At 32.6% G+C, this 72,089-nt stretch overlaps 3 protein-coding genes across 3 annotated transcripts in view; 1 reads left to right on the top strand and 2 right to left on the bottom strand.

Annotated features, from left to right (window-relative positions):
- Positions 1 to 18,627: 18,627 nt before the first annotated feature.
- On the bottom strand, positions 18,628 to 20,114 carry LOC131610210 (reticulon-like protein B9). The gene is made up of 5 exons (XM_058882104.1): positions 19,935 to 20,114; positions 19,669 to 19,849; positions 19,442 to 19,571; positions 19,089 to 19,158; positions 18,628 to 18,994 (listed from the first exon to the last, which is right to left on the bottom strand). Exons 1-5 carry the CDS (start codon positions 20,002 to 20,004, stop codon positions 18,825 to 18,827), a joined length of 621 nt encoding a protein of 206 aa, XP_058738087.1. The 5' UTR covers positions 20,005 to 20,114; the 3' UTR covers positions 18,628 to 18,824.
- Positions 20,115 to 40,839: 20,725 nt separating this feature from the next.
- LOC131610201 (uncharacterized) lies at positions 40,840 to 42,785 on the bottom strand. Its single transcript, XM_058882093.1, has 3 exons — positions 42,559 to 42,785; positions 42,265 to 42,470; positions 40,840 to 41,310 (listed from the first exon to the last, which is right to left on the bottom strand). The coding sequence occupies exons 1-3, from the start codon at positions 42,649 to 42,651 to the stop codon at positions 41,028 to 41,030; spliced, it is 582 nt and encodes a 193-aa protein (XP_058738076.1). The 5' UTR covers positions 42,652 to 42,785; the 3' UTR covers positions 40,840 to 41,027.
- Positions 42,786 to 70,372: 27,587 nt separating this feature from the next.
- Positions 70,373 to 72,089, top strand: part of LOC131646776 (putative glutamine amidotransferase GAT1_2.1) — a 1,883-nt gene continuing 166 nt past the window's right edge. The window contains exons 1-4 of the mRNA XM_058916744.1: positions 70,373 to 70,463; positions 70,766 to 71,499; positions 71,595 to 71,801; positions 71,980 to 72,089. The exon at positions 71,980 to 72,089 is cut by the window's right edge and continues 166 nt beyond it. Coding sequence (XP_058772727.1) covers positions 70,373 to 70,463; positions 70,766 to 71,499; positions 71,595 to 71,801; positions 71,980 to 72,089 — 1,142 coding nt within the window. The remainder of the gene's footprint in view (positions 70,464 to 70,765; positions 71,500 to 71,594; positions 71,802 to 71,979) is intronic.

The raw sequence follows: 72,089 nt of genomic DNA, 5'->3' as shown, positions 1-72,089 counted from the left end.
TTATTTGTTCTAATATCATTCTACTTCTTTTGCACCCACTCAAAGTGATAGTGATAGTGATGACAAGTAGTATTATTAGTAGTAAAAAAATTAGTGGGGTGATTTAGGAGCCAACCTTTTAGCTGGAAGTTGGGCCATTGGAGATTAGTGAAAGTGAGATCAAAGTATCAAGTTAGTGACTACTGATGAGAAAGTGAATGGAATAAAAGGGAAAGTATCTTATATTTGTTATAAAAATAATTAAGAAGGTTAAAGTCAAGACTGTTTAAACCCACTCAGCCAAATATTATTTTAGAAAAAGAAACTTTCATGTTTTTCTTACTTTAATTTGTTTCTAAGAAAAATAATTATAGATCTCTTTCAAGTTAATTAGAGGTTCGAATTCAAATTCGTCCCGAGCATGCAACAAATTTAAATTTTTTGAAAGAGAATTTTATTATTAATTACGATCCTCTTCAATTTGTAAAATTAATCTATATATTTACGCATAACTCATGTCATACTTGTATGAAACTTGTCACTAGTTTGATTTAGATGGTTAATTAGGGTGTCATGATCATATGTAAAGTACATTGATTATTTTTTACTATGTGCTTTTTAGCAAGACATGGACAAGTTGTTGTTAGACAAGAAATTTCAATTTTTGGTTGGATAAATACATACACAATAAGTGTGTAAATTTTATGATATCAATTGACAAAAAAAATTATATGACAAAGACGTATCAACTATCAGGTGGTTTGGTGAAGATATTACTAAATCATTATCCGTGGAGGTAAGAAATTAAAAAAAAAAATTGATTCCTTCGTTAATTTATCAGTAAAATGTGATCCTTCAGTTCACTCTTGATATAAAAAGAAGAGAAGTTTGTCTTACAAATTAAATAGGCCTCAATATAAATTAAATTATTGATCAATAATAACTCAATATTGACAAAGAGATACAAGTGGACAAGAATAATTAGATATCAAATTTGTCAGAGGCTTTGTGTGAGATTGTTAAAATATTAGGAAAAAAAGTAATATATTTCAAAGTCCCACGAAGCTATCGTGACAAGCTTTAGTTAAATAAAAAGGCTAAAAAAAACAAAGACAACACTTTTATGATAGTGTTGCACTGTTGCTTGTTTTTCATCAAATGTTGAATTGTAAACAAGATGTAATTGTCAAGCTACATGTCATGTAGGTAAATGTAGCGGGTCAAGATTCTCTCCATTTTTCTCTCTCTCCATTTACTTCATTATTATAGTTTTATGTATAAACAACATGCATATCGAAGACATGTGACATATATTTAATAATTATTTAATTTTATACATCTAAAATTATAATAATGAAATTTTCCATTTCTTTTAAGAAATGGAAAGGATCCATTTCCAAATGTAGCTCCCATACATATCCATGTCACATTTCTGAATAAGCGGTTATTGGGTAGTTTGCTCTATAAATATAAGTTTTTTTTTTAATTGGAATTCAAATGTGGGTGCAACTAATTCCAAGTCGATTAAAAAACAATAGATATATAAAAATGATTTATATAATACTTTAAAATATTTGAATTGATTTGTTTGCCAATGTCTATTATAGATTTTGAACTGTTGTTTTTGACGCTCTTTGACGTCTCTAAGAAATGATATTAGAATCATGAGAGAACGTTAACTATATAGGTTAAAGATTTATAAAGAGTTCGATTTTTAAAGTGTCAACACAAAATTATTTTTGATGAAGTTTTATAAACAAAAAGTCCACGTAAGCTTAAGAAGAGGTCTCATATGTTAAAAATTGCATAAGACCCTATTAATTTTTGAATGTTATTGGATTCATTTTAAATGTATATGTATGTGAATGGGAGTGAATATTGTGAGCAAAACAACGAAAACATGTAACAAAAAAAGTCTAAGTTTTAAAAATAAATAAAAAACGATAGAATGTTTTAGTTGCAAACAAATTAGATATTAGAGGAGGGATCAAAGTATCAAAAATCACACATAAAAAATCTTTAAGAAAATCATCACACAAAGTTTTGCAAATGTGATCCAAAATAATTAATCATGCATTAAAGAAGTAATATTATGTATTTTAACTAGAAATTCCATAAAAGTGTGTGTTTTTTACTCTAGATGTTTTTGCCACATGATCTTGCACTGGAATCGGTTCACCACATTGAGGTCTGGTAGTTTTGAATATGTAGTTATAGATAGGTAATTTACACTACTATAAAAATACATTTTATCCAATTGCGAGAGAGATATTACCATGAACGAAGGTTTTGTTGTAGAATTTGATCACCCATGTAGTTTGGTTCTATTTGCTTGTAATCATTGATCTTTGACCTGCAAAATAATAAACAATTATATAAACCTGAGGCGTGTAAAAACACTGTCCTTAAGGATTTATCCGCCTCATAAGCGCAAATCCCCCAGGATTCAACAGGTTCTTCTCAGATTCTTAATAAGACTCTGAGGCATCAGAACAACAAGAAACATATTGACCGGAAGATGTAACCAGGAAAAACTAAAAAGAATAAGGAATATAAAATAAAGAGAGCTTTTCACGTTATATGTTCTAGTATTTTTTTATTTTTCTCCTCTCTCCAAAATAGTAGAGAAATTGTTATATATAAAGAAAGGAAGATGAAGTAGTAAGTTTGACTAAGTCAAGTCAAACTAATTAATTGCAATTATTTGATCAAGCCAAATTATTATAAGTCATAAAATAAATAATAATATTAATAGTAATATTAATGATAATAATATAATAATGATGATTAATATTAAAAAATATTTTTCTATATATGATGTGAAAAAATATATTTAGAACTTTTGAAATATAATCAAAATTTTCAACAATCCCCCACATATTTCAAAAGTTATAAAAGGTTGTATAAAAGAATTTCCTGGATTAACATCATGGATGTGATGCATCAAACTAGTGTAGCAAGCTATATGAACTAGTCCTAGAATGATAGTACTTAACATACAGTGAAATTGGTGTAGCAAGCTATATGAACCAAAGACACTTTATGTATGTTAGAGGTCTACCACTCACATCACACCCCCACAGTTCTTGTTGTTAACGCTGTGGTGCGCTAATAGGCCGTGCGCGTGTCTGGTTATTTCATGAGTGCTCTAGAGATTTCGCCAAGATCTCATACAAGCGGCCCCACTCGACACTCATATAGGTGATTTCATCAAGTGTATGCTGCAAATCATACACCACCTATAAAGGATATGAAATTCATTAAAAGCTACATAAGCTTATCCTCTCAGAAATGCAGTGTCTAGCACTTTCCCATTTACATCAAAAGAAAAGGACGCAAACAAAAATTAATCAAATAATTTTTGGTGCTAGCAGAACTAACAAGTGACTTGTTCTTACCCATATGAACCTTTTTCATGGGATCTCCAATCATAAAGGTTGGGTTCCCATCACTTGTTAATTTCAATTGGCTTAAGTCCAATTCTCCTCGATGTGCCACAAATTTATTTCTTCCTAGGGATTTGTTAGAGGATCAACTAAAATCATTTTGATCTAACTTCAAATAAATTGACGATATTATCTCATCGTTTAGTAGCTACTTTATACTCAAATGAGGAAGCCACACTTTTTCTTCCTAAAAATATTGACTAAGACGTCTCTAAGTCAATAAATCTCAAATATTACTCAAGTTTTAATATTAAACTTGATCTCCATAATTAAATGTATACAGGTCTGCTTATATGACTTATAAGCGACATCATTATTTCTCAATAAAATAAATATAAACACATTTAAGATATTATTATAAAGGTGTGCTTGAGTTTTTTTTTCAAGTAACAACACCCCTACAATGAAAAATAGTTTCACATTGGTTTTATTCTCATTTGAATCATATATTTACATCAATGTATTATTATAACACATTGGATCATCTACACTATAAGAAATATCAAACTTATCACTCAAAATATATCATATATCATATGATTAAAAATCACCATACCAATATTTTTCACAATACTCAATAAATAATAAATAATTTTTCAATAATACGGATTTTTACCCATATTAAGAACAATATCATTTCAAATTTCTCTAATTATTATATCTTAATTACTTAATATATTGTCAACATAATAATTAAATAAAATCTTATCATAAAATAAAATATTTAAAATTATTTTATTCATACATGTATATACACACACATCAAATTTTTTTTTATATATTATAAATATTATATGCCCCCTACATTAAAATATATTCTAAGTAAATTAAAAATGGCATATCAATATATTATATAATCTCATAAAATTTCATCTATAACAAAATATCTCAAATTCTACACTTAACTCAAATGATTATTGAGAATAAATAATATTAAAATCTATTTAGTTGATATTAATGAAATAATTGTTCATAAGTAAATCTACCATAAAACTTTACAAGAATAAGTATCTCATATCCATAAAGTCACAATAGCTATAAGCATTCGTCCAAAATTATATAGATACATTGTTTTTAAAATAATAACGTCAAATATCTATCCACACCACAATTTCAATACAAAATTATATTCCAACACAACATAATTTTTATTAAAAATATTCTTGTGAAAGTAAATTAAATACATAACAGCTGTATACAATTAAGTACTAAAATCAACAATTAATCTACAATCATAAAAAACATTTATTTTAGAAACATAATGATAGTAATAATATTCATACAATATGTTTCTAACGTACTTTTATATTGTATAACAAAAACGTTTCTCTTTATAATTTAATATTAATATAATAATTAATACTATATAATTATAATATATAATAAATAAATATTTATAAAATAGTGATGTTGATTTTATGTATAAGAGATTATCCAAACAAATATCTACGAGTAATTCATCACAATATCTCTATATCATTTTTTTCTCAATAACAAAAACTCATAATAGAATATTCAAAAATAAAACAATAAGTTAAATCATATTTAGAGACAATCATATGAAATTCACTTCAATGTACTTAATCTATAAAAAAAAAACAAACATACTTCTTAATCTAAATGAAATAAATTCTTTTTTTATAGAATAAAGCTTAATTAATTTTAACTTTAGTATTCCTATAATTTGTAGGGCATAATATGAAAGAAAATAAATATGAAAGAAATTCCATATATTACAAAATGTCAAACAACAACTTAAACCATAGACATAGTATTCAAATATCATTCACACAAAAAATATATTATAAACAAATATTAACAGCATTATATTCACGTATTATATTATTAGCGATGCAATACTAAAATCTTTAGAATAAGAAGCATGTTTTAGTAATCATTGAAAGAGGAAAAAATTAGAATAATATAATATGAGTTGGAAAATATAGAACCTGAAGGTTTGACAACATTAACCATGACAATAGATAAATCCTTAAGATTGTTGTAGAATTTGATCACCCATGTAGTTTGGTTCTATTTGCTTGTAATCATTGATCTTTGACCTGCAAAATAATAAACAATTATATAAACCTGAGGCGTGTAAAAACACTGTCCTTAAGGATTTATCCGCCTCATAAGCGCAAATCCCCCAGGATTCAACAGGTTCTTCTCAGATTCTTAATAAGACTCTGAGGCATCAGAACAACAAGAAACATATTGACCGGAAGATGTAACCAGGAAAAACTAAAAAGAATAAGGAATATAAAATAAAGAGAGCTTTTCACGTTATATGTTCTAGTATTTTTTTATTTTTCTCCTCTCTCCAAAATAGTAGAGAAATTGTTATATATAAAGAAAGGAAGATGAAGTAGTAAGTTTGACTAAGTCAAGTCAAACTAATTAATTGCAATTATTTGATCAAGCCAAATTATTATAAGTCATAAAATAAATAATAATATTAATAGTAATATTAATGATAATAATATAATAATGATGATTAATATTAAAAAATATTTTTCTATATATGATGTGAAAAAATATATTTAGAACTTTTGAAATATAATCAAAATTTTCAACAGGTTTGTGGTAAAAAATGGTGTGATTGTATGTTTCCGCTTTTGCACCACAGGCTGGTAGCTGTGGTAAAAATACCGTAGCGCGTAACATATCGGTTTCGATACCCAACGATTGAGTTTTGGTAGATTTCTCAGCATCACCACGGTTGTACGTTTCGGCCGTAATGAAAGATTTTGCACACAATTTTTTATCATAGTTTTAACTTTCAACTGTGGTGATATGTTCACTTGATTTTATTATAACTTATATGGAATTCTTATTTCACTAACTGTTCACTAAACATATAACCTTTCAATTTGATATAGAAATTAATAATATGACAAATTAAGTTATATTAGAATAACAAGTTACTTAATCAATGTTTTTTGAGATTTCCACAGTTTAGTATCCGTATCTTGCTCTTTAACAATTAGAATTTGTTTCAATACTTCTAATTATTCAACCAACACTTCCTCCCATACTACTTAATTATGGAAAGTATTAATACTTTGCAGAATGAACTAGTAAAAAAGAAAGTGTTGATTGAAGAATTACAAACATTAAATCAAATTCTAACCGTCAAAGAACGAGATATAGATAATGGGCTGCATAATGCTTGAAAAAAATTGATCAATGTAATTTGTTATCTAATAAAACTTAAGTTTTAATATTATTAGTCTCTAGTTCAATTTGAAAGGTTATATATTCATTCAGTAAGGGATTGAAAAAAAACTCAAACCACATGTTGGAATAAACTCATCTTCTACAACATGTTGGCTGAACATAATGAAAGCTTCAATGCACAAGGAATAACATTAACAATAACACAAACAATAACATACATATACTAATTCATCATAAATAACACAAACATGTATCAATAAATACAAGAGTTATTACCATTTTTACCCCCTGCCATATATGTCACTTTTGGTTTACCCCAGTAAAAAAAGTTTTTGTAAAACTAACATTGCCAAATGAAGATTCTGTCGTTTCAAACTTTGACAGCAAATGACACACGCCATTTTCCTAAGTGGCGCGCTGACTGTATATTTTTTTTGTTTTTTATTTATTTTTAATTCCAAAAAAGCTGACGTGACTTTATGATTATTTTTTAAGTTATTTTAAATACCACGTTGGTATTTTATTTATTATTATTTTAAGTTTAGAAAAATTAAAAGTGACATTGTTCCAAAATTTTGAGGACAAAGGGACTTGAACCCATTACCTCTTGATTTATACAGAGAGGCATTACAACTAGGCTTGACAACTTGTTTTGATTTATTTCTGAACTGAAATGAATCAATTACATACTCCATGTTTTCCCTATTTTATAATTTCATTATATTTTTTTGTGTGTAAATTATTGTATATATTAAATAATTCTGAATGAATAATAGTTTTTATTAAATATTTTGTGAATTAATAATAGTATATATTAAATAATTCTGAATTATTAATAGTTTTTATTAAATATTTTGTGAATTCATAATAGTATATATTAAATAATTCTGAATTAATAATAGTTTTTATAATATTATTTTGTGAATTAATAATAGTTTTATTAAATTTTTGTGAATTAATAATAATATAATATAAAATAATAGTTTATATTAATTATTCAGAATTATTTTAATTCACAAAGAACATTATTTCTAATTTATTAAATATTTCTAATTTAAAAGAGACGTTATTTCAAATTTAAAAAATATTTTTTCATTATAAAGAATATAATGTATAATTTATAAAATATTTTAAAATTCATATTTATGTTATTTAAATACGTATTAATTTTTTAAAACATTATTTCCAGTTTATATAGATTCTAAAAATACACTATAGGTTATTTTTTAATTTTTACGTCTTTATATACTATAAGTTCATAATATACTTTAGGTTCTAATGTTTATTCTAAAAATATACTATAGGTTCAATTTTTTATATACAATATATTCATTTATATTATTTAAATTCGTATTAATTCATATTTTTTAAAACATTATTCAAATATATAACGTGAAAATTATTTATATAGATTTATTATTATTAATTTCAATTTATTATAAATTAATTTATTATACTATAGATTCTTAAAATATACTCTAGGTTCATATATTTGAAATTTATTATAGTTTCAGTTTATTCTAAAAAAAAGGTTAATTTAATATTTTATTAAAAATATATGACAAAGGAATGTATACATTTCAGTAGTAAAATAACTCAAAGAAAACATCATAGCCTAGTAGCAGCGTCGTTAAATTAAACTTAAAGGGATTTGGTTCAATTCTCATTGTTCATAAAATTTTAGAGTTTTGCCACAAATAATTTTTCCAAACTTAAAATAATAGTAAATAAAATGCCAACGAGGCATTTAAAATAATTTAAAAAATAACCATAAAGCCACGTCAGCCTTTTTGGAATTAAAAATAAATAAAAATAAAAAAATATACAATCAGCGCGCCACCTAGAAAAATGGCGTGTGTCATTTACTGTCAAGGTTTAAAACGACAAAATCTTTATTTGGCAAGGTTAGTTTTACAAAAAAAAAAAAAAATTACAGGGGTAAACCAAAAGTGGCATATATGGTAGGAGGCAAAAATGATAATAACCCTAAATACAACTGCAATAACACCAACAACAACTTACCTTAACAAAACAACAATGTACTTCAACAAAAACATCTAGCATAACACAAACAACAACATTTATCATTAAAAACAAAAACCTACCTTAACATAATAAACATCAATAAAAACATCAACATACCTCATAAAAAAAAATATAATAACAAAAACAACAACTTACATTAACAAAAAAACAAGATACCTCAACAAAAGCATCAACATACCTACACAATAACGCAAATAACAACATATGAATTATACGAAAAATTCAACATACCTCTGTTGGCTAGGATTTTCAACTTCATAGAAAATCAAGCCAAAAGATGAAATTTGAAAAGATTGGTTGTCGCAGGAAAAAATGTCAGGTCGAACCTCATCTGGTCGATTGGAAGCTATATGGCTGAAAATAGCCGATTGGGCTCAGGAAATAAAAAAGGCCAAAAACTTGGGTTGAAAGCCCATAGTTTCAAAAGAAACGGTTAATATCCTGCAATAGGGGGTTTTGGAGGTTAAAAACTGGATGAAGAACGTGGAGTCATGGATCGAAGGCTACGTGAGGGAACGTGGGATCGACAACCTCCATGGAGCAGTTATTTTTAAGCTTTATAAATAAAGAATTTTGTACATAGTTTTAAGGGTTCATAATTTACAAACACCTACACACATACACTCAGAGTATGATAAGTGTTTAAATCATAGTAAATTATCATATTATCATATAGCACGTATCTTACTTATTTGACACATTTCTCACATAAAAACCCCCAATTATTGAATAAAAGTATTATTTTACAAGTTTACTTGGTTTGATTTGTTTTTATGCAGGATTTGACCTTAAAGCAAAAACCAGGAAACAGAACATTCGCTGCAGCGAACTATATTTCGCTGTAGTAAACTCCAGCGAAGTCAAAGGCAAATTCCAGAAAACACATACTTCGCTGCAGCGAACCATATTTCACTGTAGCGAACCAAGTCAGAAGCAAATCATCCAATTTCTCTAGCAGCGAGCAACAGCCCATGAGATTCGCTGCAGCGAACCATATTTCGCTGTAGCGAACGTTGGCGGTTTTTGGAAGATATTTAAAATACTTAAGGCTGAAGAAAGGAAGTTCGCTGTAGCGAACCATATTTTGCTGTAGCGAACTTTGGCGGCATGTTGAAGGCGGTTCAAACTCAAAGACTTAACCCTGAAGCAAACGTTCGCTGTAGAGAACTTCTGCTCGCGTAGCGAACTATGACGGCCAGAACTGCTATAAATAGAGCAGAAACCAGTTCAGAAAGGGCATTCAATTTTTACTCTTTACCTTGTAATAGAAATAGGAATAGAAGAGGATTTAGGTAGAAGGAGTTGGATACACACCAAGATTCGGGAAATCGTCGTTGATGTCGATTCAACTCCATTCTTCCATTGTTCATCAATCTTACCATGAGTAGCTAAATCCCTCTCTTGTTGGGATTGGCCGTAGATCACCGAAACAATATGTATTTTCTTTGATCATGGCGTTATATATAATTTATGTTTGAATCATTATTGTTGTTATCTTTGTTTTACCATCTATTTCATGGATTGAATTGATATTGACAAATACGATTCTAATCTCGATCCAAGATAACAACTATTAAACTCTAAATGCTAGACATAGATTTAGGTTTAATATTCACTTTAAGTATTGAATCTTAATGCTACTGTATCATTTAATAGGCTGAGAAATCGTCGATTAAACCATAAGGTAAGAAATCTCAACAAATGTTTAGACATAAACTTTGTTGTGAGTAATACGTGATGATAATGAAACAAGCATAAATTATGTATAACTGATCCGAGATTTGCAAATTGAATCGGTGAATGAAAACCAATTCCCAACAAGTCTAATCCTCTGAAACTTATCTTCCGTTATTTACGCTTTTTTACTTTCCGTAACTTTACACCAAACAAACTTGAAACTTTATGCTTATAACTATAGAAATTATTGAACGGTTTTGATATCGCTTCAATCCCTGTGGATACGATAATACACAATACTTAACATTTGATTTTACTCAACATCAGAGTACCCAAGCGAGAGAGCAAAATGAGTCAAGCAAGGGATATGTATGTGTGAACTATCCACTTTTATGCAAACTTTAAATGTTATGTCATTTAATTTAACTTCTTGTCGTTTTACTTTTTTATTTTTCGATTTTTTGATTTTCACCAAGTATTTTGTACAATACTTCCATTTAACGATCAGGCGTGTCGAACGCCTCTCTTTACTTTTGTTGGTTTGATTTTCACCAAGGACATTGGTGAAAATACATCTATTAACTCCTGAATGTGTCGACGCCGTGTCGACGCTATCATAGAATCGAAGGACTTTTCACTAAAAACCCTTGAAAACCAACAGCAATATTCTGAGATTCTATGGTCGATCTCGCAAGTAACCTTTAATAAGAGACTAGCGGAGTTTACCAAATCCAAGGTTAAACAACCTCATAAAAACATCTACAATAACAAAAACAACAACTTACTTTAACAAAACAACAACAATCCTCAATAAAAATATTAAAATACCTAAACAATAACACAAACAACAACAAACAAGTTGTATAAAAACAACAACATACCTCAATAAAATCATTAACAATCTAACAAAAAACCACAACTAATAACATAAAAGGTGAAAACGTCTCACGTACCTGAAATATGAAGAAGTAGTCAAAGAAATGAGTTTGGTGTTTCCATTTACATGTTGTGTGACACCTTTCCTTGATTTATACGAGTTAGATAAGATGTGTTGGATTTTTGTGGAAAAATGGTGTGAAAATGTTAATAGAGATTTGGATAAGGCCTGGGAGAGATGTTAGGGTTTTTCTTTATGAGAGCGACGTCTGTTTGGTACAGAAATGAGAGAATTTGTCGCTTATATACAGGTAATACTTTTCTATTTTAAGTTATTGATGAAGTTCCACCATTATTATACTTTTGAAGATTTTGGAATCATGATAAAAGTGTTCAATGATTGATGTTTATGCATGCTAATTTATAGGTATAGGTTGAGTGATGTTAATATGTTGATTCTGTGTTATTTTCTCATCAGTTTGAAGGTCCGGGATGGAAAATCAGAGTTCTGAATTAAACTCCATAGTAGAAAACGAATTCTACATTCTACAGGTCCATGGCGGGCGCAATGACCATGATGGGTAACCCGTCATGGACCCCACACTCAAATGTAGATCTGGTCGTCATGGTTGGGACAAGTGTGGAGTTTTAGAGTTTTGATTTTGGTGGCAGGCACCATGCCCGTGACGGGTAACCCGTCATGAACCTGAAATTTGCGTAATTAGTCTGTTTGCGTGTATTAGGTTGCAGATTCTAATTTTCAACTTTCATTTACTATTTTGATATTTATAGGCTCAGTTAGTGCCGAGACAATATGAATTAGTAATTAAAAATATTTTACTTGAGAAATTGGTTATTGATGAAGGTACTTATATGTTGATGTTAATAATGTGTCGAATATGATTATTTAGTTGCGATAAATATGAGTTGTTGTTAATATGTTAATGGATGATTGTGTACATGTTAATTGTTGTGGTGATATTGCTGTTTATGTTGCATGTTTGAATATATGAATAATATGTTGTCATGATGATGTTGTTGATAGTATTGGTGTTGTGCATAGTCAGTAGAGGGGCCATTAGTGCGTACGTTTGTTTGCATGTTAATATTAAGAGTCATGCATCATTGTATATGAACTTCGATTCATTTTGGTGAGCTCGGAACCTATGGCGTGGATTTGGTGCGAGTAGCTAATTCCATTGAGGAGTTAGTGAAGCGTTGCTATATGGTGATTATCGGTGATTTTTTGTGTGTTCCGGCTCCAAGAGGGAATATGATCCCTTGATGAGGATCGAGGAGCGAGATTAACCTATGTTATCCATAAATGGTACCACATACATGTTGAGTCAGTTGTTGAATGCATCTTCATTGGTGATGCATGTGTGAATGATTATTTGATAATTTGTTGTTTAGATGTGAATACTTGATGTGTTGATGTTGTCATGATTAGTGTAGGTGCTTGTTATTGTGTGATATTCTACCTTCGCTTGTTTGCACCATTAAATTATGGAAGTGTATTCTCACCCTTTTTACTTGATGTTGTCCTCCATGGACATCTTGCAGATACTCAAGAGTAGAGTTTGCTACAGTAAATGGAAGATAGCTCTTGGAGTTAGTTCTTTTAGTTTTGTCATCGTTTTTAGAAGTCTTGCTCTAATTCTCTAACATTGGGGATTAGGAGCATTTATTTTTCCCATTTTGTATTGTTGGAGTTTAATTGATTCTTCGATTTATGTTTGAGGTTATTAAGAGTTGAATATGATAACTCATTTCTTTGAAAGTTGTTTTATATAATTTGAAGTTAGGAACTAAATTTCCTAAGTTGTGATGTTTTATTTGTTTGAAATAAGATCGATACCGCCATAATGATACCCTAAGTAAAGGTGAACGTGCAATGACAGGTGTTGTATGACATTGTATTTACGTCGCGTCTTTGGACTGATTGCATTTTGCAAAAGAACAACATGGAGAAATTTTCAAAGTGTTCAAGATTACTCTAGCTTGCTTAAGCTGTATGGAGGTATAGAAGGGAGACATACTGGACACAATGTCCTAACATATTGGTACGACATTTAGGCCTCGTGCAACAGGTCAATGCTGCTGCATTTTGGAAGATTCTCTGGTCAAAGATTGGATCAGATTTTACTGATATTGATTTAACAATATGATTAGGTGATTTGTTTGACAGGTAGAAGAAGATTGATTCAGATTTAAATTGAAACAAATCATATCTTGTTGGAGAGATTTATGGAACAAATAAGATCCAACAAACTTTACATCGTTTCTGGACAAAATCAAATCAAATATTCATGAAGAAAAACATAGAATCATTATGATATATAAGGATCTTACAACCTGGATTGAAATTCAAGCATTCCCATTGAATATTTTAGAGTGTTAGGTTTACAAGAGTTCTTGTTATTTTATGTACACCATAATATGATTCAGTAACTTGGCATAGTTGTAGGTTTGTCTAGTTGAGTTGTAAGATTCAACATCACTCATATTTTATATTGAAGTTTATCAGTATGGTTTAGTAGTTGAAGTCCAAACACTAGGGCTTAGTGTTTGAGAGAAAGTGAGAGGGTGTATCATATTTAGTGGGAGTCCTAAATAGAAAGTCATTGGATAGCGTTAGGAAAAGGCATTTAACAACAACATATGGTTTGTTGTTGCTTGTAAGACTATTTGTACTAAGCTACTAATAGTGAATTTCCTTTCTTAGGTTGGAAGCCAACCCTCAAGATGTAGGTACAGGTTGCATCGAACTGTGTTACCAATTAATTATTTTATTTATTGATTTTATGCTTCATAATCTTGTAGAAGTTAATTATGGCGATTCTGGTTTAACTTTTCGAACCAGTTGCCAGGACATCACATGTGACATCTGTCCCACGAAGAACAAAATTTCAGTAATAAAAGTTGCAAGGTAAACCTGCGATAAAAGTTTGGTGTAAGAAGGTTTGAGGCTGATCATGTGTTAAAAGCTCTATGTTAGTGGGAATATTAAGGTGTAATCCTTGAGAACTTGAGTAGATCTCGCGGGTTTGGGCCAAACTGGTATAAAAGTGCATGCGTTCCTTGCATTTTCCTTCTCTTTTATTTTATTGTTATTGACTTTTCTGATCTAATTCTCTTCTTCTACTCCATTCTTAAAATCAATCTTTTTTTGGTGTTAACCCTCCGGTTCCTAGGGGAAAGATGCCTTAGTAATCTGGACTTCGGCTATGAGGTAAGTAAAGCTTGGCCAAGAATTATTCCCACCAGGAATCGAATTCGGGTTCTCCTGAACGATCCGTCCTAAGGGGAACTTATTAACCATTTGAGTCCGATTACTTGGTTTAAAATCAATCTTAATATTGTTCAAATTTGTTTAAGCTTTTGAAAATTATTTTTTTATCACAATTCATTTCCCGTCTTAAGTTTCAGTTTACTTGGATGACATTAACTTATAGAGCAAAAACTGATTATGAGACAAATGCATTAATGATGTAATTTTTAGACGAGAATGTGATCTTCGAGGTATATGAAGGCCTGCGCCAAACTAATGAAAAGAAAGTATGTTTAAAAAATTGAAGTTACTCGAGAAGAGAGTAACCTGAACGCCTCACTAGCTGCACCAAATAAATTTTTAATGGTCAACCATAATGTTGGTCTTAATTAAATAAAGATAAAATGGAGAAGAATGCAAGTGTAGCCACCATGGTCAATTAAAAAAACAAATTTATATAGGAAGACTCATGCTACAAGAGAACCGCCTCATGGTACAAGAGAACCAATAAACAAATTATAAAAGTCAAATCAAATAATGTCATATTGGATATGTTACACTGTACCCATTCTCACCTAAGATTTTTTTTTGACAAATCATGTACATGATAATGAATAATAAGTTGATGTTATGTCAAACATGAAATATCCACTCTAATTTTAGTGATGAGGTGTCAAACTAATATGACGTTAACCAAGCACTATATGGAATGCAACCCTATCGAATTTAAGTTTTTCTTTCCATTTTATTGTTTGTAGTTGTTTTTTTTTTATACGTCACTTTTAAAATAATAATTTTTTTAGAGAAATATGAATCTAAAATCTAAAATTATGGGAGAGAAATTAGAATTTAGACCTTTTCTAATGTATTTTGCTACTAACAAAATCGGTCGCAATAGATACTAGTGCTTCGTGTTCTAGCTATTATACACCCAAAATATTACGCGTTATTTAAGGTTGTCGTGCGTTTTTGCATATAACAATTGATGCCTTAGGTTTTTCTTGTTTTCATATTCTCATTAGTTTATTTTTATTTTTTTCTGTTTATTTTATTTCTCTTTATATCTATTTTCGTGATTTTTAAGTAAAAGCTAAAAATTTGTAGTTAAGTGAATAGTATTCACAATACAAATTCATTGTAATCGCTCCTTTTTATTTTGATGAACTTGACATGAGCCAACCTTTTTGTTGGAAGTTGGGTCATTGAAGATCAGTGAAAGTGAGATCAAATTATTCTTTGACATGGAAAGTGAGGTCAAGTATCAAGTTAGTGACTACTGATGAGAAAGTGAATGGAATAAAAGCCAAAGTATCTTATATTTGTTATAAAAATAATTAAGAAACTAAAGTCAAGACTGTATAAACCCACTCAGCCAGACATTAATTTAGAAAAAGAAACTCATGTTTTTCTTACTTTAATTTGTTTCTAAGAAAAATAACCATAGGAGAGAAAGAAGAAAAATAGGGAAAATTTTAGTTTGTATCCATGTGAATTTTACTTTTGTATATTTTTAACTAATTTATTATTTTATTTTTTAACTTTTATTTTACGAATTGGAAGATTTTGTAAAAGAGTTCCGATAGTCATTATTTTTATATTTTTTAAGTTTTATTTTGTGTTCCGAAAGATTTTGCAAAAGAGTTCCTGTAGTCATTTTTAACTTTTATTTTGCATACCGGATGACTTTGCAAAAGAGTTCCAGGAATCAATTTTTTATTTTATTTATCGGAAGACTTTGCAAAAGAGTTCCGATAGTCAGTTTTAACAGTTATTTTGCTTACCGAAAGAGTTTCAGAATGAAAAATCATTTTGCAAGAAAAGTGAAAATTCAGACGAATTAATTATTTTTTTTTATCGGAACACTTTCAAAAAGTGTTCCGGTATGACAATTTTTTTATTGGAATACTTTTAAAAATTGTTCCGATTTGCATGTGTAGGGTGCAATTTTCTGATTTTTTTTTTTATATAGTAAAATTGAAATGATAAAATGGTTAAAAATATTAAAGAGTAAAATTGGTAGTTTTTAAAAATTGTAGGGGTATAATGCTAATTATAGGGTACAAAATAAAATTTTCCAAAATAAGATGTACTGGGTAACAAAAACTAGTGGCCACAGCCCACAATACATCATTAGAGTATGGAGAGGGAAAAAATGAATGGTTACTTTTAAATAAGGATAAGAAAATAACGCGTATCCTACTTCCATGTAGAACTTGTTACTAATTGGATTTGGATAGTTAATTAGGATATCACGATCACATATAAAGTACATTGATTATTTTTCTCTATGTGCCTATTAACAAGACATGGACAAGTTGTTGTTAAACTAAAATTCAATTTTTAAGTTGGATGGAAACATACACAATAAATGTGTAAATTTGATGATATTAATTGACAAAAAATTATATGACAACACATATCAACTATCAAGTAGTTAGGTGAATATATTAAAATACACTAATAGGGTTCACTGGTCAAAAAATTCGTCACATTGTAAAGAAGACATGAACATATAACACCCATTTGATCTTAATAATTTAAGAATTTTTAGGTGTCTAATTTTTGTACATATTATTAAGGAAGATTGATTGAAACTTGATCTAAAGAAGAAAAATTGTGTCTTCGTTGGTTACGTAAAATGTAAAATGTGTAAAGAGGTTCAAGTTATAAGATCTAATTTCAAAGAAGATGTGGTAACCAGTAGAAATGTTCCATTTGATGAGTGGTTCACGTTGAAGTAGTCAACTTCAACAGATATCATCAGAAAGGGGAACTTTCTGCAACAATGTGCTTCGGGTGGATATTGAGATGTCGTTAGTGAAAAATATGCAGGTAGTACCTAAATCACAAGTCAAACAAGATTTTGATATTGAAACTGATGTTGGACTTGAAGATTTAGGTAGAGTACAAGATTACTATCTCGTAAATAAAAGATGTTCGTCTTATAAAGTCATTGGAAAGATATAGATATTGACAATTTATGTACTTCTTACTAATCCTAAAGAAGATGGAACCCTTAAAGAAACTTGAGAGTTTGTGCAACTTCCTAAGAAGAAAAAGATTATATATTGTAAGGAGAACGAGATGTACAACAGAAAATAAAAAATAATAGAAAAAGAAGGAGAAAAGTTTATAGACCGTCTTCAAAGATCAACCTAACATTTTAAGTTTTTAGGTAAATACACGAGTCTTAAATATTTAATTCATTGTTGTTTTTATACTCCCCACACTCTCCAACATAGAGGGTCGACTAGTTGATCAAACTTCTACATCTTATTCAAATTCTAATATTTATTCCTACATTTTAAGTTCAATTATTCTTTTCTCGTAATAAATTCACATGTTTCAAATATGTCTATTCTTTTTTTACACTAAAATGTTTTTTTTTCTACGACGACATTTCAATTTCTTCTAATTTTTAGCAATTCATATCCATCTATTCTTTTGTAAAGATTAAACTTGTTTACTCTTTTATACATTTTTAATCAAACGTGTTCGTGGTTCATAAACTGCAAAATAACATTGGTGATTCTATTTAGTTTTCAATAACCATTTTAATATAAATATAGTTAACCACAAAAATAGTTTCAGTTAAATTTAAAGCTAGTTTAGAACCAATTTATAATCAGTTTGTATTCATAAACTGATTTTATATTTTAAAGTCATTTAGAATTAATTTTTTTCAATTTTTTATTTTCGAAATTAAAAATATATATTACTTTTAATATTCAGTAGGAAAAAATATTTTTTAAGTAAAAAATATTTATTATTTCAAAATAATTTTATATTTTCAGATTTTTTTCATATTTTCGAAGAAAAAAATTCTGATTTTTTTAATTTCAAATATTTTGTTTTGTTTTCATTTAATTTTTTTTTAAAATAATTACTTAAACAGTTTCAATTAATTTGTAATTTCAGTTTGTTCTTAAAATTGTTTATAATATTAACCATATTTTTTACGTACCCCTCCTTTTGCTTTATAGTCACTGGCCAAACATTATTCCTACCAAGAATACTCTCCTTTCCATTCAAGTTTTTTAAATTTCATTTGCATTCCAATGCACCTTTAAATTTTATATATTTTTAATTATGTTTGACCGAACAACATGAAGTAGATTTTAAACTATTATTATAAGTTTATAGTTTGTTCTTCATAATTAGATACATGCTTTATGTTAATTTTGGTTTCCACAATCAAAGCTCATGATAGCATGCTTTGTATATATGTAACTATAAAATTAAGAGTACATGCAGGAAACAGATCTGCTAATTGCCAATTTATGGCAAAAGCAGAAGAAATTAAAGAGTACATTATTATATTTTAATTCATGCGTGAAAGAGAAAATCTAAAATCATTTGTGCTTCTTTTCTTTCACAGGTCCCCTAGGGATCCTATTGAGAACTGTGGAATCCAATTTGTTGAACAATCTCCTCACATCTTGGCTTCCTTTACTTGCTAGATAATCCACCTCTTCTTCATATCTCTCATACATTATAGGAAGTGTCACAAGGCACACAAATGCTGTAGAAAATAATACATACCATAAACGTCACATATTAATAATAATTAATAATAAACCCTAAATAATAAAATTAATTTGTAATTGGAATCTTACTTGTATATAGTAAATTGACAGTGGTGAAGAAAGTTCCAATTGTAGACATGATCCATAAACCAGCTATTGTCTGAAAAATTCAATCATTTTCATATCAACAAACAAATTAATTAAAAATATATTGAATTCTTAAAAACAAATATAGGGTCACATCAACCGTCACAAATACATATTTAATCACAATTTAACCATGACAAATATGTTATGTGACAGTAATTAACCACGGTTTATTTGTGATAAATTTTGAATCTTGTGCTGTAATTAGTCTTTCACATCTTTAAAGACAACACTGTTAAAAATAATATATGGTCGGTGATGGTGATAATAATTGAAAGTGTTCTAATTCACAATACCACAAAGAAAAATCTTAGGTCTTTTCCAGTTGAAATGTCAAAGAATATTCTCAAGAACAAGTTCAACTTATAATGAATGAATCTAGTGGTTGAATCTGAGATTTCAAAATCATAGATATCAGGAAGTCTCCTGAAATACAACACAAAAATAAATAATGTTAGGTTTTTGAATATGAATTGAAGATATTGATATATTTATAAGGATGTTAATTGAATTAATTAATTACCAAGTGATTAATCCAGCTGCATTATGCCAAACAAAGAGAATGAGCATAAGGGCTATAAGGATGTGACATAGAAGAGTAACTAGATTATATTCAACCACTTCAAAGAGAAACCAAATCATTGAAAATCCAGCTACAATTGCTGCGGTTAATTTCTTGTCTTTCCATAGCAAGATATCAGCAACTGCAAAATCAAAACAAAATCATATCACAATAAAAAAATATTCGAGTCTATAGCGTCACGATCGATAAAAATATTTGAGTCTTACTTTTTCCTCCACCAAGGACTGAGTGAAGTGGTCTACCAAACAAACCAGATCCAACGTAACGGTTTGGCATGGCTATGAATGAATGATTGAAATTGTGTTAAATTTTTGTAGAATTGATGATTTCTAGCACTGTTGTGTTTCATTGAGAGGTGATGGCAATAATATAATACCAAAGGAGAGTGTGGTTCTAAGCTTTGGAAGGAAGAAATTAATGGAATGAAAAATTGTATAGAGAGGTAAGGTATGGCTTTGGCATGGCTTTCAAGTTTTAATTATTTCCTCGTGACCACACATTATTATAAGATGCTACATTGGTAGGTTTCTTGTGTTTAGGGTATATATAACAATGGATATTTTGAGGTGTTTGAATCTATTTAAATTTAATAAGTTAATCTAAAATGTTGCAAATTCGTACTCATTTTCTTGCAATTAAAATAATTTTGTATAATATTAACTACTAATTAAGCTGGTTTAACAAAACGATGTAATTCACAATTCTATGGAAAGATAAATAATACTAGTCAAAGACTGTTCAATTAGAAGTCAATTCTGATTTAATCGATTTAAATTTAACCAAAATTTACTAATTACTTTATAAATAAAGTATTAGAATTCGAAAATTTATTAATATTTTACTTAGTTTTTACATGAGAAATCCAAAGTAAAATGTTGATGTTTGGGCTTTAAGTCTTTTATTTTTTACATTGAACTGAAATACCATCCTCTTAGCTTAAGTTTTTGTTATAAAAATAGTTGAACGAATGTAAATTATTTTTATATATCTCAAGTTAGAGAACTAGGGAATAATTAATAAAATGTCTTGATGGACAATATATAATTGGATACACTTCAAGCGGCCCAATCAAAATATTATCTAGATGGATATCTCACTTGTACCCTTCAAAGTTTTTGCAAGTTTAAATATATTAGAAAAACTAAATTGAGATTGGTAATTTTTCGTCACTCATACAGTGAAACTTCTATTTTGTGACGGATTTAGTGATGTATCCAAATCCGTAATAATTTTGATGTGGAAAAATTTTAGTGACAAATTTTTTTTTCATCGCAAAATTTTTAAATTAAAGTTTTTTAACCCAAAAGGTAATTGTTTTTTTACTCTCACTAACAAAAATATGTGGAATATAATTTTAAAATCCAAAACATAAAAATTAAAATTGGAGGAGTACGTTTTTTAAAAAAAAATTACACATTCTAATTTAGTTTAAATATCCATAATGTTTATATTTATGCATCTTTTGACTTGCAAATATCTGGAATGAAAAATTACATTTTATTTTTCCGATTAGAAAATTAAAAAAATGCTAGAGTTACCACATTTTAGAAATATTTGAAATACAAAAATTTAGACATTTTCCTTCTATGAAATATCCATAACATCATTTAAAAAACAAATTATATATTTAATTAGTTTGTGGAAGAAGTAGATGCTGAAATATCCAACTTACTACTAGATTTTATCAATGTGTTCAATGCAGATGTATGTTTAAGATTAAACAATATAATAAACTGTTAATTTATAGTTTGAAAATGTGTTTATCTAATATTTAAATTTTTATGCAGATTCTTATTATTCGTGAAGAGGTGTTGTTATGGGTTCAGACAATGGAAAATTAATGTGGATTTATCATCTTTATTAGGTTTGACTCTTCTATATGGCAAAGAGAAAAGAAAGACAAGATATTATCGAGGTGTGACACAGGTCAAAACTGTAAATTCAATACAAAATTTAACAATTACTTTCTCAAAAAAACACAAATGTGTGTCTAGGTTGAGATATGTTGCTAATATAAATGGTGTGATATGGATTGTTAAAGTCTATTGTGATATTCATAACCCTGATTTAAAATATTTGGGAATGACATGACCAATTACAATATAGAATTGAGATTCACATTGAGTGTATTGAAAGATCAAAATAGATATAATTTAACATACATCACACAAGTATATTAGGCACAAATTACCTATTGATCATCTTTGAGAGGTTTATATACATAAGTGCAACAACATATTTTAGACATGTGTTCATCCTATGAAGCTTCTGAACATGTTTCATTTGATGTGAATCTTGGACATCACATACAAATGTTTGATTTAACGTCGACGTAGTTGACATTTTCGGTAGGTTTTACTTATTTGGAACATGAACCACAATCCATTTTGATCTAGGCATTAGACAAGGTAATATTTTTGTTCACATCACAAAAGTTAATTTTGAAAGTCATTGCGATTGATAAAGACGTTGCCTTGATTAATGCAATTGAAGTTTTTATTTGACATAGTTAATTTGTTATGTTGCGCTAATATTGATAAAAATATGGAAAAAAAATGAAAACAATATATTTTGATGAATATGAAAGAGTCAATGATGAATTTATGAAGGAATATTTTCTTTTTCTAACTGTGTGGATGAGTATGAGTGGAACTTGTAATATTTTGAGTTAGTTTGTATTGACATTATACGTTTGGTTGACTATGTGAAGGAAACATGTTTGTCAGTCCACATAAAAATATTTTTTTATTATATGAACCAACTGTGTCATGCATTTATGAAATACAACCACAAATAAGTATATATTTTTAATTTGTATATTTTATTTGAAATTAAAAGTTTATTTTTAATTTATGTTCATACCATTTGTTTTTAAGGTGGAGCCAACTTATTGAAGACTAAAAAATATGCTGCAAAATAGTAATAGAGGCATATGTAAAATTTGAGATGGTGCGAACAACATGTTGAAGTTGAAGACGAGTAGAGTAAAAGCATTATCAATTTTGAGCATCGACATGATACTCATTATATGGAAGACTGTGCGATTTTGTGGCTATAAAGGGTATATTGTATATTTCTAAAGAGTTGAAAATGGCGAATAAAATAGGCGTTGGTAAGTTGGCACATGGTTGCTCTGTTGGGAAAACTCATGGCATACTTTGTATTTGTGAATTTATATTTATTCCTATTGAAGATACTCTCATTCAATTTGATATTACTCACTTTTTTTTTTGAGAAAAATAAGGGTGGATTTAGTATGAGTTCATGATGAAGAAACATGGACACTGATGAAATTCTAGCAAGTATATCAAAATTTGTCGCAAGTAATAAAATAATTCATCTCCACATGGATTGTTGTATAACAAAGTAATTGTAATGTATATTTAAAATATAAAATTGGGAGTTTCGTAATGATTTTGAGTAAACGAGAAAAATAATAAAGAGTTGAAAAATTATCATATTAAAGGCGATTAGGTCTTGTTTTGAATCTCGTGTATGTCATTGTTGATGAAGGTGTCTATTTGTCAAAATGGATTTTTTAGAAATTACGAGATTTAACAAGAACATTATACCCAATTCCTTGGTGAACAACTCACTATTTTACACGACAACTCCCTAATCCCTTATGTTACTTCAAAGTTAAAGTAGGAAAATCATATGCGTTAAATCTTAAGTCACAACGTATAATCGTTTATTCCTAAATCATTTACTAAGTTAAATAGTTAATCTTGTTCAGGCTCACATAATTATAACCAGTAATCCCTACAAACCTAAGTTCGATCTATGAGTTTTTCAACGCATAAAAAAAATTACACAAACGATTAGTTGGATATATATATATATATATATATATATATATATCAATTCATGCAAATAATACAAAACCAAATATTTGTTCAAACAGATTCATACAAATGGTCGTCTAACTAACATAATTTACAAGTGATCAACTATATACATAGCAATAAGTTTATAAGAATAATACATGAAACTCACTTATCTAGTAACCCTACCCCGAACTTAGACTGTTGCTAATTCCAAAAGCAACCTCTAACTCAACACTTTGCATCGACAAGGAAAACTAGCATTCCACCTAACTTCATAGAGACTGAAAAGATTAATCTTTCAAATCAATTGTCTAAGAATGTGGCTAAGTAACAAAATAAAAAGGATAAGGCTCAAAGATTTTAAACAACAGATAAAATATTTACATGTAGGCTTAAAAAGGCTCGGAGTTAAACAACAAAAAATGTGCCTCAGTGTGTAAATAAACAAAGCAATAGACTAATAAGAAACATTGCAAACCCTAGCAGATAAATAATTGTATGGAACTCTAAAAAAAAGTAAAAAATGGAAATTTTTGGCTTAAACCTTATTTGTTGAAGTATCTAGAGATTGGGTATAAGCCAATTGAATATTCTCCTCCTTCATAATTTGTCACTTCGCATTTGGAACTTCACTAACAACTTAATTTTTTATTTGATTCTTTTCTGATGGTTCTGTTAGTTGTGGCCCTTTTTATTGTCATTGGTAAGTCAATATACTATAAACTAAAAGAAACAACAACAAGAAACTCATTCATTAAATAAAGGTGCAGTAAAGTTCACAAATTAAAAATGAATAAAGAGAAAACAAAAGAAAAATAAATAACCCTAGTTTGTTAGTTGCCTCCCACGTAACGCTTTTTAAGTTTTTTAGTTTGACTGTTTGATTCTCTAATCAGGTGATTCCTTCAAAATTGTATATGTATGGCCAATTAGTTTAAAATCAAGCTTGATCTTATGCATGCATTTAATTTGATTTCTCCATTTTAAATCAAGTGTGTTCCATCTATGTGCTCACTTATTCTTTCTCAACACTCTTCTAGGCTTCTCTTTCTTCAAACTAGATAAAGAACTACTACTAAGGTCAGGTGGTATCAGTTGTTCTCTCAAGAAAACATGTTTTAGATGTGGAGTGGGCTCTTTTACTTCAAGGATGTTGAATTTTTGAGCTTTTGTTGACAATAAGACCCTTGATTCAAAAGTACTCAGATCTTCACTTTTTCTTGGTACCTTGCCACTATGAAATGTGTATACTTGACGCTCATATTCCTTGACTTCATTTACCATAACATATTAAATAGGAAAGAAAGACTACTCTTTTGGGGACATTACTTCACCTAAATCTTCAACTACATCAACCCGAAAACATTAAGGATTTTCATTATTATGATACATCCCCTCAAACACATTAAAAGTCATTTTCTCGTCTTGAAATCTCGGTATAAGTTCACTTAAATCCAAATCAATCAAAGCTATATTATTTTATAAGAAAGGTCTTCCATGAATTAAAATTATTTATGTATCTTCATCCATGTCTAGAATAACAAAATCGGTAGAAATATTAAATCATTAACCTTAATCAACACATCTTCAAGTACACCATAACGATAAGTAATAGATCAATATACCAATGTGACGGTCATCTGAGTTTGCTTAACTTCACCATAGTTGAGCTTCATCATCATAGAAAAATTCATTAAGTTGACACTTTCTCCTAAATCACAAAGTGCATTCCTAATATCTAGCTTGTCAATGGCAAAAGGAATGGTAATCTGCCCTGGATCTTTAAGCTTTGGTGGGAGTTTCCTTTAGATAATTGCACTACACTCTTTTATCAAAGCTATATTCTCATCATACTTCGATTTCTTCTTCCAATTAATAGATCTTTCATGAACTATGTGTAAACCGACATTTTCTCTAAAGCTTCACCACAAGGAACACTGACTTGATGCTTGGTGACATTCTCCATGGACTTCTTGAACTGGCCATTTTCCTTTTCTTACTTTGATTTTTTTCTTCAAGATAGGATAAGGTGGTTTTAGATGATAAGGGAGTTCGGGATTTGTTTCGTTGAGAATTTTCTTCTTGGTTATTATTAAAGGTGAGTTTCGATCAATTAATTCACCAAGTGTGTATCCTCTCCCAATGTCTTCCTCTTTTTTCTCACTTTTTTCTCTTTCTATTTTTTATTTTTCTCCTCTTCGACTACTCCCTTATGTAACACCCTTCTAAACCCCCGCGGCAATTATAATAATAATCAGAGTAAACATGAAAGAAGGGTGCCACAATTAAGAAAAATAATTAAAATCATAAACCATCTGTCATGCTTTATTAGGAACAATCCACAAAATATCAAAATTCATGATCAACACAGCGGAATATCATTCAACGGTATCGTAAGACATCACCAAACATAAACCAAATGATACATAATCCAAAACAGCACAAATAGAGTATCATAAGTAACTCTAAGTCTATCGTTCCCCAGTGTTACAAATCAGAGCATGACTCGACACGAACTACGGACTAGCCTACGGACTATCCTCACTAATTCAAGATGTCGCTACTCCTTAATCTGAAAATATCAACATGTAAGGGTGAGTCTCATTCACAATTAACAAGTGTTATTAGATCATAAACAATAATATATCATCAGTTTATCACTCACCCAATTGCATGTATTCAGATTTTCAAGAAAATATTCATCAACAATAACACAATTACATCACCGAATACAACACTGGAAACCATCCAATCATGCCAAAATAATAATGCATATGTAATGTACTGACACTATGCATGTGGTACCAAACGTGAGATTAACCCACCCGACCGATCCAACATCTTCAACATACGGCCCAACCGGCACAAATTCCACACAATGGGAATTATGCCCTCACTGATCCAACACATCTTTTGGATTCAGCCACCATATAATTTATGAATGAATGCACACACATAACATACTTACAACATCACCATTATCATCAATAACAAGTATGTACATGTCTCAGCATCATTCAATAACTAGTCATATATCAATCTCAACAAATCACCACAATCATAATATAGTCATATCATAATCACATCGATCACATTGTTACATAATGCCACATATGTCAACAATGCATAACATCACCAAAATAATTTAATCGAAGTTTTAAAATAAAATCGGCTATTGTCCTAAAATGTTATTTAATTAGATAGGATTTTTAATTATGGACACAACGCTTGAAACGACGCTTAAAACGGATGCACGGTTCAAAAGATATGAGTTTTACAAAAATTAAATTTTCTGAAAGTTGTCAGGTGTAACCGGTTACAGCAGGGCTGTTACCAGGTTACACATTACCGTCATTGTATTTGCTATTTGTTACGTTCAACTGTAACCGGTTACAGCAGGGCTGTTACCCGGTTACTGTAACCGGTTACAGCAGGGCTGCTACCCGGTTACGGCATAACCAGAACCAAAAATCACAGTTTTGACAGCATATCAGTCCCTCTACTCATACCATTTCATATCCATACGAATTTCACACCAAAATCTCACCAAATTCAGTCATTTAGCATATTCCTAACATCACACAAATTCAGTTGACATCCATAATCATTCATACGCATTCTCTTGCACCAAAACATACAATTGAACCTAAACTTCAAAATTTTAAAACCTAACATACATCACAATTAACACGAACAATAACCCCAATTCAATATTATCATTCAAAATCCAATAATAAATGATAATTGGAAGAGTCCCCCCTTACCTGAATTCAAAACTTGCTTGAGTGCTTTCTTCCTCTTCTTCTCCTCTTTCACGTACTCTGTCTTCTCTTTACTTGGCTTCTTTTCTTCTTTTTGGCTTTCTATCTCTTTTCCACAAAAATTCTCTATTTTATGAAAAGTAAGGAAATTCACTTAGTAAGGGTCTATCACTTAGCACCCTTCTTTTACTAAACACAACACTAAGCCCAATAACCTTTTCTTTTCTCCAAATTCTCCGTTTAATTGATTAAAACTGATTAATTCCAAATAACTAATTTAAATTCCGATTAAATTAATTTATGAAATTATGGGGTGTTACACCTTATATATACCTCCCCCACTCGATATTTCTTCTCACTCATAGGATCTGTCACTATAAAAACTACTATGTTTCTTAACTCAAAAGTATTAAAACTATTATTCTTAGGATTATCCAAAGTATTTACGTTGAAACCTCCACTTATTTGAGATGCCTATTGTCTAGATAATTGTTCAATTTGCATTTTCAGGTTTTTGACTAATGCTTCATGATTCTTGCTCTTCGTTTTCTGATGCTTGCTCATTAACTCAAAATTATTGTGGGTCTTCTTCATGAATTGAGCTATAGCCTCTCTTATGGTGGGTTTTGGTGAACTTGAGGGAATCTTTGGCTTGCATTCAAACTTTGTTTATTACCAACATGCATTATATAAGTGGGGATCAACTTATTCAAAGAGTAAGTTTTTCTAACTTTCTTTAAATCATAGTATTTAAATTGAATATAATATAATGGTAAATTTAGCATTTTTACTTATAATCATTCGATTAAATCTAATTTAAAAGTAATGATTTAAAAAAAAATTAGTTTGTGTGTATGTGGGCGCGCGCGTGTGTGTGTGGGGGGGGGGGGGCGTGTGTGGGGGGGGGCGCGTGTGTGTGTGTGGGCGCGTGTGTGCGTGTGTGGGGGAGCGTGCATGCGTGTGTGTGTGTGTGTGAGGGCGCGTGCGTGTGTGGTTTGCTAACATAGACCCACTAGATTTTGTGAAGGTCTATTTTAGCAACATGCACCTTAGGATGCATTTAACCATTTTTTAAGTTAAAGCTTGCTAAAACACTCCTTCATAAAAATAAGTTGGTGTATTTTAGCAAACTCCTGCGGGGTTTGCTAGAATACACCCACTTATTTTCATGAAGGTGTGTTTTACTAACATGCACCTTAAGGTGAATTTAATCAATTTTTAGTGGATGTTTGCTAAAATAGACTTTCGTAAAAATAAGTGGGTCTACGTTAGTAAAGTCATATATATATATATATATATATATATATATATATATATATATATATATATATATATATATATATATATATATATATATATATATATATATATATATATATATATATATATATATATATATATATATATATATATGGGTTTGTACAATAGACCCACACACTTGTTTTTATGAAGGTCCACTTATTTTTATGAATGTTTATTTTGACAACATACACCTTATGGTGTATTTAACTACTTTTTAGTTAATACTTACTAAAACACACCTTCACGAAAATAAGTGGGTCTATTGTAGTAAACTCTACTGAAATTTTCTATAATACACTCACTTATTTTTATGAATGTGTATTTTAGCAACATGCACCTTAAGGTACATTTAATCATTTTAAATTAAGATTTGCTAAATAGACTTTAAAAAAAATAAGTGGGTCTGTGATAAAAAATTTCATATATATATATATATATATATATATATATATATAAGGGGTGATGTACTGACTAACAGATGTGAATCAGTGCTCTGCACTTTCCATCATTCATTCATAAAAGATAAGGCTCGTTTTTCTGTTACAAAAATCTACTTCAAGCTAACACAGGTGTAACTATATATCCTACTTGCTATCCACACCATACACTACTGATACAAAGCAATACTAGTGAAACTTGTAGCACAGGCCCAATATGAGATAGCCCAGTATGTACCACATGCTGTAGCCCAATGTACACTAATACTCCCCCTCAAGCTCATGGTGGTGGGAGAAGCACAACTTTGAGCTTGTTTCTCAAGTCTTGAAAAGCTGCACTAGGTAGAGGTTTAGTCATGATATCAGCCAGCTGAGCAAAAGCAGGGACATGCTGAATTTTGAGTTTGTTTCCCATCACTCTTTCTCTGACAAAGTGAAGATCTAGCTCTATGTGCTTTGTTCTAGCATGTGGGATAGGATTGTGGGAAAGTAATACTGCACTGAGATTATCACATAGAAGTGTAGGAGAAAGGCATTTGACTCTCAGCTCAGCTAAGAGAGACTACAGCCATAACAATTCAGTAGTCGTGTGTGCTAGAGCTCTATATTCTGCCTCTGCACTAGACCAAGCAACAAGAGTTAGTTTCTTTGAGCTCCATGAGATGAGATTAGGACCTAAGAAAATACAAGAGCAAGATGTAGATCGCCTGTCATCTGGATCATTAGCCCAGTCTGAATCACTATAAGCTCTAATGGACAGCAATTGAGTTTGACTCGCAGGTGACAGTTTGAGGCCATAGGTAGCAGAACCACTAAGATATCTGAGAATTCTTTTCACAGCAGACCAGTGGCTAGTAAGAGGATTAGCCATGAATTGACATGCTTTATTTACACAATATGTTATGTCAGGTCTAGTTAATGTAATGTACTGCAAGGCTCCTACAATTGACCTGTATAAGAGAGGGTCTTCCATCGTGTCTGTTCCATACTTGCTTAGCTTGCAATGGCTGAACATGGGGGCTGCAACTCCATTTGACATTTCCATGTTGACTTTTCTTAGCAAATCCCTGATGTATTTGGTTTGTGTAAGTATTAAAGATCCATCAGATTGGTACTTGACTTCAACTCCAAGGAAATATTCAGGTTTCCCTAGCTTCTTGAGTGCAAATTGGTCATGAAGCTTGGAAATGAGTTTGTGAATCAGAGTGGAAGAAGCACCTGTTATTAATATGTCATCTACATAAACAAGAGCATATAAGGTAATACCCTGATGGTTATATATGAACAGGGAATGGTCACATCTACTGTCTTTGAAACCAAAGTGAAACAGTATCTTGTGCAATTTCTCATACCATGACCTGGGTGCTTGTTTCAACCCATATAAAGCCTTGTTCAGTTTGCAAACAAGTGATTTGTCCTTGCTTTCAAACCCAGGTGGTTGTACCATGTAAACTTCCTCTTCCAAACTTCCATTTAGAAAGGCATTGTTGATGTCTATTTGCTGGATATCCCATTTGTGAGTTAGGGTCAGGGTTAGCAGAACTTTTATGGTAACTGGCTTAACAACAGGTGAGAAAGTTTCATGGTAGTCAAATCCATATTGCTGATTAAATCCCTTTGCTACTAATCTTGTTTTGCATTTGTTGAGGGTGCCATCAGAGTTCTCTTTTATTCTGAATACCCACTTGCAGCCTATGGCTTTTCTGTGGGAAGGAAGAGAGGTAAGGGACCAAGTGTGGTTAGAGAGGAGGGCATTATATTCAAGTTTCATGGCTTCAAACTAGTGTGGTTGAGCTAAGGCCAGTTTAACTGTGGTGGGCTCAGTGTGAGCTAAGAAAGCTTTAGGTTTAAGGTGTCCTGTTTTTCCTCTAGTCACCATAGGATGTATGTTTTTGGCAAGAGAAGGTTCAGGACTGGTATTGTGAATAGATGGTGATAGAGAATTTTCTGATGGAGTGCAATTGATAAAGCTTGAGGTAGAATCAGGTACAGATTGTGTACCAGGGTTATTATGTATTGTTTGTTGGTATCTGAAGGATTTGTTGGGTCATTGGGAGATTCATTGAGTATTTCCAACCTATGGTCTGCAGGGTCAGACATTGACTGATGTGTGGGCTCTGGTGAAGGCTCAGAATTGACATTGACTTGACTAGGAGGACTCTTAGGTTGGAAATAAGATAGCCTAGTTTGATGTTGTACTGTGGAAGGACTTTGTCCTGTAGTATGTGTTGGGTATTGTACAACAGGTATTGGTAGAGACTTGTAGTTGTCACTGATGTTACCTTATTCTTTAGTTCTGGTGACATCAGAGAAGGGAAATTTGTATTCATTGAACACTACATCCTTGGACACATAAATTTTCCCTTCCTTACTTAAGCATTTGTGACCTTTATGGTGAGCTGATATGCCTAAGTATGTGCATTCAGAGCTTCTAATTTGAAGCTTGTTTTTGTTGTATGGTCTGAGATGTGGAAAGCATGAGCACCCAAACACTCTATGGCTTTGATAGTCTGGTAATCTGTTGAACAAGGCTTGATAAGGAGAGCTGAATTTAGGGAAATTAGAAGTGGGTAACCTGTTGAGAAGATAGACTGTTGAAGAGAAACTGTGATCCTAAAATGAAACATGCATATTAGCATGGGAGAGCAGGGTTAGCCCCATTTCTACAACACTCCTATGTTTCCTTTCTACAATCCCATTTTGATGGGATGTATTTGGACAGGTTAGTCTGTGTATTATACCTAGACTTTTTAGATACTTTGTGAAGGGTCTGAATTCCCCTCCAAAGTCAGACTGCACATCTCTAACAGTGGTGTTGAATTGTGTCTGAACATATGCTAGGAATTGTTTGAAGATTTCTAATGTTTCAGACTTTTGTTTTAAGAAATACAGCCAAGTGTATTTAGTGTATGTATCAACAACAGTCAGATAATAGAAATAGCCTTGACTAGAGGGATTGGGGGATGGACCCCATAAATCACCATGAACTAGCTCAAAGGGAGTAGTATAAGCAGTTTGAGATAAAGGAGCATACAATCTATGTGATTTGCCAACTGTACATGAATTACAAAAATCAAAGTGATCTTTATTGGAAAAGGAAATATTACAGAGTTTCAATACAGATTTGAGTGAAGTAATATTTGTGTGACCTAGTCTACTGTGCCAGAGATAGAGCTTATTGGAAAGATTACTTGGATTTACAATGGTTTGAGCTTTGGATGACATATTGGCAGTGTTTGCAGCAGGTTGGAATGTGGACTCCATTGGCAGAGTTGAAAAACAATACAAGCCACTAGTATCCATGAATCCTTCTAAAAGAACCTCCTTAGATACCTGAGATTTGACAAAACACTTGTTAGAGTGAAACTCAAAAAAGACATTGTTATCTTTGGCAAACTTGGATACAGACATGAGATTTCTAGTAATGCTAGGTACATGAAGAAGATGATTCAAGGACAAAGTAGTTTTAGGTGCTATAGATGACTTGATATTAGCTGAACCTATTGACTGGATTCTAAGCCATTGGCCATTGCCTATAAGAACAGTATTGAAACCTGTGTAGTTTTGTGTATGCTGAAGATAAGATTTATTGTGAGTGAGGTGATGAGATGCACCTGAATCAGCAAACCATGCTTGAGATTCCAGGTTTGAAGGAATTTGAAGATCTTCCTGATGAGCCAAAAGAGCTGAAGCTTGTGTAGAGTTGAGATCTTGGTTCTTCTGCTCTTCTTTTGGTTGAGTAGCTGAGTTGGTCATTTGATTCTTTGATGAGTTTGGTTCAAAGTTCTCATCAAATCGATGCCAGCATTCCATGACTGAGTGGCCATATTTGCCACAGAGTTGGCAAGTTGGCCTATTCCCTGTGGTGTAGTTTCCTTGTGTTCTACCTCTGCCACGACCTCTTCCTCTGAAGCTGCTTCTGCCTCTCTGAGTTTGATAGCCACCTCTGGTGGTTTTGCCATTGTTGCAATCTTCAGATTGAGCTAGATTCGTTGTGGCATTGACTAAAGAAAGCTCTTGACGATATTTGTCAAGTTGAGCTTCTTGAACATACAATAAAGCTTCAATTTCATACAGAGTGGGAGGTTCAATTTTACCATAGACCATCATGATGAAAGGATTGTATTCCTCAGGAAGTCCTTGCAAGATGGCGTCAATCTGATCTCTTTCTGAAATTGGTTCTCCCACTGCAAGAAGAGCATCTGCAATTGCACGAATTCGAAGCACGAATTCAGAAATGGAGTGATTTGCTTTCTTTGTTACCTTTAGTTCAGCTTTGAGTTGATGAACCCTAGCACGCATCACAGCTGTGAAGTATTTGTGGATTTGATCCCAGATTTGGTAAGAATGCTTGCAAAAGAGTACTCTGGGAAGCATTGATTCAGAGATGGTGGAAAGGAGCCACGAGAACAGTGCTTGATCTTGGACAATCCAAGATTCATATTCCTCTGACCGAACATTGGCTAAGCGATCCTCTTCAGTCTTGAACATAGGAGGAATTTGCGAATTTACGACGAAGCGATGAAGCTTGTGTGCGATGATGATGCCTTCGACTTGTTGGTTCCATAGGAGAAATTTCTTCTCCTGTAGTTTGATTGATAGCTTGGGTCCAAACACTGTGTGATTGGAAGCATTTGCAAACATTGAAGTTTGCGAGCCTGTGAAGTAGCGCGGTGTTTCTGAGTTTTCTGGTGTTCCCGCCATTGAAGGTGCTTCTTTGAAGCTGGTGTAGGGTTAAAGAAAAGTGCTTCTTTGAAGCTGATGAAAGAGATAAGCCACAAAACGAATCGTAGTGTGGCAAAAGGAAGATAAGCGGAAGGTGAATTGGATCTTTAGGCGATTGATACCATAATAGATGTGAATCAGTGCTCTGCACTTTCCATCATTCATTCATAAAAGATAAGGCTCGTTCTTCTGTTACAAAAATCTACTTCAAGCTAACACAGTTGTAACTATATATCCTACTTGCTATCCACACCATACACTACTGATACAAAGCAATACTAGTGAAACTTGTAGCACAGGCCCAATATGAGATAGCCCAGTATGTACCACATGCTGCAGCCCAATGTACACTAATACTGACAGTAAAAATATTTTACCCTGTTAATCAATCACCACCATGTATCTAATTAAATTATTTTTTATTTAAAAAATAATTTAATAACATGACAAATAATTTAAAAAATAATAACTAATTAAATACGAAGAAAGAAAACTATCACTCATTATTTTTAACTATTAAATTAAAAAAAAAAATTAATAGTCAAGATAGAAAGTAAGTTATAATAACTTAATCTTTTAGTAATGATCGGCATTATCAATATGGGTGTGCAAAACAAGATGATTTAAACCACGACAGATTCATCACTAATCACCATGAAGCAGATATGGCTTTAAACTCCTTCTCGTTTTGCAAAAGAAATGTCTCAATTTTACTGATTATTTAGTGTCAAAATAAATATATAAATTAAGAGATATAGACTTTACTAGTTCAAAGTATAGTTTTTGGTTGGTACTACTTCACACTATTTCTTTTGATGCATTACTTTGTGTAAGCAGCGTTCTTTTGCATGTCACGCTCAAAGCCGAAAGACTTTCGGCGATGTGAAATGGGTACAAGGTTGACGGTCAACATTTGAGTTTTTCATTAGGAATATTCCTTTTTTTTAATAGAGTTATAGAAAAGAGAAGATACACTTATCGGAAGGGTTTTAAAATTTGGATTGAATCTATCAATTAAATAGGGAATCAGATGAGTTATTGGTCTGATATAATTATTGGATCGAATATGATATTCAATCAGTGAGAATCAGTCAAAATTGATGAATCGGTAGTTTTAAAAAATCGACGGATTAAATACATGTTTTTTTCTTGCAAAACGACGACGTTTTGGATGTTGTTTTGATAATTTTTTAATAAAATATATTTAGCCTTTTTTCAAAAAATTTTTTAAAGAATTTTTTTATATTTGTAATTAGATCTTGTTCAAAATTTATTTAAATTTGTATCTTGTAATATTTTGTTGTGTGGGATTATTATATTTAGAATTTGAATTTAAAGATAAACATATAAAATTATAATATTTTGAAATTTAAAATTTTGTATTAATTGTGATATTTTTTAGAAACCGAGTCATCTGGTTTAACCGATTTAATAAATATATTATTTTGTTATAGAAATCAGTTTATTCAACCGAGTTATTCGATTTAATCTGATTTTGTCATGCGGTTTGACTAGTGTCACAGTGGTTCGACCAATAAACTACTGACCCAATACCCAAATCAGTTTGGTGACCGGCTCAATTTTTAAAACATTGACCCGACAATATAAATTAATTTTACATTGTCAATCAGTGACGACCATATATTCCACCAAATCAAACTGAAAATCTTAAATCACTTGTTTGATATAACATAGTGATACATTCTTATTAATTGAAAGTATAATTTTTTTATGGTGCATCTTTATAAACTTTTTTTATACAATAAAAACATTGAATATTTATTTTCAATATCAAGAAAATAATCTCTTTCTATATTAGTAACTAAACTATCATCTTTCATGTGATTTCTCTTCTGATTTTTTTAATACTCATGACAAAAAAAAACTCTTTTAATTTTTGCTTACGTAATATCGAAGATAAAATTCTTAAAGATGCTCCTAGGACGCCCTTAAAAGAAAGTTGTGCCAAAAACCTGTAATCTTTGAGCACAACCTTAGTCAAATGACCAATCCAATGAGTATGCAATTGAGCAATAACTACCCTATAAAGCAAAAGACCTCCGCAAATTCATAATCATAATCAAACAATGCAGCGACCAACTTTATTAGTAGCACTATTCCCCATCCACGAAATACTTGTTCATTTGTTAGATAACCTTTTATAGTAGACACCACCCTTTTCCTAAGGTCACATAACATAATATAATAATCTATACAAATTACAATCCAAATCTAGTGCCCCTCCTCGTATACAAATAGTGAGGAGAGCCATACCATCAATCACCTTTCAATTTTTTTTTTTTTTTTTCAATCTTTGAGAATGAAGATTTCATATGTAACGTTGTGCATTATGCTTACATTGCTCCTTGCAAAGACAGAGTTATCAATGGGAGAAGTAACATGTAACGCATTACAGCTGAGTGCATGTGCTAATGCAATCACTACATCAAACCCTCCATCTGCGACTTGTTGCAGTAAATTGAAGGAACAAAAGCCTTGTCTTTGCCAATATTTGAAAGATCCTAACCTTAAGAAATTTGTTACCTCTCCTAATGCCATTAAGGTTGCTGACATATGTGACTCCCCTTTCCCAATTTGCTAGATGTAACATGTGACTCCACATCAATCATGTCACTGTTTTTAAGTCAAACCAACTATATAATATGTTTTTTGTTTGTGTTGTATTCTGATATGTTTCTCTCTTCAAGTAGGAAAGTTCCTAGGATTATCTCTCAGTTTGGTGTGATTATGGGACAATACTGTTGTAAGTCCCTTGCTCTGTTGTTGTAGGATTTGATCTTGTTTCACCTATGTATCTGTTAATGAATGCAGTTTGCTGTTGTTATGGCTACTCTGGATTTCATTTGGTTAAAAGGGGCAAGTTGAAGTAACATGGTTAAATTCATCTAGTATTGAGATGAAAAATACTGAAACTTAGGTTATGTGATTAAAATGTAAATGAATTGTAGTCCAAAAACAAAGTTAAATAAATTTCAATTAGAAGTATTGCAATTTATGCATGTAAAAGGGGTGCAAATAAATAGTGCCACAAAATTGAGAAAAATCCTTTTTTATGTTTGTTACATTCCTCAAGGGAAAGGAGTCCCACTAGAACTTGAGTTCAATAGTTAATAGTCTAATCAATTTATTATAATTAAGGATCCTACTTAAATACTACTAATTTTTAAGGAGATTATTCATCACACTTTAGGTCATATTCACACTATTTCGTTGACATTTTAAAAATATCTCTAGCATTTGGATTTTAAAATTCGAACGCATCAAATACATAACAACTTTTCTCTCAAACACACTAAAGCAAATATTTTAAAAATATGAATTTTAAAATCTAGATTAATAAGTTACAAGGATAGAACTTCAGACGTGACTTAACACACCACACATATGTCCAATCTCAAAACCATGCAAAACACATTTTAAAATTTTTCAGATTTCAATGTCTGGATTTCCTGGAGAGATTGAAATTTGGACATTTCTGCTTAAGTATTCGCGTCCAGACATTTTCCTTTCCTTTTTCATTTCAGCAAGTTAAAAGAACAGAGCTCATGGGCATTTCAAGCTTTATCACAACTTCTACTCCATTACATTCAAGCTTTGCGCGTCTTTCAAGTTCTACTCCACTAAATTTAATCTAATATCATTCATCTCTCACATTTGGTAAGTTTCTCATTTTTTTTTACTTTTTTATTTGAGATGCATGCATTACCTAAATAAGTTATAGGTATGATACATTTGGTCACATGCAATCGATATGTCACATTTGTTTTGTCCTAAATTGCTTTGGTTTTAAATATTGAATATTTTTGGCTTAGGGTTCGTAAACTTTTTGTTGGCTTCGTATGTCCTGGTTTCGACCAGTCCGGATTTTGAAGTCCAGACCTTTTGTCCAGAAAAAAAATTCAGATTTTCCTATTATGCTTTCTATTTTTTTTGTTCGATTTGTCAATACTTTTTGTTATGATGTGTTTTTTCTTGTTTGGTCATAGAAAAAATGGTTGACAACCAAGAAAGAATGAGACATGGTAGAGTGATGCAACATGTTTTCCTTTGTAGGGAGAAATCTAGGCTATCGTGAGTCGCGGTTGGAGAAACTTCATTTGATGTTGAAGCATCATCTTTATGGACTCATTTTTCTCTGGCATCGCCTTCCCAGATTTATGTGTCTCTGGCTACTACAAAAGCCCATGTCGTGTCCGATAATTTTCTAGGAGACCCATCAGACCTTTCTCTATTATATTTATATACACATTATATTGCTAGACACATATGGGATAGAGAGGTATCATAAACCTTTAATTACTCTTTAAAACATATGTGTTATAATAATTGAAATTTCTGACAATGATGTATTTATTTTTTCAGTACTCTGATAGGTTGAAATGCATTAATCATGATAGAAAGGTTGCAAATTTGTCATAGGGTGATAAGCCATGGTTTTAGGATAACTTGCAACTATCTGGGCTGAAGGATTTATGCAGAGCTAGATATGGTTATTTTAACCATGGTTTATCGTATGCGTATGTGGAGCGATGGCATGCAAAGACCTCGTCATTTCATCTTCTGATCGGTGAAATGACACCAGAGATATAGACTTGCTAGATTTTCATTTTTGGTGAAGTTGTATGACGACCACCTGGCTGTAGTTATGGATGTTGCGAGTGATGATGCACGAATTACATATCATAGAGCATGTGCATCGAGATCATACTTCATGGTTTTGGTTGGAATGTGCATATTTGTGGACAAAAGTGTGACTTGTGTCGGCGTTGTTTACATTAAATACTTTATTAATTTGAAGAGATTCATGAGTACAGATAAGGATAACTTGTTTGGTTTACCTCTACTCCGAGTTAGTAGAAGCTGGTTTATGGAATATGAGACAAATGACAGCAAATAATTGTCTATTTACAATAATTTTTTGCATCCTTACTGATATCAATTACATTATACTTGTGTTACACTCTTACTGATATTTCATCTTAACCATTTTCAAGCACGAATCCACCAGTATTTTTCATGTCTGTCCGGTTGGGATTATGTTGAAGCTTACTCTGAGGAATTGCCATGTGCCTACTCGAGTATCCCACTCAAGAAGAATCCAGTTATTGAGTCATTTTGAGTTTCTCATGATTGCATCGTGTACGATAATATATGTTTCATTTCGTATAGTGAACACCGTGAGACACGGCCCTTGGAGGTGATATTCTTTACTCTTGATAGTTGACTTGTGGGTATCGACTTATGTACCCTCATCATATACATGGGCAAGTAATGCGGCAGTTTGGTATCTGCAAGGTATACTCATAAACATCGCAGTTGCTACTCATGCCACCATCCTTCATAGAGATATCAATAAGATAGTTGCAGAGTATTATGAGCATCTGGTCCTAGAGCATGTTAGTTGTATGTAAGTTCCTCATCTATGGAGTACGGGATACAGTTATATCCACTGATTTTATAGAGTTTCACATCCTTACATTACACCATATTTTAAAAAAGATCCTCCGATGTCAACTCATCAAGAGATACTATAAAGGGAACAAGCTAGGGCGGACCATGTCGTGGATGTGTTGTTGATATATCATTGTATTATGGCTATAGGGAGAGAGGCCATAGCTAGATGTGAGTTTCAAAAAGGTACTTCTGATATGGTCACTCTACAAGACATCTTAGCACTTGCACGACATGTATTGTGGTACATGAGACAGAGGATGAACATGAGCGTCAGATATACGTAGTGGTTATTTTTTACTTTGTATTTTGATATTAACATTTTAAAATTTTGTATTAAGATTTGTTGTATTTTATGAACAGTGATGTATGATTTATCAACATCTTTTTATATATTTGATCTTATTATTAAATATCAAATGCGTATGGTTGTGATATTGATTGATATAGTATAAAATTTATTTAAATTTATTGTTTGAGAGTGAAAAATATGTCCAAGAATTTGTCTCCTATTGTAAAAAAAAAAAAAAAAAAAAAAATAAATAAATAAATAAATATTTACATACACTGACAGTGCGTATGATGATTTATCCCGAGGTTAAAATCCTTACAAAATTTTAACAAAAATGAAATGTCTCTAATAAAATGATTTTTTGTATAATATGCTCTTTTAAATAAGGACATTTTAGAGTTTTTATATTGTCCACCACTCTTTCAAAACCATAGTTGAAGTTCATTAGTCACTTGTGTCATGCCGGTAGCCATCCATCTATTTCATTAAAGGGTAGGTTTATATCAACATCAAAAATAAAAATAGTATGTTCGATCAATTATCACGCTGCTTTATGTAATATCTTTCAATTGCGGGAATAGGATATGAGTAAATAGCAAAGTAGTACTAGTGAGTAGTGACCATGATAATGATAGCAGAAAATTTTCAAACATACTCCTAACAATTATTAAATAAAAATGGAATTTAATTAACTTGGGTGAATTAACTACTCCAGAGCTATTCTAAACCTTTTCTTTACATATTCTGGTAATCTCACAACCATCCTTATCAACAGAAAAAAAAACTCATGAATTTCAAGAAGTTAATACATGAAAAGAACTGAAAACATTTAAAATTAAATATGACCCCATGATAAGCACCAATTAAGAAAAAAAATCAAATGGCCCCAATTCAGAAATATTTAAATTTTAGCAATCGACAAATCATATAATTCAATATAATTTGATGGGGGACAGGTAGCACAAAATTCAAATAACAAGATAGTATTGAAGAGAAAAATTAATTACAAGTATACAGCTACAGCCACGCCACAAAATAATGAACAATGCTGTTGCAAAAAGATTAGGAAGAAGGAAGGAAGAAGAAAGAGCTTTAATAAATGGAGACATTTGCATCAAGAGACTAGTAAATTGATCATTCTTTCTGGAAAGGAGAAAACTCAGCTAGAAAGAAGGCTAGCATAGTAATTTTACTGAAGTTATCAAGCACAGTTTTATCACAATAATGCAAGCATTCTGTGCACTATTGCAAATGATTTTGTTTCATCAAAAGCAACATCATTGTGGAAACTAGAATATACTGAACCTCCACCATACCATTACCATCTATTTATCTATATTATATATATTGTTTCAAGCATTCTGCTATTACAGCATAAATATCACATTGTTCCTTCCTTTACATCCAAAATACCTTATCCAACAAAATAAACCCCCCAAAACTGTGTAAATTAACAACCCGTAGCATTGAAAGTGGTAAATCTTCAGGGCTTATCAGATTCAGGACCATGATTCTGTGTGGCCAATCCAATACCTTCATTTTGGTGCTTCTCCCAGAAGCCAGTATCAGCCTTAGAGTGTGCCCAATAGTACAAAATGGAAACCACCATAGAGAACAAGGTCAAGGCAGCCCCAGCAGCAAACACACCCTTGCGAAGAGTGGCGCAAGACAAGTCATGCTTTGTAAAATACCCTTGGTATTTTGTGTGGTATGCATTCCGCGCAGACCCTGCTAACAAGCACGCCTCTGCTCCCAAAAAACCAAGCCTGATTTTACCGCAACAATAATAAAAATCATCCTTATGGACAAATATCTAGGCCTTACAAACTGAGTTCAAAACAGATTTTCATATCTTTTATAAACTAAAACTTCAAACTTGATACTAGAGATAAAATTAGTAAGTTACTTATGGACAAGGTTAATTAGTTATTTGATATTAGAGCAATGTTATCAAATTGCCCTGCCATGGCGGGATATACATGGCGGTTTTTGGGCTCGCCGCAATGGTAAATATCGGCGCTATTGCAGGGTTTTCCGCCATAATACGCAATAACAGCGTCGCAAAGCGGCCTGTATGGCGGAATTTTGGCTCTTCGCCATCGACAACACCATATTAGAGACAAATTAACATCAACTGCCTGAGTGGAATGGAGTGAAATAGAGCGACATGTATATCTCATTCTATTGTTTGGATATTTTAGGATGGAATGTAACAAAAATGTTATTCCGTCCAAATCAGAAGGAAGAAAAATTCGAGTAAGTTATGGAATTGGATGAAATACATTTCATCATAACAATGGAACATAACGTTATTCTATTCCGTCAATTCAAACATAGCTTAACTGACTTTGTCTCTAGTATCAACTAACTAAGAAATTTTATCTCTAATTCTTGGAAGTTGGAACATATAGTATCTGATCTCAATATAACGACCACCAATATTAAAGGTGCATAAATGGGATCTTGCAAGTTTGAACCACGCCCCTGCAGTCTGATGTCTGTGCATAGCTCCCAATTGAGCTGTCTTAAACGGACAATCCATTTTTAATTGCAAAGTAAACAATCAATTAACAAAGTGAAATATAGTTATATAGCTCAAGTTAATTTGTTTACTAAAACTTTTTTTTTTAACTTTTGTATTCACTAATTCACACTAAAAACAAAAACAAATAAAAGAGATAGGGTTTTCAAACAGAAAGTTGTAATAATTGGAATGTTACCATGAGAGAACGAAGAAGATAACCGCACAAGTAGTGGAGCAACCGGAAACAAGACCTTTACCGCAGCAGAGACATCTAGTCACAACATAAAGAATAGCTTGACTGAGGAGAATTAGAGAGCAGGCGGCGAGACCGTAGACAGTGGAAGCGTCGGTGGTGTAAACACAGAAAGATCGGTCGTCGTACTCATCGGGAACCACTTTAGCCTGAAAGAGAATAACAAGATTTAAGAAAGAAACAACAAAAAAAAAATTGTGTGAATTAACTAAAGATGGGAATAGGATTAGGGGTTACCAGACTACGACGTCGTTCAGCGCCGATAGCGAAAACGAAAGCTAAGAGATGGAGAGAAATGATGGCTACTATGAGGGTAATTGAAACGGCCATGATTTTGGTCTTCAATTTGATTCAATTCAACAACCAAGTAAAGTAATCCTTTTCTTTTTCTTTCAGAGTCACTCACTTCACTGTCTAGCGGTGACTACTACGGACTAGTGTGTGTACTGTCCGCTGGCTTTCGGTTTTGTTAAGTAAAAATATCAGTCAAATTTCTTTTTATTTATTTTTTTCCTTTTTAGTTTCTATTCCCACTTCTGTGTTCTTTCTCCTCTTTTTTTCTTTCTATCCGTTAGCTTTTTCTTTTTCCTTCTCTTTCTTTATACTACCAAAATATTGTAGCATAAAATAAAATAAAAAACTTCTCACAATGGGATATATGTATATATTAAGCAACAAATAAAAAAAATATCCGTAATTGATTATTTATAAATTTACTTATTTCTTTTTAAAGTGTAATAATAAAAATTTTAATATTTTTGCTAAAAACTTTAAACAAATAAAAAATTCTCTCTCTTCATACATTATATATATATATATATATATATATATATATATATATATATATATATATATATATATATATATATATATATATATATTTATGGGTCATGCTAACATGTGCCCTAAGGGCACATGTTAAGGATACTATAATTAGAAAAAGTAAAATGTAATTAAATGCAATAAAGTCAAATTTAAAGTTTCGATACATTGAATGCACGCGTTCCAATAAAATATTTCTATAAATATCTCACTAACTTGTGCCCTTGGGGCACATGTTAGCTTTTCCCTATATTTATATATATATATATATATTTATATATATATATTTATATGCCCCCTGTTCCTTGTTTGGCTGACTGGACAATAGAATCTTTCTAGTTGGCATTGTTTGACTTGCTGACTAGATAAAATTCAATGCCACATAATAATTTAATAATTCTTTAATTTATATTTAATTATAATTTATTTATTTTTTAAATTTTACTAATTAATATTTATTAGTTTTTTACTTTTTTTTAAGATTATATTTTTTACGTCTGTTTTATATTTATTATTATTTTGTATAAATTATTATTTTAAGTTAACCAAAATAATAGGCTTGGGCCTATACCCAATTTTAACAAATTTTCAACTCATAAGGCCCATTTAGTCTCAACCCATTTACAATTATAAATTCAATGTATGTTTGGTATATAACGAGTGTTATTATCTCTAAACCAAACGATGTGGGACTTATATATTCCATCTCTCCACCATGCAACTTATATTTTCTACTTACTATTCATCATCATCTTCAAGTCTCTCACCTAAGTGTTCCATGCAGCAGTTTGTCAATGGTGGTGACAATAAGATGTGCTCCACCTTGATTCCTTCATCCTCTACCAATGTTGTCACATACTTGAAATGATATGTGGTTGTTCATAGGGGTATCAAATGCGTCATAGTTTGGATTCTCAAGCAAGTGTATTCCAAAACCATAACTATACAGCCTGCACCAAAACAAAACAAAAAATTGAAACACAATGAAAACTCATACAAACAAGGAACTGCTCTCAATATATAGGTGTTACGAAAGCATTTTCAAGAAATCTAACACTGAGTCTGTCGAGGTGGAAGTCTGAGAGAAAAAACATAACAACAAGAAAATATATGTCGTAGCAAAGGCTTATTGTTTCTTCATTATAATAAATAACCAACACATCTCAAAACAATAAAGTATCGTACACCAATAAAAGGACATTATTTCTTCATTATAACAAACATGGGCTCTCAGTATTATAATGCTCAGGTATTCATTAATATTTCTTCATTACAACTATAATATACTCACAATAAAAGCACATTGAATATGTAGTATAATAAATGAGTAAACTAACCCCTTTAAACATGATTGCTTAATCTCAATATCACCAGCAAGAAGCTACGAAACTGTGAGCGCAAATCAGTCATTTGTAAAACCATAACTATACAGCCTACACCAAAATGACACAGGAAAGCATGCCCCACAAGAGGCGAGACATGAGAGTATGGGTGTATGATGTTGTCTGGTTTTGGCTGGAGAAAGTGGCAATATTTGAGAGTATATGAGATGGTTGGTGTTGTTGTTTTTTGTTCAGTGTTGTTGCTGTATGTATATTAACAAGTCCCACATTGTTTTTTACAAAGACAAAATGACCCTTTATAAAGCAAACACTCACACACATTTATGAATTAAAAACAAACTTATAAAATTGGGCCACTAATGCATCAAATTTGGGCTTAGGCCCAAATATCAATTTTTAGAATTTATAAAAACTAATAAATATTAATTAGTTAAAAGTAAAAAATAAATAAATTATAATTAAATATAAATTAAGAAATTATTAAATTATTATGTGGCAGTGAATTTTATCCAGTAAGTCAAACAATGCCAACTAGAAACTAGAAAGATTTTATTGTCCAGTCAGCCAAACAAGGAAAAGGGGGCGCTGAAAACAGAATCTTTGTTTTATAGGGGGCGGATTACAAAAAAAAAACTTCAGGGGGGCAAAATCGAATCTCGCCCTAATGGCAGGGGGCATCGTATATTTAACCCTATATAAAAAGTGTAATTGAATATTTTTTTCTCTCTTACATCATTTATTTTAATAATGGAGGAGAGACACTACAACACGGAAGACAAACAAAAGCGCTTTTTTTGGCCTTTAACAGCGCTTTAAAGCGCTGCCAAAGCCAGCGCTGGCGTAGGTAACGAAAGCGCTTTTAAAAGCGCTCTGGTAGACCCCCCTATAAGAGCGCTTTTTACAGAAAGCGCTCTGGTAGACCCCCCTATAAGAGCGCTTTTTCTGGAAAAAGCGCTCTGGTAGACCCCCTATAAGAGCGCTTTTGCTGGAAAAAGCGCTCTGGTAGCCCCCCTACTAGAGCGCTTTTCCAAAAACGCTTTGGTAGGTTGCGTTTTTTTTTATTTATTAATCTTTGGCAGCGCTTTTTGTAACAAAGAGCTTTCGTATGTGGACCTTTAAGAGCGCTTTTTAAAAGCGCTGTCGTTGCTAAATGAGATATTTTAAGGTGCACCCTATAATTTCAGCCTCCCAGATCGACCTGTAATATTTTTGACCTGTAATATATTTTCAACCTGTAATATTTTCGACCTGTAATATATTTTCGACGATATATTTTCAACCATAGGTAGGACTATATATATACTAATATAATACCATTATAATATCCAAAATTATATATATACATCATTATGTCAATCAAACTAAATCTCTAACATCAACAATATTATACTTCAAATATTAATTGGCAACAATATGAACAAAGTTAGTAACCATATATCCTAGAGTACTATAATATTCTCTTCAAATCGACACAAATCCTACTACATGAATAGCTGATGAATATAAAATTGACACAATTCCTCTTTGATTTCTTCCAACTTAAGTTTCGTGTAAGAAGCAGCACGGAATTCGTCAAAGTACTACAGAATAAAAACATAATATGAATGATTTAGTTAAATGTAATAAATTATAAGAAGTTATCTAATTAAGTTATAAATCCATACCGTGATTGGAATCTCTAATTGATTCATTTGAAGGATTTCTTTCATAAACCTCAAAACAAAGTATCCGCAGTCTAAACTGTTCTGCTGTATCGGACACTACATAGAAAAACAAATAAGATTTTATAGTTGTCTTGTTTTATCAAGTAGCATAAATATTATAAGCAAAATTTGTGAAAAATAATGTACCTGCACTTTGATCCAAGTAATGTTGTTTGATTTAGTCCGGGATACCTGTGCGTTTCGTTGACTTCGGAACACTTGTATTGATCTAACAAAAATATAAAAGCATATATTTAGATCAATCTCACAAATAATTAAATATATAAATATACAAGAATATTTAGAACGATCCCACTTACAAATCAATAATTTCCTTCATAGCCGGATAATTGCTCCACTCACCATCTACCGAATTCAGAAAATATACAACTTCTCTTATCGGGTTGATAGCAAGCAACAACCAGTGTGCTCTATAAATTAAAACAATAGGTTATATGAAAATTTTGCTACGCAAAAGAAACAAAGATTAAATGAACCAAGAATGAGAAACTAACCCTACTGGTCGGGTATTATACGCCCAAAGAATCAGACTTTCTGTATTGCCGGATGACATGAATCTATCGACTAAGCGCTGTCTAACTGATTCTGGTTCCGAAGCAATTGTCATTCCGCTGCAATGGGCGGAAGACACGAAACGGAATCTGTTTGACAATGCAGTCCCGCGCAACACTCTGTCATGCAACAACCTTAAATAAAAACATTATAAACATATTAGCGGATGAGTGAATAACTGGATGTATGAGTGCATATTAGTGTATATTACAGGATGAGTGAAAAACATAATAAACATAATGTGTAAATAAATTGACCGACTAATTAAATAATATATCGGATGAGTGAATATTACCGGATGTACGAATGCATATTAGCGACGCCTAGTTGTTCTTGCGTAAAAATCTCTTCCAAGTCATCTATTGCAATATGTGACATGAATTCAACACCAAAGATACCTTCCTCCATATTTATTTGACGGAGAGCACCTTCCTTCAAATCGGACATATCAACAAGTGTTCCGAGCGTCGTCCGGTATCGAGCCACAAAAGCACCACCTTTTTTTGCCGCTTGCTTCGGAGGACCCTTAGGTGGTACGCTACGAACGTCCTGTGTCACTTGTTGTGACCCCCGAGCAGATGCCTAAAAATCATATAACGATCGATAAAACATAAAATCATGCAGTTTTAGATTCAAATTATATATTAACACCTTAAATGTACCTCTTTTAGTGATGCAACAGACTCCTCCTCCTGTAAAATCCCTTTGCCCTTAATTGCGGGTTTTGTAGGAGCAGTCTAAAATTAAAATGTAAAAAATAATTAACGTAACGGTGCAGAATTGACATTCGAAAACTAAATGATTCATAATGGTTTTGAATATACCTCATCACTAATGATAATGAGCTCCGAGGGCCATGCAACAAATGACCCTATTGCATCTCGCATCAATGTTGTCTCTGAGACCATGTCAGGTACCGGTAGCACCGCATCATGATCTAATACAACATCAACTGATACTTTCAGGTGTCCATCCGGGAGCGGTCTATGGTGAAGTAAATCTCCCACAGTGTTGTGCACTTTTCCCTTGCCAACTAGGCGATAATACGGTGACGATAAGTATAGTTGGCAAGAAGAAATGCCCTAAACCAATAGTAAATATAAAGTCATTATCGTTAATAAAATAGAACAATTTGTAAGGAAAAGAAATTTATAATTACCTCGGGAAGTTTTCTTTGACAGTTGAAACTAGCTTTATCACTAGTTTCTTTCACCGATGCAGTATTGCACTTTTCTCTCATATACATATCTTTATCTCTTTGCAATTCAGAGACTTGTGCTTGCAATTCCTGCAATTTTTGCAACACTTCTTGATTGGTAGGATTTCTTCTCCTAGGATGCTTGTAAAAAGAGGTTGGAGTCACACCATGACCCTTACCCCTCACCCGATCGGGATACTCAGGAGCATCTAGTGCTCTACTAAGTACGCTCCTATCATCCTGGTCCTCACCGGTGGACACCGATTGCGACAAGGTCTCCTGTAATTCATTTACATTTCAATAATGATTAGTGGAGATAAAAAATCATTTATATATTAAAAAACATTTGATTTAATTAAAGACACAGTATTATACTTACACATTCAGTATAAACTCTCTGAACATCGGGATCGACAGCTTGATTCTTGCCCACACGAGCTTCCTTCCACAACACATGTACAAGAAGTGAAGTTTCCTCACTTTTAGTCTCCTCTAACTATGCATTGACACAAATGATAAAATCGTCAAATAAAACACATTTAGACAATTAATTAAAACGCATTTCTATTTACTTACAATTTTATCCTCTAAGCGTGCATATCCCAAACGCCCTTTTTTGTATGGTTACGCGGGTTTGGATGCTCTCGCACTATTCGTGGCACTCCTTTTCCGAAAATCTTCATCTCTTTGATTTACAAACTCAACCCAATCTTTTTCATCAATGAAGATCTCATACTTTTTTGGCCGTCCCGGTGCCTCTTCAAGAAAGTTTCCATCTTTATCCTTAAGATAGGTGTTTGTCAAAAAAGCTTTCCACCCTCTATATCTTTTTCCGGCCAAACTAAGTATGTAGCGTCTACGATCATCTGGTATCTCAAAAGTCCTCTGCAAAAAAACATACGCATAGTGTGTTAGTATAAGTAATTTAAACAATTTATCGTCAAGATAATAACAACAACCATATATGATATATACCTGAAGCTCGTCCCAAATCGCTTTTTTTTCGCATCCAACTCTTCGCTTTTCAGATTCCATTTAGCTACGGAGACTGGAATATGCATACGAACAAGTGTACCAATATAGCTTGTCAACTTTGCAGAATTAGGACCAATTGGTTGGTTTTCAGAATTCCATTCCAAATGGTATACTAATCCTTGGTCTCTATGTCGAATGATTCCCTTCATAATGGTGATGCCTCGTGCAACTTCTTTTGCTTCAGTATCAGGTGGAGCATTTGTATCCGGAGCATCTCTTTCTTGAGCATCTCTTTCTTGTGAGTTTTCAGGTGGAGCATCTCTATCCGGAGTCATTGAACCTGTATCAAACAAACTAAAGCACATTAGTACACTATTAATAAGCTAACAATCTATACAAGTCAAATGGAAGTCAAACCATGCATGTACAAGTAAATCGGTAACGAAATCGGTACAAATCAAAATAAGCGTCAAAAAAGAAAGTTGTCGGAATTGAACGAAATTTACATGGCTATGGTAAAACGTCCCCACGAACTCAAAAATAAAGTCGGTTTTCCGAAATTCAGACCCTAAGCCCGACTTTTGATTACGGGCAGAAGCAAAACCGATAAAAAAACAGTCCCGAAATGTAAAGATAAGTGCATGAGCAGCTCCGGAATCGTCAAAATAGTATAGTTACATGTAAAGAAGTCGGCAAACGGATACATGGTTCAAAAGTTATGTACAAAACAGGCCATGTGCTACGCGAGATACTTTGAATACCATGCGGGTTCATTCCATCAGTAGACAATGACAAGCGAAGGTTTCTTGCTTCTTTTCCAAATTCAGGATAATCAGTATCAACTTTCATCCATTGTGGTGAGTCTGCCGGATGTCGCAACTTTCCATCAATAATTCTTTCATCTGCATGCCAAGTCAAGTGTCTTGAATCGGTCTCACTACGATACATGCGTCTAAATCTCGGAATTATAGGAAAATACCATAAGACTTTGGCAGGAGACAACTTTTTCTTATATCGAGGGGCACCGCATTTAGGACACTCATTCAACACTGCATACTCGTTTCGAAACAAAACGCAATCATTTGGACATGCATGTATCTTATCATAGCTCATGCCAATAGAGGACAACATCTTTTTGGCTTCATACGTTCGATTGGGAAGAACATTATCCTTTGGTAGCATATCTTTCATAAGGGCTAATAACTCTGTGAAACTTTTATCCGACCATCCATTGTCCGCCTTTAAGTTGTACAACTTTAACACCGCAGACAATCTTGTGAATTTTGAACAACCATCATACAACGGTTTCTCTGCATCGCTTACCAACCTCTCAAACATTTTGGGACAATCCTCAAGATCTTCTTCAAGCGCTTCTGCAATCTCTTCGACTCGATCGCAATCGTATGTGTCTGTGCAATCGTCGTTTGAAGCATACTTCCTATTACACCTCGACTCAGCATTCCCGTTACTTTTCCCACCATGCATTGTCCAACATGTATAACTTCTATCAATTCCAAACCGTAGTAAATGGGATGCCAACTTATTCCCGTCAACCTTACCCCCATAACAGCAACCCAAGCAAGGACACGGCATTCGAATCGGGTCTTCGGAGTGCGCAACCGCAAACTCAACGAATTCCCATACCCCTTTCTCGTACTCTTTCGACAATCGGTTTGAATTCATCCATGTCTTATCCATGTCTTAATTAAGCTAAACAAATGCTTCTTGGTTTCTCTATCAGGTACTAAGGAATTCTGTCAAGATAATAAATAGCTATCATCATTATGTCTTGATCAGAATACCTAATGAGATCTTATAAAGTGTGAATAATAGAATGCCTAATCAGAATACCTAATCAGAATACCCGATTTCTTAAAGAAGACATTACCTTATTTCAAGGTAATATAAGTCCACAAACCAAAAAACTGGTTGAGAGACACTAAATTGATATTAAATAGAACCATAAACAATAAACTATAAGCAGAAAATAACAAACTAAAAGCAAGAAGAAAGGGATAGTAACCTGAGTTAGACTTGATGTGGGAGATGGGTAGGTTTGAATCGGCGTTGTACAAGTAGAAACCAGAGACTTCAAAGTAACTGTAAAATTAAACACACACACACGATGCAGTTAAATACAAATATCATAAAAGTGAAGGAACTATATGCAAACTGTAGCACAAACTACAATGATTTTAGAAGTAGAAACCAGAGACTTCAAAGTAACTGTAAAAGTAACTGAACCAATGATTTTGACAGAATATTCATAATAAAATCAAACAAAACTTTCATGGAACACCAAAAAAAAATCGGAAAAAGATGTACAAATACAAATTAAAATTTGAAAGCCACCACACCCAACCCTTATGCCACTGTTAAAACAGAAGCCAAGCTATATTAGAATCCAAGGCAAAAGCAATCTCAAACAGTATATACAATTTATAGAATAGATTAAGAATAACACCTCCAAAACTTTAGGCTTTTTAGTTCCTTCTACAATCATTATTGAGAGCTAAGTAGAAAAAATAAAATAAAAAAGATAGAGATAGTTTACATTATACAAACATAAACTACACTTTAAAGGATAGTTCAAAAGTAGCTAAACAATACATAAAGCCAGATTCTAATGTATCACTTGCAATTAGGGAAACAGAACAGAGAAACCAAAATTTTCAAAACTGATACAAATTTCAGGAATGTCATAGGTAGGAAACTATTAATCACCTGTTTAAAAATTTGATTTTCAAACCAACCAGAGATTTGTCACAAACAGTAATAAATATTCAAATTTCAACAATGGAAATTAGAAAACGATTGCATTCATCCATACTAAACAAACCTAGCTGAGAGGAATAGTATCGATAGATAGATAGATATAGAGGAGGGTGGTGGCTAGCTTAGAAAACGATTGCATTCATCTTTCAAATGTCAAAAACAGAACTATAAATAGTGTACCTTCGTCTTCTCTTCGTATTCGTTTTCTGGGCAGGGTTTGTTCTTCGTCTAGCTTCGAATTCGTTTTTTGGGCAGGGTTTGTTCTTCGTTCTAGCTTCGTCTTCTCTTCGTATTTGTTTTTCTGGGCGGTTTTGAGGATGAGATACGGTTTTGAGGAGTTTTTATGGAGTTCTTCGTAGATGGCAGCGATGGTTCTTCTTTTCTTCGTTCTGGGCAGCAATGGCAGTGAAAGAAGAATTAGGGATTATGAAACAGCTATTATTTTGATTTTAAAAATTTTAATTAACGAAACAGCTATGAAAGCGCTTTTAGAAAGCGCTCTGGTAGCCCTGCCTTTACCAGCGCTTTTTAGGAAAAAAGCGCTTTCGTACCCCCCCCCCCCCTTTAAGAGCGCTTCTGAAAGCGCTTTCATAAGCCACCTATAAGAGCGCTTTTTGAAAGCGCTTTCGTACCCCCCCTATAAGAGCGCTTTTAGAAAGCACTTTCGTACCCCCCCCCCCCCTTTAAGAGCGCTTTTTTTGCGTGTTTTTTTATTTTGTTTTTAGCGAAACCTATGCCAGCGCTTTCTCCTAAAAGCGCTTTAGTAGGGGTGCTGCTAAAAGACAAATTTGGCATAGTGAGAGAAAAAATGATTCACACATAATCTTCATCATTTGTTTTAAAATCCAATGGTTCATATTCATTCTCACATTCTCATATAAAAAAGACATTCTCATATGATATGCAATATATATATATATATATATAAGAAATATTTTATTTCGGTGTAACCTATTTTTCTACCATTTTTACCCTTACGTTATTGTGTAATTTACATAAGGGTTAAATAAGTTTTTAGTCCCTATAAATATTGCAACTTTCAATTTTAGTCTCTGCAAAAATTTTCTTCAAACAATGGTCCTCGCAATATTTTCCGTCCCTATTTTTAATCCCTCCCGTTAAATTTCACTAACGAAGGCTTACGTGGCACGCCACGTGTAACGCCACATCAATTAAAGTCAATACTAATTAAAAATAGATAGATTGCGGGGGTTTTAAACCCCCTCTAAATAACTTAAAAAACCAGAAATTTTCAGAAGCAATTTTAAAACTTTTTTTTCCTTTTTCAGAAAGCATCACCAAACAATTTTTTCTCGTAAAGCCGGAATTTCATCGATAACCCGAATTGGTAGTAGTAATAGTTCACAATTTGATGATTCTCAAATTCTTTCACGCTCATTGTTTGGTGCTCTAACAGACATGGTAGGAGGTATAGGATGATATGCAGAGAATATACTAGAAGGAGTGGGAAAACTATATGAAGGAAATATCACCACAGTTCCTACAGTGATGCTGGTACAAGCAGAGGACGTTGTCATTAGAAACACAACACAGAACATAGAAAACATAGCATGAGAAAGGAAACAAGAAAATCAACCTTGCGGTTAAAAGCCCCAAAATCAGTGCCACATGCGGTGCATTTTGTGACTGCTTCATCTGGGACCTGTACATGAAAAGAACTTGGTAAAGAGTCCAATAATGATAAGAATTAATGAACAAGGACCCATGTTAAACTAAATTAAGATAACACAGTTGATCAATGAATTTTTACAAAAACTACATGACATTTAGAAATTTTTCAGGAGTTAATAGAGAGGAAGGCTAACATTAGATAAATTAACTAGATAATAAGATGGCACCTAATATGAGCAAGATTTTAGGGGTTCAAAGGTGGCTAAATCTGGGTACATCTGATTTAAATTATTTCATTTATTTGTGCAAACCAATAAAAACATAGTTTTAAGGTGTTAAAAAGAATGCAAAATACAGTTGAAAATGGGTAAAATAGTGGTTTGTTGTTCGAGTGGGTCCATATTAGAGATCACCTTATTGCACGTGTTTAGAACAATCACAATCAACTACCATAAGATAAGAAAATTACAAATTGCATTCTAGTAAAAATGAAAATGGTTTGAATGATAAAACCTGAAGATCATTTAATTAGGGAAAGGGGGGATAAACTCAAATTGCATCTATTGTTACCCCAATGATCTTTCTCTTCATTGGCAGGTTTAATCATATTCATCCAATCACCAAGGCTTTTCTTTCTTTCAGTAGACTGTTCATTTGTTTTCAATTAAAACTTTGCTGATGATGTAAAGGCATTGTTTCACTCCCCAAACACTGGAGAAATAAGGAGTTAATCCTAGTCAACCCCTTTGAGCCTAGAAGTTGGTGTTTCTTTCTGTATGAAAAACCCACAATTTTAACCTGGGGCAGGGTAGTTCTCAGTTAATTTGTTTGTGTATTCAATTCAAGAAAATCGTTAAGTACGCCTTTCAATAAGGGTTTTCAATCAAAAGTGACCAAGATGGTTATCATTAATCATTCTCAAGGCAGTCGCTATCTTTCCAATACAAAAAATACTTCAAAAAAGAAGCCCGCTAAGTCAAAACCTATGAAGGAGGCTTAAGCAAAACTGGGGCATCCCGCTGGCTGTAATCTCAAATGAAGACAGTTCAGGCAAAAGTTAGAGATATACAAAAAAAGAAGTCAATAAATTCCTTGAACAACCATGAAATGTTGTGACTATCAAAAGGAAGAAGTGACTGCCATCTCAAAGTTTCCCTTGGCCTTTAAACCATCATCATAGGTGCGATTCCAAAACCTCTTGGAGCCTGAATGCATAATTTGAATTAACTGAGTGTAGGATTGAAGTTCATCACGAAGAATGGGGTGGGTACAAATATACTTTGAGCCTATATCCTTTGTTTCTGAAACCGTGAACCAAGCCACGTTACAACCTTCAAAAGACCTAATTGAAGCAAGGTTTATTTTGAAAGCATACTACGACAAGGTTGCGTTAACCTGACTCCTAAATATTTTTGCAAATTGTTTGTTTTACCATACTTTTTGTTTTATCCATCAATTTGAATGTCTAGACAACTGTGTTTGGGCCTTTGATTCATTTGCTTTACATCAATAATATCATCCCTACAATGGTTTTGATTTCAAAATATGCTTTGAGCATTGTATTAAAATTAGCATTTTTGAATGAACATTTTATTTGCAAGTTCTTATCTTTCAAGGAAGTTCAAACAGTCGAGAAACTTAATCAGTGATCCTATCAGGGGCACGTTACTTCAAGATCCTGTTGTTCAAGACTTATACTGGGGCATATGTTCTCGACATTCAAGTACTGAAGCAACGATCAGATAACAATCAGTCAATCAGGGGCAGTTTTCTTCAACGATCCCCAAGCAGTTTATCAGTCTTTTCCAAAAGGATCATCAGTGTGACATAACAGAGTTGGCAATGTTCTTGTGTTGAGGAATCAAAATCCCAACCTACCCTCATAAATGAGCCTACCTTAGTTGTCATAACCAATTGCATTGCATTGACCATTCATACATCATGCATAGAAAAATTCATATACCATGCATATCCATGTGAACTACCTCATGTCTGTAACATATTACTTTATGGTCTAAATCCAACTTATTTGGCATTTGTCAATTTTCTGTCTTCATTCATGTTTTATCTTGAATGCCTCTGATATTTTCTTTTTTAAAAAGTCCAATCATGTTTTACCTCGATTGCCTTTGTTGCTTCACTCATGTTTTATCTTAATGTTCTTCGATCATGTTTTACCTTGATATTGTTTATCATGTTTTATCTCGATTGCCTTCGTTGGTTCGATCATGTTTTATCTTGATTCTCCTTCAACACTTGAGCCAGTCATGCTTTATCTTGGTTGTCTTCATTCATGTTTTATCTTGATGTTCTTCAATCATGTTTTATCTTGATGATCTTTTGTCATGTTTTATCTTGGTTGTCTGCAGTCATGTTTTATCTTGATTCCCATCTAACACTTGAGTCAGTCATGTTTTATCTTGGTTGTCTTCAGTCATGTTATCTTGATGTTTTTCAGTCATGTTTTATCTTGATGCTCGTCAATCATGTTTTATCATGATGCCCGTCAATCATGTTTTATCTTGGTTGTCTTCAGACATGTTTTATCTTGATGTTCTTCAGTCATGTTTTATCTTGATATTCTTCAATCATGTTTATCTTGATTGTCTTCAGTCATGTTTTATCTTGATGATCTTCAGTCATGTTTTATCTTGGTTGTCTTCAATCATGTTTTATCTTGATTCCCATATAACACCTGAGTCAGTCATGTTTTATCTTGGTTGTCTTCGATCATGTTTTATCTTGGTTGCTATCTAACACTCGAGTCAGTCATGTTTTATCTTGGTTGTCTTCAGTCATGTTTTATCTTGGTTGTCTTCGATCATGTTTTATCTTGGTTGCTATCAAACATTTGAGTCAGTCATGTTTTATCTTGGTTGTCTTTGATCATATTTTATCTTGATGTTCTTCAGTCATGTTTTATCTTGTTGTTCTTCAATCATGTTTTACCTTGATTGTCCTTCGATAATGTCTCATCCATGATTTATCTTGAATGTCTCTAATATTTCCTTATCAAAAGCCTGATCATGTTTTACCTTGATTGTCCTCGGTGTTGTCCAATCAATGTTTTACCTTGATTGTCTGTTGATATTCCTCGATCATGTTTTACTTTGATTATCATTTAATACAACTTCGTTCATGTTTTATCTTGGGCATCTCATATATTCTTTTCCCGAAGTTCAAATAGGCTTTACCCTGATTATCTTTGTTGATTATCTTTCCTCTCTGATTTCATTCAAGTTTTACTCCTGATTACCTTTGATGTGATTGCATGTTTCAAATTTTTTATTCCCCACAGAGATTTAAGAATGTCTCATATCATATTGCATCAAAAAAGGTGTCCATTGCATTCATGTCATAAGCATTGTCGCTTCATCTTAGGACAAAAATTGTGTACTTTGTATTTAAGTCTCTACACATCTTCGATGGAAGAAACTTAAATAGGGGCATCTGTCGCACCCCAATTTTTGACCCGCATATTTCATTCATAAGATCGTGTTGCATTCGTAATTCGTTTGCATTCAAATCGTCGCATCGTTGCATATTTTGAAAAAATAGACTTTTGATAAAGTCGATAAAAATAGCTTGCATTTTCACATCTTTGCATATTTTATTCGAGTTACCATTTTTCGAATTTTTATTTTTAGATTCCATAGATTTTAGATAATTATAGATTAATTTTTGTTATTATTTTATTTTAGGTTTAGATTTTTATTTAATAATCAAAGAGTATATAACAAAAAAGAGAGATTTTTTATTAGTCTAGGCCCATTTGGTTAGAAGCCCACTTTACACAAAAAAAATAGTACAGAAAATAAACAACAAAAAATTTGTCTTCATCTTGCATCCTGCTATCCCACGCCTACAGTTTGTCTTCATGTTCTGCTCCACAACTCTGCTCCATACAACTGCACACAGCATGCCTACTGACCCTGCACCTTGCTGCTCCAAAACCAGTCCACTTCTGTCCAAATTTCCTGCTGCACTGTCACTCCAAGACAAGCTTCAAAACAAGCCAAATCTTGCATCAAATTGAAACAACAAACCTGCATAACAAAAAGGACCAAAACAGTTACCACAATTGTTCAAAAACTCTTCAATTTTCCCCCCAATTTTCATCTCAAAATTCAGATTCAAACCCTAATCTCAGCTATAAAAACAGACTCAACACAAGCCAGAAGAGGAGGCCACAGTTCAACGAAAAAAAAGGGGGCAGCCACGAAAAATCCACCACAAAAATTCACAGAAGAACACAAAAAAAACTCTACTGAGTTTAAACCTCATAATCTTCACTCTCCCTTCGATCCCTTCAAAACCATCTTCAACCTCATACCATACTCATCAACCAACCATTACTCTGTTAAACCAAACCCACACCTTCATTCTTAATCTCACAGACCTCTTCATTCATCCTCACCATAAACACACACCCTGTTAAACAAATTGATTTTCATCAAACAACACAACCGTAGCACATCAACAACAAACAACCACCATTCATACCCAAAACCGCAACACACATCCCCACCATCAACCAACTCGAATCGCAGAAGCTCAAGCATAGATCGGAGAAGAGGCAAGAGCGGAGCCCAGAGCATACCTGAAGTTTTCAATCACTTGGTTTGTCGGTTGACTTTGTTAAATTCCTACTTGAATCTTGTAATCACGTAAACTTGAATCATAGTGAAGCGATGTTGGGTTTAGGTTTTTTTGTGGGGTTAAAGGTATTGATGTGGATTGTTTTGTTTTGATGTTGTTATTTGCATTTCGAAGTCGCGAGAGAGATTGCAGAGTGAAACGAAAGATTGAGAGGATGTGAGTTTATTTGTGTTGTTGTTTTGTTTGTTCATTGAATTGATGCGAGCGTGAAACGCGAAAGAGAGAGGCGCTGAAGAAATGTGATTCAGGGTTTCGTTTCCTAACCTGGTTTGATCCAGAAAGAGGGAGTTACCGGGTCTGGGCTTGACCCGAACCGGCCCCTTTGTTTTTTTGTGAATTTTATTTTAATTTTGCTGTTGGGCCTCACTGCTTACCCGATTTTACACCCTCCTGGCCCATCATTAGATTGCATTTTCTTTATTTCAATATATTGGGCTTTCTTTTAGGAATAAGACTATTTAACTTTTTTTTAAAAGAAGAAATTTAGAAGTAGTTTAAATACTAATGTATACATTCTTTTTTTACAAAATAGACTATTAATATTTTCTTGATTTAGACGTAGGTTTAATATTTATTAAGACATTTCAAAATGATACAAAAATATATTTTAAATAATCGAATCGAGTTTTGAGTTTTAATTGGAGAAGAAGGGTTTGTACGTACCTATACAAATTGTTCTTAAACATTTAGGCGATGGCCGTTAAGCCTTTGTCTGGATGTTTAGACTCCATTAAAGACTCATTCAAACTCGATTTAGTTCACCTTTCTAACAAAAATGCTTTCTTTTAACATTCAAATCATTTTATCTATAATGGAAAGAAGGGTTTGTACGTACTTGTACAAGTTGTTCTTTAAACATTTAGGCGATGGCCGTTAAGCCTTTGTTTGGATGTTTAAACTCCATTAAAGACTTTATAAAAATCAATTTAACAAACACTCTTTCAAGTATCTTAAGCGATGGCCGTTAAGCTTTTGTTTAAATACTTGGATCCAATTAAATGTCTTTCAACTCATCAAATCATCTTCATCACCTACGAGAGGGTTGTACGTACTTGTACAATTTTCTCTTTCAAGCATTTAGGCGATGGCCGTTAAGCCTTTGTTTGAATGTTTGATTTCTCTTAACAAACAAACTTTTAATTTACTCACACCTTTTAATTTTAAAACCCTTTTTATAAACGAGACACTTAGTCAAATTCAAATGCAATTATACTTCCACATGCGACGATTGAATGTTTTCCACTCGAATGCGATGATGGCCAAAATCTCGTCTCACTCTTGATTTAGTTATCCATTCTTGTAGTGATGCAAACAATCTCTTCTCCATGTGCGCATAGTATTGTTTGAATGCGATCGAGTACCTCTCGCTAAAATCAACCAAACATTTCGTAGTTAGCCCGAACTACGATTGCTCTGACTTTCCCATTGCACTAGGGAATACGTAGGCACAAGATACGAATGTCTTGGCGAGCACACTAACAAAAAAAATATAATTTCGTAGCCATGAACTACGAACGCTCTGAATTTCCCATTGCACGAGGGAATACGTAGGCACAAGATTCAAATATCTTGGCGAGCATAATAATAAAAAACCCAAATTCCGTTTCTTTCTTGTCCATATAATAATTAGAACGCAAGTAGATAATAAGCTAACAATCAATCACAAGATTAACTAAATGGGTCCCATCGAGTACGATGGAGGTAAGGGGTGCTAATACCTTCCCCTTGCTTAACCGACTCCCGAACCCAAATTTGGTTGCGATGACCATCTTATCCGTTTTCTTTTAATCCGTGGGTTTTATCGATATTTCCCCGTTCCTCTTTGGAACAAATAAAGTTCGGTGGCGACTCTGTTGTACTTCGAACGCGCGAAAGCGCATCGAGTCACATTTTTACCGCTACAAAAAGTGGCGACTCTGCTGGGGACTACTTTAGAGAGTCAACCCTAGTTTAGTTTTTTTCTTGTATTATTGTTAGCTTTATTTATTTGCTTATTTATTTCCTTATTGTTTGATTTCATATTGTATGGTTGGAATGATTTGATTATTGGCACTTATGGACAAAGCTCTACACCCGAGCTCAAGAAACACATAAGATAAGATGGTGGGTTAGTATTAAACTTGCTTGACGTAGTGTCAAGTGGGAGATACTAATACCCCACCTAGAGTAGGTCCTTTGAGAAGATGTCTTTGGTTAAGTAAGTTATTTACTTGAGCGATGATATTTTCAATTTGGATCATTAACTCTGGGGACCTTTAGAAAAACCCTAAACCATGACTTTTTAGGAAATGGTGGTTTCGCACCCAACTTGCGTAACGTAACTATTACCGTGGGTAAGTGCGAAAACCACACTCAGAATAGGCTTCATTTGAAAACACAGTTGGGTGGTAAGTTATTTACTAGATGACTGAGTTTTCAAAAGGAGTTTGTAACTCTGAGAACCGTGTCTAGAACCTTGTTGGAAAGAACCTTAGAACTATCCTATTGTGTGCCACTTTGTGCTGAAAAATCAAAATGTTTATGTTCCATATGATTTGAAATTCATTACATGTAAACCATACATTACATAACATGGCATACATCTTTGCATAAAAATAACAAAAATTTCATGCATCCATATTCATACATTCAAGTTGTCAATTCATATCATCTGTCTTCGTCTTCACACTTGTTTGTCCACTGTCAAACTGGTTCCTCAACACTTTGGACTGGAATTATGTTTCAGTAAATTATGGAAATGCTTAAACAAGAAAAAGATCAAATCAACTGGGCCAAGAATGACAAGTTACTAGTGTTTCAGACAGGATAGCTCCTCCTCGTCCCTGATTAGTCACTAGGCCTAGTTTCCTTCTGTTTGCAATTTCCTTGTTTTATCCTGTGTACTGCATTTGAATTATGTTTGTTCTTAATTGTTTATTGTTAATGAAATGAGCATTGCGTATTTTGATTCAATCCATTGTGTGCTTCTTTATGTTTTATCTTTCAAAAAAAAAACAAAAATATATCTCTTGCTCACTTTCTTCTATCAAATTTGTGTTTTATGCAAAGATTGGAGGGAGGATGATGACAACGAAATACCCAAATCGTTGAATCGTATGCTTTCAAATAAAACTTTGCTGATGATGTAAAGGCATTGTTTCACTCCCCAAACACTGGAGAAATAAGGAGTTAATCCTAGTCAACCCCTTTGAGCCTAGAAGTTGGTGTTTCTTTCTGTATGAAAAACCCACAATTTTAACCTGGGGCAGGGTAGTTCTCAGTTAATTTGTTTGTGTATTCAATTCAAGAAAATCGTTAAGTACGCCTTTCAATAAGGGTTTTCAATCAAAAGTGACCAAGATGGTTATCATTAATCATTCTCAAGGCAGTCGCTATCTTTCCAATACAAAAAATACTTCAAAAAAGAAGCCCGCTAAGTCAAAACCTATGAAGGAGGCTTAAGCAAAACTGGGGCATCCCGCTGGCTGTAATCTCAAATGAAGACAGTTCAGGCAAAAGTTAGAGATATACAAAAAAAGAAGTCAATAAATTCCTTGAACAACCATGAAATGTTGTGACTATCAAAAGGAAGAAGTGACTGCCATCTCAAAGTTTCCCTTGGCCTTTAAACCATCATCATAGGTGCGATTCCAAAACCTCTTGGAGCCTGAATGCATAATTTGAATTAACTGAGTGTAGGATTGAAGTTCATCACGAAGAATGGGGTGGGTACAAATATACTTTGAGCCTATATCCTTTGTTTCTGAAACCGTGAACCAAGCCACGTTACAACCTTCAAAAGACCTAATTGAAGCAAGGTTTATTTTGAAAGCATACTACGACAAGGTTGCGTTAACCTGACTCCTAAATATTTTTGCAAATTGTTTGTTTTACCATACTTTTTGTTTTATCCATCAATTTGAATGTCTAGACAACTGTGTTTGGGCCTTTGATTCATTTGCTTTACATCAATAATATCATCCCTACAATGGTTTTGATTTCAAAATATGCTTTGAGCATTGTATTAAAATTAGCATTTTTGAATGAACATTTTATTTGCAAGTTCTTATCTTTCAAGGAAGTTCAAACAGTCGAGAAACTTAATCAGTGATCCTATCAGGGGCACGTTACTTCAAGATCCTGTTGTTCAAGACTTATACTGGGGCATATGTTCTCGACATTCAAGTACTGAAGCAACGATCAGATAACAATCAGTCAATCAGGGGCAGTTTTCTTCAACGATCCCCAAGCAGTTTATCAGTCTTTTCCAAAAGGATCATCAGTGTGACATAACAGAGTTGGCAATGTTCTTGTGTTGAGGAATCAAAATCCCAACCTACCCTCATAAATGAGCCTACCTTAGTTGTCATAACCAATTGCATTGCATTGACCATTCATACATCATGCATAGAAAAATTCATATACCATGCATATCCATGTGAACTACCTCATGTCTGTAACATATTACTTTATGGTCTAAATCCAACTTATTTGGCATTTGTCAATTTTCTGTCTTCATTCATGTTTTATCTTGAATGCCTCTGATATTTTCTTTTTTAAAAAGTCCAATCATGTTTTACCTCGATTGCCTTTGTTGCTTCACTCATGTTTTATCTTAATGTTCTTCGATCATGTTTTACCTTGATATTGTTTATCATGTTTTATCTCGATTGCCTTCGTTGGTTCGATCATGTTTTATCTTGATTCTCCTTCAACACTTGAGCCAGTCATGCTTTATCTTGGTTGTCTTCATTCATGTTTTATCTTGATGTTCTTCAATCATGTTTTATCTTGATGATCTTCTGTCATGTTTTATCTTGGTTGTCTGCAGTCATGTTTTATCTTGATTCCCATCTAACACTTGAGTCAGTCATGTTTTATCTTGGTTGTCTTCAGTCATGTTATCTTGATGTTTTTCAGTCATGTTTTATCTTGATGCTCGTCAATCATGTTTTATCATGATGCCCGTCAATCATGTTTTATCTTGGTTGTCTTCAGACATGTTTTATCTTGATGTTCTTCAGTCATGTTTTATCTTGATATTCTTCAATCATGTTTATCTTGATTGTCTTCAGTCATGTTTTATCTTGATGATCTTCAGTCATGTTTTATCTTGGTTGTCTTCAATCATGTTTTATCTTGATTCCCATATAACACCTGAGTCAGTCATGTTTTATCTTGGTTGTCTTCGATCATGTTTTATCTTGGTTGCTATCTAACACTCGAGTCAGTCATGTTTTATCTTGGTTGTCTTCAGTCATGTTTTATCTTGGTTGTCTTCGATCATGTTTTATCTTGGTTGCTATCAAACATTTGAGTCAGTCATGTTTTATCTTGGTTGTCTTTGATCATATTTTATCTTGATGTTCTTCAGTCATGTTTTATCTTGTTGTTCTTCAATCATGTTTTACCTTGATTGTCCTTCGATAATGTCTCATCCATGATTTATCTTGAATGTCTCTAATATTTCCTTATCAAAAGCCTGATCATGTTTTACCTTGATTGTCCTCGGTGTTGTCCAATCAATGTTTTACCTTGATTGTCTGTTGATATTCCTCGATCATGTTTTACTTTGATTATCATTTAATACAACTTCGTTCATGTTTTATCTTGGGCATCTCATATATTCTTTTCCCGAAGTTCAAATAGGCTTTACCCTGATTATCTTTGTTGATTATCTTTCCTCTCTGATTTCATTCAAGTTTTACTCCTGATTACCTTTGATGTGATTGCATGTTTCAAATTTTTTATTCCCCACAGAGATTTAAGAATGTCTCATATCATATTGCATCAAAAAAGGTGTCCATTGCATTCATGTCATAAGCATTGTCGCTTCATCTTAGGACAAAAATTGTGTACTTTGTATTTAAGTCTCTACACATCTTCGATGGAAGAAACTTAAATAGGGGCATCTGTCGCACCCCAATTTTTGACCCGCATATTTCATTCATAAGATCGTGTTGCATTCGTAATTCGTTTGCATTCAAATCGTCGCATCGTTGCATATTTTGAAAAAATAGACTTTTGATAAAGTCGATAAAAATAGCTTGCATTTTCACATCTTTGCATATTTTATTCGAGTTACCATTTTTCGAATTTTTATTTTTAGATTCCATAGATTTTAGATAATTATAGATTAATTTTTGTTATTATTTTATTTTAGGTTTAGATTTTTATTTAATAATCAAAGAGTATATAACAAAAAAGAGAGATTTTTTATTAGTCTAGGCCCATTTGGTTAGAAGCCCACTTTACACAAAAAAAATAGTACAGAAAATAAACAACAAAAAATTTGTCTTCATCTTGCATCCTGCTATCCCACGCCTACAGTTTGTCTTCATGTTCTGCTCCACAACTCTGCTCCATACAACTGCACACAGCATGCCTACTGACCCTGCACCTTGCTGCTCCAAAACCAGTCCACTTCTGTCCAAATTTCCTGCTGCACTGTCACTCCAAGACAAGCTTCAAAACAAGCCAAATCTTGCATCAAATTGAAACAACAAACCTGCATAACAAAAAGGACCAAAACAGTTACCACAATTGTTCAAAAACTATTCAATTTTCCCCCCAATTTTCATCTCAAAATTCAGATTCAAACCCTAATCTCAGCTATAAAAACAGACTCAACACAAGCCAGAAGAGGAGGCCACAGTTCAACGAAAAAAAAGGGGGCAGCCACGAAAAATCCACCACAAAAATTCACAGAAGAACACAAAAAAAACTCTACTGAGTTTAAACCTCATAATCTTCACTCTCCCTTCGATCCCTTCAAAACCATCTTCAACCTCATACCATACTCATCAACCAACCATTACTCTGTTAAACCAAACCCACACCTTCATTCTTAATCTCACAGACCTCTTCATTCATCCTCACCATAAACACACACCCTGTTAAACAAATTGATTTTCATCAAACAACACAACCGTAGCACATCAACAACAAACAACCACCATTCATACCCAAAACCGCAACACACATCCCCACCATCAACCAACTCAAATCGCAGAAGCTCAAGCATAGATCGGAGAAGAGGCAAGAGCGGAGCCCAGAGCATACCTGAAGTTTTCAATCACTTGGTTTGTCGGTTGACTTTGTTAAATTCCTACTTGAATCTTGTAATCACGTAAACTTGAATCATAGTGAAGCGATGTTGGGTTTAGGTTTTTTTGTGGGGTTAAAGGTATTGATGTGGATTGTTTTGTTTTGATGTTGTTATTTGCATTTCGAAGTCGCGAGAGAGATTGCAGAGTGAAACGAAAGATTGAGAGGATGTGAGTTTATTTGTGTTGTTGTTTTGTTTGTTCATTGAATTGATGCGAGCGTGAAACGCGAAAGAGAGAGGCGCTGAAGAAATGTGATTCAGGGTTTCGTTTCCTAACCTGGTTTGATCCAGAAAGAGGGAGTTACCGGGTCTGGGCTTGACCCGAACCGGCCCCTTTGTTTTTTTGTGAATTTTATTTTAATTTTGCTGTTGGGCCTCACTGCTTACCCGATTTTACACCCTCCTGGCCCATCATTAGATTGCATTTTCTTTATTTCAATATATTGGGCTTTCTTTTAGGAATAAGACTATTTAACTTTTTTTTAAAAGAAGAAATTTAGAAGTAGTTTAAATACTAATGTATACATTCTTTTTTTACAAAATAGACTATTAATATTTTCTTGATTTAGACGTAGGTTTAATATTTATTAAGACATTTCAAAATGATACAAAAATATATTTTAAATAATCGAATCGAGTTTTGAGTTTTAATTGGAGAAGAAGGGTTTGTACGTACCTATACAAATTGTTCTTAAACATTTAGGCGATGGCCGTTAAGCCTTTGTCTGGATGTTTAGACTCCATTAAAGACTCATTCAAACTCGATTTAGTTCACCTTTCTAACAAAAATGCTTTCTTTTAACATTCAAATCATTTTATCTATAATGGAAAGAAGGGTTTGTACGTACTTGTACAAGTTGTTCTTTAAACATTTAGGCGATGGCCGTTAAGCCTTTGTTTGGATGTTTAAACTCCATTAAAGACTTTATAAAAATCAATTTAACAAACACTCTTTCAAGTATCTTAAGCGATGGCCGTTAAGCTTTTGTTTAAATACTTGGATCCAATTAAATGTCTTTCAACTCATCAAATCATCTTCATCACCTACGAGAGGGTTGTACGTACTTGTACAATTTTCTCTTTCAAGCATTTAGGCGATGGCCGTTAAGCCTTTGTTTGAATGTTTGATTTCTCTTAACAAACAAACTTTTAATTTACTCACACCTTTTAATTTTAAAACCCTTTTTATAAACGAGACACTTAGTCAAATTCAAATGCAATTATACTTCCACATGCGACGATTGAATGTTTTCCACTCGAATGCGATGATGGCCAAAATCTCGTCTCACTCTTGATTTAGTTATCCATTCTTGTAGTGATGCAAACAATCTCTTCTCCATGTGCGCATAGTATTGTTTGAATGCGATCGAGTACCTCTCGCTAAAATCAACCAAACATTTCGTAGTTAGCCCGAACTACGATTGCTCTGACTTTCCCATTGCACTAGGGAATACGTAGGCACAAGATACGAATGTCTTGGCGAGCACACTAACAAAAAAAATATAATTTCGTAGCCATGAACTACGAACGCTCTGAATTTCCCATTGCACGAGGGAATACGTAGGCACAAGATTCAAATATCTTGGCGAGCATAATAATAAAAAACCCAAATTCCGTTTCTTTCTTGTCCATATAATAATTAGAACGCAAGTAGATAATAAGCTAACAATCAATCACAAGATTAACTAAATGGGTCCCATCGAGTACGATGGAGGTAAGGGGTGCTAATACCTTCCCCTTGCTTAACCGACTCCCGAACCCAAATTTGGTTGCGATGACCATCTTTGTCCATTTCATTTCATTTGTGGGTTTTATCAATATTTTCCCTTTCCCATTGGAATAAATAAAAATTGGTGGCGACTCTGTTTGATACAATTTCGTGGCGATGATTTTTTGACCCGCGACAGTTGTCACCATTGATAACAACCCGAATTGGTAGTAATAATAGTTCACGCTCACAATTACGAGAAAAAATTATTTGGTGATGCTTTTTGAAAATGAAAATAAGTTTTAAAATTGCTTCTGAAATTTTTTGGTTTTTTAAGTTATTTAAAGGGGGTTTAAAACCCCCGCAATCTATCTATTTTTAATTAGTATTGACTTTAATTGACGTGGCGTTACACGTGGCGTGCCACGTAAGCATCCGTTAGTGAAATTTAACGGGAGGGACTAAAAATAGGACATACAAGCACGTGAGTGCTCGTCTAGACGCTAGTGGTTGAATAATGGAAAATAAAACAATCAAGAGAAAGATGAAAACAGGCATAGCAACATAACTAAAGTTCAAATAATACAAAAATTCGTTCATCTCTCTATATTTATTTATGTAAATTTAGAGCTCAATTTTTTCATATTTTATTTTTTATATCCTTCATTTTTATATCGTTCTCACTTTGACATCAGAGTACCTTGTAGATACATCCCCCATCCTCTGAAGTTTAACAAGTTGCAGGCCAAGAAAATTCATTCTAATTAAGTAAGATTAGTGGCGTCGTCAATGGGAAACTATTTGCTCCCTCGTCTTCTCTTAGCACAAGATCAAAGCAATTTCAATCAATCTACCGATCATCATGGCCAACAACAACAATGAAGCTAACGCCAATGGTGACCCCTTCCATCTCGCTGAACTGATAAAAAAATGTCATTACTGACCCCTTCCTCTTCCTCGACCCAAGTCTCGCTGCGCATTCTTAATCCACAAGAGGCTCCATCAATTTCCATCTGCGTGTTGACATATATGACATGCTCATATGGGTTGTTGTGCCCATCAAACTTGGCCAATGAAGGCAACTTGAAATTCTCTAGCACTGGCGCTCCCAAATCACATTAGAGAGAGGTTGGGTCTAGAATTTCAGTCTTCTCAAGAGGTTCAGCCTCCTGCTGACGCTGCTGGAAGTGAAGGACGTTGTCCTTCAATATTTTACTCTAATGACGTAAGTCGTCCATGGTAGGGCAACTCTGCCATATTCTTCCGTTGTACTAGTGTTGGTCAGAGTTACTACTTTCTTGTTTACCATGTTGAATATGGGTGGAAGATGTGACTAGCATTATGTCTGTCTAATGTACTGGTGGCCCAAGTTCGTTTTACCAGACTCCATGACAGACGCTAATTGTATTGTTAATAATATAATGAGCGACAATCCTTAATTGTGTATGGTTGCTAGAGGACTTTAAGGTTATTGTGATGTTAGAGCAAGCTCTCATAACGATGATGAGAAATTTTGTATATGATGTTTTCAGAGTAAATTGAATTCCTTCTGAACCTTAGGGTTGAAGTATTTATAAGAATCTCTTGAGGCTGGGTCTTAGGCTCCAAAAAAACAGTAATAACATTTTCTCTCATAGGAGCATAGAAAATTGATAGTTATTTCTCTTATTACTCTAAAGAACATGACTCTTTTTTTGACTTTCTCTCTTATACCGTTATAGGTAGGGATATGCCACTACCGTTGTTTTAATAAATCAACAAGTGTTTTAATAAAAAGGCAAATAAGAAACTAACGAGGATGATATATCACACCGTCTATCATTGGACAACTTCCTGCAAGGCCTTTCTGGGGCCCTTTTTAAATATACTAGAACATTTTTCATCTTTATCCCTTTGTAAATATACTAGAACATTTTTCATCTTTATCGTAAAAATGAATAGAATTTTTTCATTCTTAATTCTTTATTATTTTGAACTACGAAAAATTGAATAAATTTAAGAAATGAATGAGAATGTGTTTGTTTCAAGGTTGTGAAAAATATTTTCGAAAATATGGTTATGGGAATATAATATTCTCATGTTTGATTTAATTTTAAAAGAATTATTTTGAGGCATATTTTATTCTCATAAACTTTATTTATATATGATTCTTTTATTTTTATTCCAAAGTTTAAAGGGTAAGAATCAAATATTTCCATGAGAATAATTATAACTCCTCACAACTAGTCACATATTTATTTATTTAATTTTTTATAATTTTTAAACTAAATAAAGATTATTAACTTTTTAGTTTTTGCCAAACACTTGAATAAAAATATTATTCCAAATAATAATAATAATGATGGAAATGGAATAGAATTTTAAGAAATGTTATTTTTAAATTGAAACAAACACACCCGAATGAACTCATAAATATGATTTTTTTTTTTATTTTAAAAATTAAAATTAAGAATTAATGAATATCCACATTACATTTACACAGTTGTTCAATAAAATGTAACCATGATGTTATTTCTTGTAGGTATTTCATAAGTGCTTTTTAAAATAATAACCAAATTTTTTTATGGGAACTAATTTCTTTTTTGTAAAGAAAAAAACTTAAATACAATTTTAAGTGTGATTCTTATTATTTTTCAATGAAAATATTATAAGTGTATAATTTCTTTCTATACATATACAATTTTTTTCTATTTTCACTCTTTAAACGACAGAGTTTGCATGGTGGAACTTTCTTCTTTAGTGTAGCTCCTGATTGTGTTAGGAGAGTTATAGAAAGGGATAAAGCTGGTGTTAGTTATAGGAGGAGTGTTTCTGTAGTTTCTTTTTTCTTTGGGGTTAGGCCCTCCTTGTTATCAAAAAAAAAAATGATAGATATTAAAAAACTATACTAGTCATATTTAATTGGAAAATAGTAAGAAACTCACCTTAGAAATTGTATCTAATTTTTTTTTTCTAAAATTAAATCAAATTGAAAGAAAATAAAATATTATAGTAAATAGTAAATATTCATTTACACATTAAAAACAATAAATGAGAATTAAGGATGCACACTGATATTGTAAAAAATAGATAAATCTTTAGGTTTAATCATCCCATCCTTTGTGGTCATTTAGTAATTGACTGATCCTTCATTTTCGTATCTTGACACGAAATATTTTCATACCAAATCATAACAATTGCAATTGAAAAACAGAAAATAAATTCAGCTAAGATCCATTTACATTTTAGGAATACACAATCACAAAAACACAACAATGAACCATTAGCAATCGCATTCCTCAATCTCAATTAACACACAAACGTTACTCCTCTTAGATTGTTATACTTAAGAACAAATTGCGCGTAAATCCATTTTGAAAAAGAAAATCAATTCTAAATGTTCTATCTATCACTGATTTTTCAGATATTGTGCAATTAATATCATTATTTTTTTTACCTTATTTGAAATTTCCCTTCTGATTTTTCTCTTTTTCTATATACATGAGATTTTTCAATTTCTCTTAATTTGATTAAACAAAAAATCACAGTTTCCACGTTGTTGTTGTTTTTGTGCATCGAATCTCAAACTCAATTGCCATGGCTACCTCTGATCTGTCATTGCTTTTGCCAAGGGTTCTCATCGTTTCTCGACGTACTATTCGCAAGAACAAATTTGTAGATTTTGTTGGTAAGATTTCTTACTCACTTTATTTTGTAGTTATTGGTTCAATTTTGTACCTGCTAGGTCATGCATGTACTTTCTTGTTACTAATATATGAATGAATTTGTCAAATGTAACGTTTTATACTTTTAATTTTTGTGTCATAAAGACATTACGTAACTACTTCTTAAATATTATATAAGAGATTTCTCCCGGCTTAACCATCATCTGGATTACTCTCTTTAGTTACGCAGAGATATATGGTTTACTAAAAAAACAATTGTTGTATTGAATAAATTCTAACTAGTATAGTACACTGAATTGAACAGGTGAGTATCATCTTGATCTGATTGTAAGATATGGAGCTGTTCCGATCATTGTCCCTAGAGTCAGTGGAATTCACACTCTCTTAGAAAGCTTTGAGCCTATCCATGGTGTTCTTCTTTGTGAAGGTGAGGACATTGATCCCTCTCATTATGATGATCCTGAACTTTGTGGACTTACACCTGAAGAGCTTGAAGCTATAAGGGAGCTTCACCCGAGTGATGCTGCCATTGATAAAGAGAAAGACTCCATTGAGCTAAGGCTTGCAAAACTCTGTCTTGAAAGAAATATACCTTATTTGGGTATATGCAGAGGGTCTCAAATCCTTAATGTTTCATGTGGAGGCACACTTTACCAAGATATAGAAAGAGAGATAGGGGACAAAAACCATGAGTTTCAAAGAGTGGTTCACATGGACTATCTAAATTATGATGGACATCGGCATTCGATAAATGTTATCGAGAACACCCCTTTGCATGATTGGTTTAAAGATTCTTTTGTGGATGAGAAAATGGAGATCATGGTGAATAGTTACCACCACCAAGGTGTTAAGCGACTGGCAGAAAGATTTGTTCCAATGGCATTTGCTCCAGATGGTTTGATTGAAGGATTTTATGATCCTGATAATTATAGTCCTGAAGATGGAAAGTTTATCATGGGACTTCAGTTTCATCCAGAGAGAATGAGGAACCATGACAGTGATGAATTTGATTATCCTGGATGCAGTATGGCTTATCAGGTATATACACTTTTTGTTCTTACACTTTTCGCAATGCATGTGGAATTTCTATAAGAAATAAAATTGAAGGATTTCTGTTGCTGTTTGTGAAATAGGAGTTTGCAAAAGCTGTAGTAGCTTATGAGAAAAAACTTAGCAGCTCAATACTTGTCCCCAAGTCTCCGAAGCTAAACGAGGAACTTGAGCAAAAGAGAAAACAGATTGTGAAAAGTTTTTCAGTCGCTAGAGACATGTATAAGTCCGATTCTCATGTCGATGTAAGCCAAAGTTCTGAACTTAAACCAGGAGCAGACTTTCTACAGGTTACTCAAAAGCTCTACTCTTTACATGGATTATGTCGCTAAAGTATAACAAAACTCGTCATGTCGGTTCGTAACATCTTACTACCAGTACCACGGACTGTATTGCCAAATTTTATATACTTTAGAGACTAGCTAGTATAAACTCAATTTATCTTTGTGATAATGTTTGGTTTTACAGGCAAGTACAGCACTGAGTTTGCAGCAGGAGAATAGGCTAAAGCAGGTTGGGGCAACATATAGAAACGGTTCGAGTTATGCACAAAAAATGAAAATGAATCAGATGAGGGA

Source organism: Vicia villosa, linkage group LG1 (genome assembly GCF_029867415.1).
Source record: "Vicia villosa cultivar HV-30 ecotype Madison, WI linkage group LG1, Vvil1.0, whole genome shotgun sequence".
Classification (NCBI taxonomy): Eukaryota; Viridiplantae; Streptophyta; class Magnoliopsida; order Fabales; family Fabaceae; genus Vicia; species Vicia villosa.
The sequence above is the reverse complement of the archived record's forward strand: the minus strand, read 5'-3'. Positions and strand labels throughout refer to the sequence as shown.

Bases quoted from the DNA above. Each gene is read 5' to 3' on its own strand.
- LOC131610210 (XM_058882104.1), bottom strand. From the start codon at position 20,004: ATGCCAAACCGTTACGTTGGATCTGGTTTGTTTGGTAGACCACTTCAC. The intron at 19,572-19,668 runs GTAATTAATTAA...GTTGTATTTCAG, and splicing joins GCAGCTGGATTAATCACTTG to GAGACTTCCTGATATCTATG. The intron at 19,159-19,441 runs GTATTGTGAATT...TGAATTTTTCAG, and splicing joins ACCTAAGATTTTTCTTTGTG to ACAATAGCTGGTTTATGGAT.
- LOC131610201 (XM_058882093.1), bottom strand. From the start codon at position 42,651: ATGGCCGTTTCAATTACCCTCATAGTAGCCATCATTTCTCTCCATCTC. The intron at 42,471-42,558 runs GTAACCCCTAAT...ATTCTCTTTCAG, and splicing joins CTGAACGACGTCGTAGTCTG to GCTAAAGTGGTTCCCGATGA. The intron at 41,311-42,264 runs GTAACATTCCAA...CGGTAAAATCAG, and splicing joins ATCTTCTTCGTTCTCTCATG to GCTTGGTTTTTTGGGAGCAG.